This window comes from Canis lupus, chromosome 7 (genome assembly GCF_011100685.1).
Source record: "Canis lupus familiaris isolate Mischka breed German Shepherd chromosome 7, alternate assembly UU_Cfam_GSD_1.0, whole genome shotgun sequence".
Taxonomy (NCBI): domain Eukaryota; kingdom Metazoa; phylum Chordata; class Mammalia; order Carnivora; family Canidae; genus Canis; species Canis lupus.
The window spans coordinates 59,933,752-60,005,840 of record NC_049228.1 but is presented as its reverse complement, the minus strand read 5'-3'; positions in this window follow the sequence as shown (position 1 = coordinate 60,005,840).

Genomic DNA, 72,089 nt, shown 5'->3' with positions numbered 1-72,089 from the left:
TGGTAAAGGCAATCTCCTAATAGGCACCTCCTATCTGGTTTGTCTATCCTAGACATTAAGATACTCACCCCCAACTCTCAGGCAGGATCCACCCTGTTTGGGTATTAGCCTGTAACAATGTCTGAAAGATCAATCATCCGGGGCTATGGAAAGATACAGAAAGATTTTGGGGTGACCAACTGAACTGACACTGTGAAAATGAAGAGTGTGAACTAATTATGAGCAATCCATCTGATTACAATCATACTTGCAGACCCATGTTTTATCCTCACTAGAAATACAGTAAATGGTTACCATATGGAGTCAGGAAATGCTTTTTTCTTGTTCTTAAATCTACCCTTAAATTTATCTTGTTCTTGAATCTAGTTCTTTGCCCCACATTATTCTTGTCCCTGCCAGTATACTCTGAATAGCCAGTTATCTAATCTGGGGATTCTTAATACTAACTGTTCTTGTGTCTATTCTATAATTGCTCAGAGTTTTACTATAGAGAGTTTTCATAGTTCTTCATCATTGCAGTTTTGCTTTCTTTAATGTAATCACTGAATATGATGCACTAATTATTTAATTTTTAAAGTTTTATAATATTATTAAACTAACAGAGGCATGTGGCTAAACCAATAGTATTGTTCCAAATTCCTCAGCTCCAATCCTGTCCCCAGAAGTAAGATTGTTAGCTTCTTAATTTTTTTCCTTCTGATACCTCAATATCCCTAAGTATTGTTTCCATAATATTTCTGAGTGTATTGCCTTAGATATTACATTCTAATTTCTTGCCTTAATAGGCAAGGATTTAGCTACTTTCCACCAGCCTTCAACCTTCCTCTCTCATTTGATGATAGAAGGTTTGATATAAAACTACATAAAGCCCAATTCAATTGGAATTTCCTATAAGCAAAAAAATATCTTCAAAAAAGCGTGTCCCAAATATTACATGAGCTATAGACTGAAGGTGCTTTCCCAAATTTGTATATTGAAACTAATTCCCAATGTAAGACTATTTGGAGGTGGGGTCTGTGGGAGGTGATAGTGCCATAAAGGTGGACTGATCCCTCAAAAAAGGAATTAGAGCCTTTATAAAGGAGGTGTGAGATTGCTCTACCTCTTCTGCCATGTGAGAACATGGTGAGAAAGCAGGCTTTCTCCAGTCTGTCAGCACCTGGTCTTCGGAATTTCTAGCCTCCAGAAGTGTGAGAAACAAATTTCTGTTGCTTATAACCCACCCAGTCTGTTCCAACAGCCTGGACAGACTAAGGCAACGGGGGGCATGCTTATACTAATACAATTTTTTGCTTATCTAAAAACCCAATGTAATTGAGCATCTATATTTCATTTGGCAACCAGATCACAACAGTCATCTTGCTTTCATTTTTTCCTTCGCTGGTTATCTTGTATAAAAATCTATTTTTTAATTCTTGTTTCATCAAAAGTATTTTTTATCCCCCACTTTATGAGATGCATACATTTGTACTGCTTCCCCTTTTCCTTAATTATATTCCTGGACTTATTTTAATATAAGTTCTTCATAGGCAACATTCATAACAATAGTATTTGTATAATTTGAATTACATAAAAATATTAACTGCAGAGCTAAGTCATTAATGATGACTACATTGGTGTTCACAACATTTTTGTGGTTCCTCACTCTGAATATTTTCTAATGCCATTTTTTCCTCTTGTTCCACTCTCCTGTTTTCATATATTCTCAAACTTCACAAAAACTGACTTCTTGGGACCCCTCTGAACTGCAGTCTGACTGCGAATTGATTCCATTTAATGCTTTCCTGGATTCAATCCATTTTTTTTGGTCTGGATCTTCATTCTTAGTTTGTTTTGCTAGAGCGAAAGAGCTGCATTTCAAGTAACTATCTAGAGTTTGTTGAAGGTGGTTTTTTTTTTTTTTTTTTTTTTTGAGATCTTGCATGTTTGAAAGTAGCTGAATCCTTTCTTCATACATGATTGATAGTTTGGGTATGAACAGAATTCTAAGGTAAAAATAATTTCCCTGGGGATGTTGGAGGGGATTGCTCTCCTGGCTTCTGGCATTCAGTGTCGCCATTGAGAATCATGCTGTTCTGAGCCTCATTCCTGTCTCTGCATTTCCCCACCCATTTTTCCCTTCCCGTTGTTGTATGCAATCTCTCTGCACTTACAATTCTGAGACCGTACTATGTTTTCCCCACTCATTGTCTTGGATGAACTCTTTCATTCGAGGGACACATAACTTAATTTGGAGAAAAATCTTTATGTGTATCTTTGATTCTTTTATTTATTTTTTTTTTTTTTATTCATGAGAGACAGAGAGAGAGAGAGAGAGAGGCAGAAACACAGGCAGAGGGAGGGGCAGGCTCCATGCAGGGACCCCGACGTGGGACTCGATCCCGGGTCTCCGGGATCACGCCCTGGGCCAAAGGCAAGCGCCAAACCGCTGAGCCACCCAGGCTGCCCTGTATCTTTGATTCTTTGCTTGAGTTTCTCTGGATTTTCTGGAACAGCTTTTAGTTGCAAATTTGGGCTTCTGAATTGTTTTGTTATATTTTTTCCTTTTTTTTCACCTCATTTTAGTTTCTTTTCCTTTTTTTCAACTTTTGGGGAGATTATAAAAACTTTATTCTCTAATATTTCTATTGATTTTTCTCAATATTTTATTACAAATATTTCCCAACATCAAGCAGATGAAGGAATTCATAGTAAAATCTAAATATCTACTACCTAGATTCTATTTATTGAACTTTAAAATTTTTGTGTTTATTATATATATTTAAGTTTCAAAAAAGCCCAAGTCTTTGCTTTTTCTTTTTCAGTGTCTCTTATTTTAAGGATGCACCTTTTTTACACATATTTCTTTCTTCTGGAGTAATTTTATGTTCATCTCTGTCACTTTTACTTGGAAGAATTCTCCAAATATCTCATGTGTCTTATCTTATTAATTCATATTTATAATTAAGTAAATACATATTAGTTTAGCAACTGCTTACATAGTGGACCTTATGAACAGGCGGGCTTTGTTTTTGAAGTTTTGAGTAGGAGTGATCTTCACTTGGGAAGACCGAAATACCAGATTGAGTGGCCTGATAACATTCCAGATGGGAGGACTATTTTGTTTCTTTCCTGGTTTAACAGGAGAGACTTCTGCAGTGTTCTATGTAAGAGTGTATATAAGTGTGTGAATGTGTCTTTGGAAGAGTGAGTGTATATGGTTCTGGGTGGACTAATGATCTATCACAGTGTAATCTGACCCTTCCTTTTTCCTACCCACTGGATTTATAAAACTAGAGACTTTAGGGTTCTACCAAGGATAGCTGCATCCTTATCACTCTTGGCTAGGTCTTATTAGATTCTTTTTTTAAGACTTCATTTATTTGACAAAGAGACAGAGAGAGAGCACAAGTAGGGCAGTGGCAGGCAGAAGGAGAGGGAGAAGCAAGCTCTAAGCAAAGGGCCTAATGCTGGGCTCCATCCCAGGACTCTGGGCTCATGACCTGAGCTGAATGAAGGTGGATGCTTCACTGACTGAGCCACCCAGGCAACCCAGTTTTATTAGATTTTATATTTCTTCAGCAGACTTCTTCAGTTTTGCCTTCTTTTGTTCCCTCTGTTTCTCTCTCCCCTGGCCTATCAAGTTTAGTGGGATTTTACTAGGGAAAGCAGGTACGTGTAGGTGAATAATTATTATTTCCAGAATCAATTTTCCTCTCCCAATCTTCTTAGTAAGTCAGGTGTGGCCTATCTGTCTCTGAGCACTCAGGTCTGCTCTTGATCCTTGCAGTGAGCTGTATTTTAGTATCTGTTTAGGATTTCTGTAATAAATAAATGCATAAAAATAAGGTAAAAGTGAGCAAAAAAAAAAATTTACAAGTTAAATTTGTTTTGACAAAATATTTCTAGAGGGGCAAAGTACCTGTGTTGTAAAGCCAAGCTTTTTGCCTGGGACTAGTCACCTTGAACGTCAGACCTATTGTCATACCCTTGCAGAAGTCTTAAATATTCATTTCCAGAAGACATGTCAGGGACATGAAGGCCAGAATTTTCTGGGTTCATATCTTGACAGTGCTATCAGTTGCCTGAGTGACTTGAAGAATTTATTTAATTTCTATGAGGACCAGTTCCTACCCTTAATATTTGGAGAGTTACTTAAAATAGTAATTTGTACCTCACAGGTGATATAAATAACTGTGAGAACTTTCCCAAACACATGATCCTATACATGAAATTTTGTAGACTAACTACTCACTTTGAATCTAAACACTTCAGAATTGCTACATACCAAATCATACTAATTATAGTATAACTAAGCCCAGCCAATGTATTGTTGATATGACCAAGTGTAGAAACCGGTACTCCTACGTGAAGATAATAGTCTCTGTTTCATAGGGTTGTTGTTGGAATTAAATATGTTAATACATATAAAGTGCTTAGAAATGTGTCTAACATAGGGACTCCCTCAAATGTGCACTAAAATAGTTGTTTCATATTATTATTATTTGATTTCTGTATGCCACGAACTTTTCTAAGACTTTTGCATGTATCATCTCTTACCTCATCTTATCCCTGCATCTCTTTGAAAGCGTACTATTGTCATTCTCATCTTATAAATGAAGATAAGAGGCAAAGGAAGTTATGTAGTTTGCTCAAGGTGGTGCAGTTAAGAGGTGGAGTAGCAAGATTTGAGTCTAGGCCGTCTTTTCACATAACTAATCAATCATCAAACCAAACCATCCATTTGAACAATCAGAGTATGAAAATTAGATATCAAAAATTGTTGTAGGTTGAGTTAGTATGGAAAAAGCCTTTTTAATATTTTTCAGGCATCTTCCCTGTAGCCCCTACATAGGATTCAGATTGACATAGAAAGGACAGAAAGGAGGGCTTTCAGGCAGGGTGAGTGCACAAAACTGGCTGTGTTGTGTTATAGGAGTGATAAATGCACCTGCTTAGAGATACCAGCTTGAATTTTTTTTTTTTTTTTAGAGTTAGAGTTAAGTGTTAATTTTTGCCAAAAAGGACTTTAAATATTAGTAACATGAATACCTTGAAAGTGAATTAAAGCTAAATGATGAATGCTAAATGTTATTTTCCTTCTTTTAGAGTTTTTAGGAATTGTGAAAAAAGAACTACAAATACACTTAAAACCTAAATTTTGTGAAAATAGCAATCTCTCAAAGTGTTGCATATATATTTGTGTATATATATACATAGATATACTGCAATCATTCCATAATAGCCTTCATTTCCTGTCTTATGAGTGTTTTAGTTTTGTTTGCAAAGCACTCATTTTCCCTCTTTCCCCCTCCATATTGATTGGCTTATTTAGATATTTAATCTTAAAATCCATATGTTGTCCATTTTCTGGGTATATTTTAAATTCATCACAATCCTCTGGTTTGATTTAAGAGAGCAAATTTAATTCTGCACTGTAAACAAAGATACTTTGAATATGTAATAGGAATGCCACTTCACTTTCCCCAATCCTCATTCTAGACATTTAAGTTATTCACAGCCGCTATTCCCATAACACTTAAAGTGATTATATCTATTGCCAACTTCTATAAATTATTAACGTCAAAGCTAGCAATTCCTTGGAACACAATTTCAGCCTTTCACAGAAAGAGGAAAACTTAGGGAGATTTAAGTAGATTAAGGAAATTCAATTGGTAACATGGTCACTAGAAATTTAATCTTTGTTTACAAATGCTTTCCCTTCCTTTTCTTACTGATTCTTGTGAGTAAGACTGTTAGAGAAAGCAAAGAGTCTATGGAGATTCTGAAAGTTCAGAGAACTGGGTAGAGTTTATTCCACCCCATCTTCTTCCTACAGTTTTAGGTAATGAGCCCGCACAGCCAGTCATTTCTCACTTAACAATATCTTGCAGTTATTAGAGTTTATTCAGCAAGGGCTTACACACTGGATTCATAAAACAAGAATTTATTGAATTCAAGGAAAGGAATGATGAAGATAAATTGAGAAATGTCTAAATGAAATTTAAAAAAATTACTACTTTCTCAGAATTCAAAGAGTGGCTGGCTGTAAGATGAAATATCCAGTTAACAACGTTGAGAATTAAAGATATGTAACTGATAAAGATGGATGTCTCACTTTTGTGGATACAACTTGGGCAGTTTAAAATAAATACTGTAATAATTGATTTTTCTGAATGATGTGCAAGTGCTAAATAATGCTTGATATACGGTATCAACTTCCTGTCTTTGGCATTGATAGATGGTCCTTACATTTCTCCTAATAAAAAGATGGGCAAGCCTTCAATTATACATATTGCAATGCTGCGGATAAAGCTCAGTGGAAGTGGGTGGGAGACACTCTTACCACCATTTTAATATTATCCTAAACGGAAACCATTTCTTCCATGCAGACTGACAATAGGAAGATGTCACTGCAGATTAATGAGGCTCAAATTACACTGCCAGAGTAGAGGAAAGGGGAAAGGGAGATCTTGCTGCTGCTGCTGCTTCTTCTTCTTCTTCTTCTTCTTCTTCTTCTTCTTCTTCTTCTTCTTCTTCTTCTTTAACAGCAGCTGCCTCGTTACCTCACTAAGTAAGAAGCTGCTTTGGAAAGATTATTAACAGCTTTATTGACATTCTGATTGAAAGTAATTTTTCAGCAGGCTTGGGTATAATTCAGTAGAGATTTTATTGGCTCTCGACCAGCAATTTCAAAGAAATACTTCAATTAGTAATGTAATAGTATGTCTGCAGTCAAGGTATGTTTATGAAAATTATGCCTCAGCTCAGCTTTAAATTGTCTCCCAGATAGGAGTTTGCCTGTTTGCTTGGAACAAGGTCATTACAACTCTTTAGACTCCAAGGGTAAAAAACAACATTAGTTGCTTAAATAAATCAGAGTATATTGGCAGAAAATTCTCTTATTGGTGCTCAGAGCTGCTACAAACTTTTAATATTCTAGATCATCTTTAAAACACAGCATCATAGTGGGTTTTTATCTTCTGTTCGAAATTCGAAAAATACATTACTTTGACGTTCTGCCCTTTTAAAATTTTGCATTAATAAATATTTATTTGTTCCTATGATGAAAGAGTGAGTGATAGATTGATAAATCTCACAGATAGGTATTTCATTAGGAAAACAATCCAAAGTCTTGGATACAGAAAGTCAAACTGAGATCCTAGAGGAGATACAATCCTTCATTTCATTGTTTACTTCAAACCAAAGCTGCCATCTGATAATTAATTTAAACTGCTGCTTATTAATGTGACTTTTGTATCCTCTGCACTCCACCTTATAAATAACAGTTTCCCTAATGTGAGAAAGTGTTACATGAATTTTTAAGTTCAACACACTTTGGGATAAAGGGACATGGGTTGAATGGAGACGGGTAAGCAGGAAGGGAAGCTCTTTCTTTTCTGTAGCACATACATGTGCATGTTTTGCCATGTATGTGTGTCGATGTTTTTAACAACTTTACATTGAAATGTAATAGATACGTTTTAGATGCACACACACACACACACATACACACAAACACCATTATAAATATGGCATAGATATTTATAAAGGAAACACACCTAATGTAAACATTACCCAGATTAAGAAACTGAATGTTACCCAAGCCCCCAAACTCCCTGTGTTCCCTCTTAGTTACTACTCTTCTATTATTCTGATTTCATATGACAAACGTGAGTTTTGCCTTTTTTTGTTTTAACAAATATAAGTAGAATCATATAGTAAGTACTCTACTGTGGCTGCTTCTGTTTAACATTGTGAGAATCATTCATATTGTTGCACATGGTTGTACATCACTCAGCTCTTGCTATGGAGGAATAATTTTATTTATTTATTTATTTATTTATTTATTTATTTATTTATTTAGTGTTTGGTAGGGCATTTGGAAAATTTCAAGCTTGGGGTTGTTATTGATTGTGCTGCTTTGAACATTCTAGCATATGCTTTTATGGTAAACATATGCACATGTTTCTGATGGGCATATTATCAGATGTAGAGGTTGTGTGGTTCCTATGTACTCAGCTTTAGCAAATGCTATCAAAAAGTTCCCCAAAGTGGCTGTGCTAGTATAAGCACATACTAGCAATGTCCGAGAACTCTGGTCATTCTATACTTTCACCAACAACTGATATTTCTTATCTTTTTAGTTTTAGCCATCCTAGTAAATGTATAATCATATTTCTATTGTTTTAGTTTGTATTTCTCTGTGACTTATTACCTTTCATAGATTTATTGGCCATTGGATATATTTTTTGGTAGTGTCTTCTTTTTCCTATTGTGTTGTCTTTTTTTTATTGCTTCATACTTCTTCAAGATATTCTGAATATATAGTTTTAATGGATATATATTTTTTGCATATTTACTTTCTGTTGGTGGTTTGCCTAGTTTCTGTCTTATGTCTTTTGATGTACAAAAGTCCTCAAATTTAATATAGAGCAAATGGATAGGAAATAATTAATAGCAGATCTATAACTCATTCCCTTCTACTGCAGCAGACTAGAAGAACAATGGTTGCAATCAGATTTCCTTGAGAACAACTTAATGGCCATATACCAGAACCTCTATGCTAGTGACAATCACTAGCATAAAGATAAGGGATAGAGAGCCCTATCCACAAAATGACATTTTGATAGAACACACCTGGTTTCTTTGCATATTGAAAATAAAACTAGAAATTATGAACTTACGGAGAACTGCTGGATGGATATTGGGGACAGCTGTACACTGTGTAGCTAACACTAGATAACATGAAGATAATCTAAAACCAACATGAATCTCATTGTGTTAGTAAAGTTTTCATGTATGTTGCAGAAGGATAAGGATGTTTTGGGAACTGTCTTAGACATCTCTAAGAAAGTAAGTTAATTTAAAAATATTGATTTTTCTTTCAAAATTTTATACCAATGATTGCTTTCTATATATTTTAGAATGTCCTTACTTTTTATGAATCTCATGTTACTGTAGGGACCCTGGGTCAATGTTTAATTGAGATACTATGACATGGAATTCTTGCTCCCTGTAACAGACTTACTGAATAAACAGCAAAGGTTTTAAAAACATAATTTGAGAATATCAGTTTAATCTAATGTATTAAGGACTTTAAATGCAATAAGCATCTAGGAAACACAGTGAGCAATGGGATTAAAAAACTGGAAAAAGTTGAAAGAAAAGAATGGATTTTATTCATTGTTTATTTTGGGACCTGAAGCTGATTAGGTGGTGGTATGGGTAGAATATGAAGGATTTAAAAATGAGGCAGGGAATTGACCTTTGTGAAACATAATCCACTTCGGTTATGAATTACCCAAAATCATAACAGAAAGACATTAACTGTGTTTTCTTTCTTCTTTCTGTGTTTCTTTTTTTTTTTTTAAAGAAGATAAAAGATTTGGAAATCCTATTTACTATTAATAAAACAACATATACTAACTCTTACATTGTCTGAAACATGACTTAAATTTTTTTTAAAATATATATTTGTTTATTCATGAGAGACAGAGAGAGAGAGAGACAGAGACAGAGACACAAGAAGAGGGGGGATGCAGGTTCCATGCAGGAAGCCTGATGTGGAGCTAGATCCCGGATCCCGGGATCACGCTCTGGGCTAAAGGCAGACGCTCAACCACTGAACCCCCCAGAGGCCCCATTAAAATTTTAAACCTTTAATATTAGCTTTCTTCCTAATGTTTGTCTTAATTTAGGACAATTACCCTTGAAAATAGTACACTATGTAGGTACTATTTGAGCCTCAATTCTTCGCTTACCAGTACCATCAACCACAAAGCATGATTCTATGATTCTAGGAAGTTCTTTTTATCACAAGACACATGCAAAAATACTACCCATGCATTTTGTCAGAAATCTGGTATAATAAGAACTTATTGTAGAGAAAATTCAGAAATAAATGTTTACTTTGTCATATTTTATACTACCTTCTACCTTCAATATTATTAAACACACTAGAATTTTTGGATGAGAAATAGACTACTGCTAGATGTCTAAGCTAGAGAACTTCTGTGTAATTTTTAAAAAAGGAAAGCATGCTTTACATAAAAACCATGCAGTTATCAAATTTATCATTTCATTATATAATTAAAAAAACAAAAACAAAAACAAAAACAAAAAACTACTTTCAAGTCCAGATAGACCACCCCATTTCATACGGAGGTTAAAGGGAAGAATACCTACAGGCATAGTCAGTAGCTTTGCAAAATGTACTCTGTGATACATATTTATTTTTCAGAAAAGTACTTTGATGAAGGCCTAGAATTCTGTATCACAAACATAGAAGACATTACTTTAACCTGGGAGATATTTTAGGTGGAAGTAGCTAACTGCCTGCCTCTATCATAAAGAAACCTTAATATGGTTCCTGAAGAACACTTTGGTGTAAAACTGCAACTCAATGAGTCCACCAGGATGAGTTAGCCACAAAAGGCACCCTTGGATAATTAAATCTTTGAGTAGAATTGCTTACTATCGTCATCTGGATGCAAGAAAATGTATACCAAAGGTGCTGATTTTTCATTTCAGTTTACTGATTATGAGTTATGCTTTCTGGTATTAAATAAAAAGTTTAGCTGAGTCTTTAAAACTATTTGCCAAATTATAAAATATTATTAGTTATATATAAATCATATTAATACTGGATAAGGAAAAATATTGAAGCAAATGCAGATATAATTCTCTCTTTTTTCTCCAAATTTGGACTTAATTCACAAGATAGTGACCTCTAAATATTTTACTGTTTTGGGATTTCTTTATTTAGTGGACCCCATTGCAATGGCAAAAATAACATATCCTTATATTTATCTGCTGAGGAATTCACTCGACATATATTATCTTCCTGCTTCCTTTGCTACCACTACCTGATTTTGAGAGTACATAATTTTAACCCCATTCTTTGTTACTTTTATAACTTTAGATGCTATGCTTGAATCTGTATTTCTCAACTCATTGCTATGAGTCTGTATTATGCATCATGAGTAAATCAGCAGGCACACACTCACCTTGACCTCTTATATCTCCGTTTTTGTCAGTCCTGCAATTGCATTTATAAGATTGCCATATTAAACATTAGCAGTCTAATCCTTAAATCAGGCATTCTATGTTTTGTCAATGGGATGAATCCAAGAAGTAAAAACCAATAAGAAACACTTTGAAATTTATGGTTATACTATCACCATTCACCACAGATTTATTTTATCATTAGAATATACTATTGCTTTCAGTATCTTTTAATTTACATTCACAATGTCAATCCCTTACCTTACTCTATGGGGACTTCTTATAACAGTAGGAATAAAATAAACCCCTTAATGTTCAAGGGCTAAAATCCAGTTAAGACATAGTTTTGTTCATACTGAACTTAAATGAAATTTACTGTGGAGATTGAATTCTAAATTTATATAATGAAGGAAAGCTGGAACAGTGTCTTTCAAAAGATGTGTTAGCTGTTAGCAAGGAACAACGTGTTGGGTTAAGGTTTGTATTTACCCTTCCTGGAAATGATAGAACAGATGGTTTCACAATGCTGTCATCTGCAGAGATGGTAACCTGAATAGGGTACAGAAAGGGCTGGTGTCTGTGTGTGTCTCTGTCTGTGTGTGGAGGGGAGTGGTGTTTGTGTGCATATTTAAAGACGAGGTGGCCAGGGATTAACCTCTTTGTCAATGAGTAGAAGGTAGGGACATAAGAGTTATTGAGCGATGAGAAGTGTATCTATTGTTATCTAAGAGATACTCTGTCTGTGAAAATAAGATTGGGTTCCACACACTGCATGTGGGGAATTAGGTACACTGGAGAGTGGGAATGAAGATGGTGATGGAAACAAGTTTACAGCAACTGTATTTTCATTGTGAGGCAGAAATATAGACTCACATTATTGAAAGTTTCAGCATTATGCAGCTTGAATGTGTACTCAGTTATTGCTTACTTGCCATGTAAACTTGGACAGTTTACCTATATCTCTGGGCCTCCACAGCTTCTGTCTAGAAAATGGGGAGGGTACTGACCACATCTGTGAAAAAATTAGATTAGAACATTAAGTGGCACGTTGTAAATGTACAATAATTGTAAATTAGTTGCGTTTTTATTTTTATCTGAAAAAAATGTTCACTGGTAAGAATGACTCTGACTTCATACTGTCAGAGATTAACTAAACTCTTATAATCATGACTTTGTGGCAATTTAACATTCCCTCAAGAATTCTGATCTAGGGGCGTCTGGGTGGCTCAGCAGTTGAGCCTCTGCCTTTGGCTCAGGGTGTGATCCTCGAGTCCCGGGATCGAATCCCAGGATGGAGTCCCACATTCGGCTCCCTGCTTGGAGCCTGCTTCTCCCTCTGCCTATGTTTCTGCCTCTCTCTGTGTGTCTCTCATGAATAAATAAATAAAATCTTTTTTTTTAAAGAATTCTGATCTAGAAATCTCGATCAATTTATTGGAATTAAACTTTGGATACTGTGTTGTATTTTCTTATTATTAAAGAGAATTACAATTTTTTTCCCCTAACAAGCTCTATTTTTTTCTCCCTCTTTTCAATGTTCATGTTCTTCTCCTGACAGGGTATTTGTGTCAAAACCATTCAGGAATAGTAAAGCTGGTAATCAATAGTTTAGGCTTTGGGGCACCTGGGTGGCTCAGTGGTTGAGGTCTGCCTTTGGCTCAGGTCATGATCCCGGGGTCCTGGGATGGAGTCCTGCATCAGGCTCCCCACAGGGAGCCTGCTTCTTCCTTTGCCTATGTCTCTACCTTTCTCTGTGGGTCTTTCGTGAATAATAATAAAAAAATCTTTAAAAATAGTTTAGGCTTTAAGGGAGTACTGATTTTGATTAGAATGTTGTACTCTGCTTACTAGCCAGGCAACCTAAGTTATTAACTTTTCTGTAACTCAAATTCTTCATATATAGGTTAGAATAGTATGTAACTACATTATAGATTAGTTATGAGGAATAAATGAAATAATGTATATAAATAAACATGAAACTTAACATTTTTACCTTATACATATTAAACAATAATAAATTATGGTTTTAAAACTGTTCACAAGAACCAGATCCACTATAACATCTAAATTACTATAAAATAACTTGAGCAGATTAGAAGTTTTTTTGGGGGGGTGTTCCAATCAGATGGGGAGGACACCAAATGTCAAGTGTTCTGCTAGGGTGGAGGCTGGCAGTACAGGTGGTGAAAGAATTCACCCTAAGCAGAACAAGAGATAGAAGTTTGCTGAATATACTGCTATGGAGCAGGGGGCAGGAAGCAGCAAGAGGAAGACTACCTGGGATAAGGCAGTGGTGAGGAGCCACAGTTATAGAGCAGAGTGAGGGAGTATGGGGAATGTATGGAATTTCCTTCCTCCCCTTTTTTTAAATTTAGGAACTGTACCTGGTTGTAATTGGCCAATGATGGCTTATGGTTATTTCAAGGTGGGTTGTTTAATGAGCCTGTTTGCATTCAGCTCGGTGGTCCCTATGGACCCTTTTGACTTGATGGAGTTTCCATTGCTGAAGCCTGTTGCCTAAAAGCAGCTTCTACAAAATGTAAATACGCATGAACTGCTTTAGGGTGCTATGAGAGTTTTAGTCGAACAGGAGGATATGACTCTTGCCTGGATGATAAAGGTATTAAAAGTTTATGGGTTTATAGTATGTAACTCTCTCCACTGAAATGACTCGTATTCTCCAGGCCAACATATGCCATCTCTAATAACTCATATAAAGATTCCATTGAATAAATCAAAGGGAAGACTGTATGGAGTAGATTTCAGACTTTGATCCACTTGTGATGTTTGCAGTAGTGATATTCTAACATGTCACATAAATTGAAGGAGATGTGAAAGCGTAGGCACTGAACAAATACGTTATCAGAGCTTTATCAATTCACATCTAAACTAAGTAAACTAAACAAGTAAAATAAAGCATTCCTATGTGGTTTGCCTGTCAGTACTTTGACATTATAGTACTTATTTGGTTTTATGTGTGCTTAGGATGTGTGTGTGTGAGAGAGAATGTGTGTGTGTACTTTTAAAAAAGAATGATATTATTCTTTTTTTTATTTTATTCTATTAAACATAAAAGACAGGATTGCTAAATATAGGAACAAATGGTATTAAAATATTTATATATTTAGAAGATATACCGTAGATACAGTATAGATACAAACATGCAAGGTGAATATTTGCTTTGTATTCACCTACAATTAGATATCTTATAATGAATTATATGCCTCAATGAGAGTTTGTATTATATTAAAGAAAACCAATCTAATAATAAGTTGAGTTTATCTAAAATGTGCAAATAGATAATAGAAATCACATTTGTTTATTTACTTAGTTATTTTCTTTTTTATGTCCAAATCCCTCTGGAAGGAATTAAGCTGTTTAAAGGTATATTTAATTGAAATATATATTAGAAATAAATTTCACACATTCATCAGGGAATATTTGCAATAATATCAATTGAAAATTTTCTTATGCTTCATATTGTAAAATTCAAAGTAAGGATTTTATAACCCACTGTTGGACATGAAGTTTTTAGAGGTAAAACCCAGGCAATCACAGTCAAAACGACTGTTAAGTAGAATCATATTGGAATGTAGTAGAATCTAGTTGTAAATATCCTGGATTCAATGCATATTGCTTACTCCCAGAAGAATGAGTTCCATGACCCCAGAGGATGTTCAGAATATGGGACATCAGACAGCGACCTAACACTAAGAGTTGACAAGTCTGCAGTCCAGTTGTATCTCTGACTCCACTTCCTGACTTTACTTTTGCACCTCAATCCAGTTTGTTCTGGATTTCATCACCAAGACTACAATAAAATATCTGTTAGGGATCTCTATTTTGCCAAAGTCAGTGATGAGTCATCTATTGACCTCAGCCGCCACCTTGAACCCCTACTTCTCTAGGCTAGCGTGACATCACCGTCATCGGCTTTTCAACACCAATGAGTCACTAACACTGGTTCCTGGTCGACTGGTCCTCTAACTGCTGCACTGTCCCCAGCCACCTTCCCATCTTCTGCTCTCTTTCTACTTTCTCTTTAGATTATCTCATTTAAATACTGTGGTTTTAGATAACATTCTCTATGCTAACGAATCATGCAAATCTTTGCCCATTGTCTGTCATCTACGTAGAAACTATGATCATCTCTAAACTGAAACTTGTCAAAGTGTCTCCGAACTGGTCTCCTGTCTCTTCTTTTTTCCCTCTATACTCTATTCTCCACAAGCCAACCAGATTTATATTTGTAAAGTTTAAAATAAATTATTGCTTCCCTTATTAAAACTCTTGTTATTCCTATGAGAGTAACAATGAGAAGAGAATTTGTCTCTTTCATATCAAACATCTCCTTCAGAAAGACATACACCATTCCCCCACCTGTATATACACATACCCACATAGAGGGATAAATTAGTAGGTGCAAACACTTTCTAAACTGTTAATAAACTTTATGAGATTGGCAATGGTGATGATACTAATGATAATAAAAATAATGATGAACCAATGTTTTGATTGACCTTTTGACCTGGGGACACTACCTAGTCAACCAAACTAAAAAATGTCATGCAAGAATTGCTGCTTCTTCTTCTTTTAATTTTTAAAAATATTTTATTTATTTATGCATAAGAGACACAAGGAGAGAGGCAGAGACATAGCAGAGAAAGAAACATGTTCCCACAGGAAGCCTGATGCAGGACTCGATCCCTGGACCCTAGGATTATGACCTGAGCTGAAGGCAGACACTCAACCACTGAGCCACCAGGCATCTCATGCAAAAGCTTCTTTACCAGAAGTAAATGACATCCTATTCTTCCCACACTGGGCGTATGCCTATCACAGATGATGCACTTAAAAATTTGAGCTTATTAAACACTGCATAGCAGATTTATAAATGTCAAACGTAAATGGATTTCTCACCAATATATCAGGTGATTTTGGAAACATGTCTTAAATTTGCAAAAAAAAGAAAAGATATTCATTTCTTCTTTTTTTTATTTTTATTTATTTTATTTATTATTTATTTATTTATTTATTTATTTATTTATTTATTTATTTTTTTGATATTCATTTCTTCTTTGCCTTCTACCAGTCACCTTTGTCTGGCATCAGATTCAGGCTCATTGCCAGAGGGAAACTCCCCCTGTCCAGGGGAGTTCCCATCTTCCTTGCCATTCAGAGTCCTTTCCCTTAGATATTTTTTTTCTTCAGATGATAGCAAAATAATCTAAAAAGTTAATTGCTGTAGATTTAATAGAAGTTAAGACTAAAATCAAATTAAAATTTAAGCTCCATCCACCTACATGTTATGCACCTCATCTAACTCACTGTAATGTTTCAAGTAATAAGACATGGCTTTGGTCTCTTCCTACTGTATCTGGTAACATAGCTCCTAGGATAGCCCACATTGACTGCAATAACCCCATTTAACATAGAAACATAATATAGACAGATACAACTGGCAACATAACATATAGAATCAGATATAACATAACATAGAATCAAGTACAACTGGTTTTGAGTTCTGGCTCTGACATTTCACTGTTGGAAAAAAAAGCTTAATGTGATATACTTAATTTGATATCACAGTTTCCTTCCATTCAACTGTATTCCATTCTGTTTTTCTATCACTAGAATAGTTAATTTTGCTGTTTTCCTAAATTTTACTTGTCATCATAATTCTGCATCCTCATACATTCTTAGAAATGCATCATGAATATACATATATACATGTGGAATACCTATACACACATACAGACATACATATACATGTAGCTATAGATGCAGATATAGATACTAATAATTTTCCCTTTGGAACTTATGTGAAAAAAATAATCAAGAAAAACAGAAGAAGAAAAAACAAAAAATCTATAGCATATTGTATCAAAGCTTGAATTTGGATAACACAGATTTTTTTTAAAATGCTGAAGTAAATGAAATTGATGTTGAGCTTTCCTTATCTCTACCTTGTTTCACTTATCCACCCAAAGATCTCAATAGCTTTAGTCACAATAGATCTTAAATTTTGGCAAAGGCCAACCTCTATTGCAATTCTGGATTGCACACTCAGGCTCCAGGAGAAAGAAGCCCTCAAAAGGATACTTGCCATATTCATAGACATTTAACATCAATATTTTCCTGATTAGAAGATTACCATCTTTTCTCATTTTTACTGAATAGACTTCTGTGTACATAGTTTGGCAGAATTTGATGATCATATAAGTTTATTTCTGTGAAAAAAATTTAGACCCATAAAGTTTGAATGAATAATCCCTGTACACTTGCCTATCACCTATTTAAGAAAAAAAAAATTCAATTCCATTACTACATACTCACCAGGCTTGATTTCGTGTGCTGATATTTTGGCAAGTATTACATTTTATATTCTATATATTTTATCTATATATGTATTATATTTTTATGTTATTAATGTCTCTTCAAATGATACATTGTCTATATTGTTTTTGCAAACTGCTTATTTTTGTTCAATGTATTTTTTAGAATAATTCACCTTGGAACATATAACTAATGTACATCCATCTCAAAGCTAAAAGTAAATACAATGTATGTATCTGAATTTCACTTTATGGAAATTTAGGGTGTTGCTAACCTTTCTTTGTAAACATTTCTCTGTACATATCTCCTTGGGTACTTGTATGTGATTGCATCCCTAGAGAAAAACTGCTGAGTCTTAAGAGTATGTACATCTTCAATTTTTCTATATCTTGTCAAATTACCCTTCAAATTGGTTGTACCCATTTAAATTCCCACTAGTGGGTTATAAAAAAATATATTTGCTCCACATCCTTGTCAAAACATGTTATTTTCAGACTAAATGTTGCAAATCCTGAGTGTGAAACTGCTTTTTATTGTAGTTTTAACTTGCATTTCTCTTATTATTACTGAGGTTAAACATCTTTAAATACCAATAGCATGTACCCTCCTTTGATTTGGGGAGGGGATCCATTTTATTGGATCCATTTTATAGTATTTCTTTGTTTTATGCCTTGTCAGCATTTCTCTCAGTGTCTGGACAGCCTTTTTCTGTGAGGGTGTGCATGTGTAACTGGATACAAATAGGTACTCTTACAATACATATTTTATAGTTTGTACTTTTGTACCTTTTTAAAGAACTCCGCTGTAATCATGAGGTCATAAATATGCTCTATATTTATATCAAAATGTAAAACTTTTGATTTTAATGTTAAAGCCTTTGTCGTAAGACTTGATTTTTTTCCTGTATGAGTGACAATTTTTTCAGTACCTTTAATTAAATATGCCATTGTTCATCCCTCATCAGCAATGCCACATATTTAAAATAATAAGTTTCCATACATTGGTGGATGCTTTACTAAATCCTATCTTATCCTACCCTATCCTATCCCTTCTTATCCTCATCTAGCCTAACATGTTTCTGGATTCTATCTACATCCTAGTCTGCTATAGACTATCCCATGCATCCTACCTAGTTCATCTCTTTGTGACTGGGCCAATATAGTAGTACTATCTGAATTATTTCTCAATTATTATATCTTTATAATTATTAAAATCTTGCCTGTTATTTTCATCTATCAAAATCATCTTTGCTATTCTTTTTTTTAATTATTTAATTTTATTTTATTTTATTTTATTTTATTTTATTTATGATAAGCACACAGTGAGAGAGAGAGAGGCAGAGACATAGGTAGAGGGAGAAGCAGGCTCCATGCACCGGGAGCCCGACGTGGGATTCGATCCCGGGTCTCCAGGATCGCGCCCTGGGCCAAAGGCAGGCGCCAAACCGCTGCGCCACCCAGGGATCCCCCATCTTTGCTATTCTTGATGTCTTTTTTCCATATGTCCATTTTTAACCATCTTACTTACAACATTGTGTTCCTTAAAACACTATTATTTTGCAATTAATTTAAGCATTAATTTGGAGAAAAATGAGATATTTTGAGCCTTAACTGTCCATAAACTCTTCATTCATATCTTTTCAGTTAATCAAATCTTGATTAAAGTCTTTCAATACAAACTTTATATATTTTTTATAGTTTTACCTACATTTGTTAGGTATAATTCTATATAATTCTATGTATCTTTTATATTGGGCTACAATTAAAATTATCTTTAAAAATTACATTTCTAACAAAAATGACTTATAAAAACATTCAGAAACCTTATTGTAAATCTCAATCTTATTAATTCCCATAATTTGTTTTTAGAGTCTTAGAGATGTTCTATATAATTTTACTATTGAACATTCTTTATTTTCAATTTTTTATTTTGTTTTGTTTTGTTTTTTTAGTTAGTTGGATTTTCCTTCCAGTGTACACATTGGATGTAAGCCACGATAATTATCATTTTTGCTTACTTTTAGATTTTAAAGTATGGATTATAATTTTTATCATGAAGTGGTAAATACCATATTTGGTTCCTCTGTGTTTTTTGCTGTTTTGTTTTATTTAGGAATCCTATATAGATTACCTATATGTTAAGGAAAGTCCCTGGTTTTCTTATTTCTTTTTCCTCATTGTTTCTTATGCAGTGGTGTTGAGTTTTGTAAAATTCCTGGTTATAAACCTGAGTTTGGCTTTTTTGTTTTAGTTCCCTATTACGTTTAGTTTGAAAATATTTTGGTTTGGACACTCACCTCAACATTTAAAACTGTGGTCTAATGTTTTTCTTTCTATCCTTGTCCTGTTTTGGTTTTTAGATTAGTGCTACTCGAAGTATGAGGTTTGAGCTGGTGCTAGTTTTATGGTGCTAGTTTTTTTCTTTTTTTAAAAGACTTTATTTATTCATGAGAGATGTAGAGAGAGAGGCAGAGATAGAGGGAGAGCAGGCTCCCTGCAGGGAGTCCAGTATGGGACTCTATCCCAGAACCATAGGATCACAACCTGGGCCAAAAGCAGACACTCAACCACTGAGCCACCCAGGTGCCCCTGTGGTGCTAGTTTTGAATGGTTTACTATTGGCTCACAATGAAATATGGACTTTGAGCTAGAATATAAATCAACTACATCACTAAGCATGACCATTTTAGTTTAGCTGACGAGTTTTGAACCAAGATCTTCTCAGTGAAGGAAGGAGCACACCGATTTACATTTAGTTTAAATTCCTTCCTCACTACTAGTCAGTAACAAAGAGCTGACTGGCTACTTTTGTAGCACAAGTCTAGTGTGTACTAGCTATGAAGTGTGGTGGGTAACAACTTGCTTCTAGTTCTTGTAAGAGATTTTTTTAGGAGTCCCTGACTGGCTCAGTTGGTGGAGTGTCCAGTATTTGATCTTGAGCTTGTGTATTCAAGCCCCATGTTGGGTGTAGAGATTACTTTTAAAAAAATGAAAAATGATTATTTTTTTAGAGTAATTATCAGTTTCTTGAATGTTTTAACACCTAACCCTTAAAATCTTTTTTTTTTTTTTTTTTTTTCTGGTTGTTTTATAAGTGTGTGCATTTGTTGGGGATAGACTTTAAACTTCTGATAAAATATCTTAATAGTCATTACTAAATTAAAAACTTCTTCTTATGAGTTAATGTTGTTAAATTACCCTTTCTTGGAAATTTTCCAAGTCATTTAAATTTTATATCCATTTGCATAAAGATATGCAAACTTTCTACTTTCAAATAATTTTAATTTCTTCTGAAACTATAGAAGTGCCTCCTCTTTCTGACCAAATTATGTTCAATATCAACATTTTTTTTCTTTTATTCATCAATCTAGATAGAGGTATACCTGTATTATTAGGTTTTATCCAGAATCTATTTTGAGTTTATTTTTTTTTCTATTTAATTATCTTCTATGCTTATCTTCATTTTCTGATTTATTTCAGCTTATCCTGTTTTTTCATTTCTTACATAGGTTGCTCAAGTATTTAATTTTAAAAGATTTTCTTTCAATGTCTATTAAAATATAACTTTTGGATCTCTTTTATGTTTACTTCTAAAGTAACTATTATTGTTATTTTTAAGTCAATATGTTTATTTAGAAGTTTATTAATTTCCTTGATGATTATTCTTCCTTGTATCTCTTTTTTTATCCTGAATTCAATTTCCTTTCCATTGAAGGATATCATTGAGATTTATCTGAGATTTGAATTTTATCTCTTTGAAAAGGCCTCTATTCTCCTTTTTTTCTATAATAACATCTTAGCTATGTATAAAATTATAGGTTGTCATTTGTTACAATTATAGGTTGTCATTTATTATTTTCTTCTAGTTTGAAAGGTACTATTTCACTCTCTTCTGAAAAATGCCTGTTCAGAAGCCTGTTATTAGTCCTGGTAATCTTTCTTTCCTCTCTGATTATGTTTAAGATGTCCTTGTTATCTTTTGTGTTTTAGAGCTTTAGTACCATGTATTGAGCAGTAGGCAGGTTTTTCTCTTTATTTGTCATCCTTTGGCATCTTTGTGGTTCCTCCCCAAATAGAACTACTTAAAGTACTTACAATCTCAGTTTTATGTTTAAAATATGTTTATTCTATGCTTTTAACTTATTTTGGCTTTTATTGAGAACGTTTTCAGGATACCTAATCTGTCTTATTGCCAGAAACTAAAGTTCCAACCGAAATTTCTTAAATGTAAGGATTTTTTAAAAAATGTATTAAAGTCTTCTTTAAAGAAAAAAAGGACATTAAAGTCTTCTTAAATCCTAAATCTAAATTTAATGGGAAAATTTTTTCTGTTTAAAAAACATATACAAAACTATAATGTCACAATAGCAAGTACAGTCATGCTCTAAAAGCTAAAGGGAAAATTTTTTCTGTTTAAAAAACATATACAAAACTATAATGTCACAATAGCAAGTACAGTCATGCTCTAAAAGCTAAAACTGAAAGGAAACAATGAATATGACCAGAACCATCTACCTTCTTTAAGAAGGTAGTACCTGCAGTTAGATATTAAACACTTCAGAATGAGAATTTAGTAATGCCATTACATCTTCATTTTGTGAGGAATAAAGAGAAACATATTTGTCTCTATCTTTTACAGCAAAAGGAAAATGAGTGAATGAAATAAGGATATATAGCATAATACTTGTTACTTAAAGGTCTGCCCTTAAACCAAAAGAGAAAACAGAATACCTCTGTACAAATAAGGTTCTGTGAAGCTTCTCCAAGGCAGCAAACAAGGAAATTGGACTAGGAAACAAAACCCCTCCCTGTGGCATGCCTGCACTATCTCCAAAGATATTTTGAAGCCTTTTATCTATTATTAATTACTTTAAAAGTCGGAGGATAAATATTTAAGCACATTTCAAACATTTCTCTTCCTAACAAAAACATTTTTTTTTCTTCCTTAACTCAACAATTACCTCTCTGACACTTAGTGAATATTATGTAACTATGGATTCTGTATTAGGGAGTCCTTGCTATTTGTGGAGCTGGAGAAAAGGTATCATACCAGGATATGTCTGGGATTTGAGGAGATGATATTCCTAACAAAGTATACCAAGGAATTTTTTTCAGTATAATATCACTTTTATTGTTTTTTTTTTTTTTTTTCCCTGTATGACTCTTCTGAAAAATATATGTGAAACACCTTTACTGAAGAGCTGAAGCCTGTGGCTGAAAGGGAACAGTTTGGATTGAATAGATACATTTCATCAGTACATTTTGAAAAATCGTTTAGAATAATTTTAAGGATATATGAAAACTCTGAAGTTTAAACTGTCATAGCCACAAAAATAATTTACTAGCATGTTGAATTGTCAAAAGGGAGTTTGGAAAAGAGTTTTATCAGTTGAGGATTTCTATCTTGGAGCTCCACTCAATGCATAAGACTAAGCTTTTGTAAAGGTGGGGCTTTCGATAAAGAATTAGGCAGGAATTTGTTTGTCAAGCTATCCTTTTCCTTTTTTTCAATTTTAACCTGAATAAAGATTTGTGGTTCTCCTCCACCCTGTTGGGTAAGAAAGGAAAGCAATTATTTCTGTGTATATGATATATAAACAGCTATGAGTCATTTTCAGAAGGGTTCCTATAGGGACATACCTTACCCAGTTTTATCTATTCTGGATATCAGAAACTTTACCGAAATAAATTGGTAAGTTTCATTCAATCTAGCTAACTATATAGAAAAAAAAAACTTTTAAACTTAGAACCTCTCCATATAAATATACATTATATATATTTACATAGATGTAATTTATTGTAAAATTATACTTACATATATTATGTATTTAAGTATATGTAGGTATAAACTTATACAAATATATGTATATCTATTTATTTTTTTTTTAGATTTTATTTATTTATTCATGAGAGACAGAGAGAAACAGAGAGAAAGAGAGGCAGAGACACAAGCAGAGAGAGAAGCAGACTCCATGCAGGGAGCCCGATGTGGGACTCAATCCTGGGATTCCAGGATCATACCCGGGGCTGAAGGCAAGCACTCAACGACTGAGCTATTCAAGCATCCCTTGTATATCTATTTATTTTTATATTTTACTTCATAGTGAGTTAAGCAGAAATGTAGAATTTCTATAAGTCAACACAATATGCTTCCAAATTGAAAATCCATTTTATTTCTTTTTCTTTATGATTTTTCTCTGGGTGTTCCAGTGATATTCTTGTCCCATATAGTTTGGGGCCTAAATTATCACTTTTAGATAATGTTGCAAACTATTTTTTATATCTTGAGACTATATGCATTTTTTTGGACTTTAAACTAAGTTTAAAGGTTAAAACTAGGTGAGTATGATGATTTTCCAGTTAATAATTGTTGTATATCACACTACCCCCAAATTAATTGACTTAAAACAACAATAGTTTTACTATATAGTTCATCATCAAGAATTAGAGTAGAGATCAGTTGGGTAATTGTTCTGTTTCTCTTGGTAGCAGGTCCAACATGTCTAGTCACTGGTGGAGATAGCTAGAAGGGTGAACTCTGCTCACACTGTAGACCTACATGTGGCCTTTCTATCATGGTGGTATCAGAGTAATTAGACTTTTTCATGGTTATTGGTTTCACCCACAGCATGCATTATAGGAGGTCTAGTTGGAAGCTAAAAGGCTTCTTGCCTTTGGAAGTTATACAACATCACTTTTGCCACGTTCCATTTGCCAAGCAAGTTAATAAGTCCAGTCTTAATTCAAAGGGAGGTAATTTCCCTCTGCCTCTCAGAGAAGTAGCAAAGAATTTGCAGACATCTTTAAGCTCCTAAAATAATACTGTAAAATTGTTTTTCATGTAACTATTTTACAGAGGGATCCTATTCAGTGTGCATCTAAAAAGTCATAAAAGCCATGGGAATAACCAGTGCTTCCAACCTTTTGAATCTTAAAATATAAAAATCAAACAGACCAGCTACTCTTTCCTACCTCCCCATCTCTTTAAAGCTTTTCAATTTGTATCCCTGTTAAACTCATGTGCTTATTAAACTTGAAAATGTAAGGCTGTGAATGTGTATCTCACACTCTATTTTTATTCTGACATTCTAAACATTTTCTTACAGAAAGTTTAAGAATTGATCTTAAAAAAACATTTTAAAAATAAGAAATCTGAAAGAAGCATCTATGAAAGATGTTAAATAACTAAAATGTTTCCACTGATCCTCGTAAGACTTTTGTCCCAAGCTGATCCACTACTCCATCTGGTAAGCCCAGAATGACCAAGAAACAGCTCTACTGGAGACCCAGGCTTGCCTCCCTGCATGCCACCCTATGGCAAACATCTTCTTTCTCATGCTTTCTGAGCATTTTCATGGTGAATAGATAGATACTTTTCCATACATAATATAATATAATCTTTACAATTCTTATTTTCTCTTCTGACATCAAAACAAGATGTGAATTTAGTAATAGAATAATGTGAAAAAGACAAAATTTAGATCTGGAAACAATAGTAGAGAAATTCTTTTTAGTGTTCTCATTAGTTCTCATTAGTGCCCTAGAAATGAAGGAATATGGAATAAGGAACATAGGATCATAATAGCACTTAACCATTTTATATAATGGTTTTATATTATTATTATTGCCCTAAAGCAAAAATTATTTATAGTAATCATTAGGCTAGTTATCTATTGCTACACAAGGAATCATTCACAATTCACTTATTTTTATTTTTTAAAGATTTAATTTATTTATTCATGAGAGACACAGAGAGAGAGGCAGAGACATAGGAAGAGGGAAAAGCAGGCTCCCTGCAGGGAGCCCAATGCAAGACTCAATCCCAGGATCCTGGGAACACCACCTGAGCCAAAGGCAGATGCTCAATCACTGAGCCACCAGATGTCCCTAAATCATCCACAATTTAGCAGCTTACAGCATCACACATGCAGTATTTTCATAGGTTCTGTGGGTAATAAATCTGGGTGAGTTTCTATGGGTTCTTGGGTTCAGGGTCTCCTACAAAGCTGCAAATCAGGATTTCAGCCTGCCAGGGTCATTCAAGCTTCAACATGGGTAGGATTCACTTTCAGGCTCTCCAAGTGCTTGTTGATAGGATTTGTATCTCACAGGTTATGGGGCTTTAGTTTGTTGCTGGCTGTTGCTCAGTTCCTTAGGAAGGGAGGTGGTCTCCCTTCCTTATCATTGGGCTTTTCCCTAGGACAGCCCAGAATGCTGCAGCGGCTTCGTTGGAATGGGCAAGAGAGTCCTCCCAAAGACAGAAGTCATTCTTTCATAATCTAGTATCAAAAGTGGCATCACACCACTGTTGTAGTACTTCATTCATTGAAGCAAATCTCTAGGTTCAGCCCACACACAAGGAGAAATGACCCAAGGTATGAACATCCTGGGGTGGGGATCATGGGAGTAATTTTAAAAGTTGTCTACCATATTTTGTATATATTAACATTTTTAAATTTATTTATATTTCTCTATGGAAAATATATTGTCAATTTTTGCAGGCTTTGGCTCATTTCTTGTTAGCCGTTTGACATATTTGAATTATAATCTACCTTAAATATTTTAATGGGTAAATATAAGAGGGTGTGTGTGTATGTGTATTTGGTGTTATTGTCATTCTTTAAGGGCACCAAAGCTAACTGAAAAGAATAAAGCTTCTGCATTATGATCAGCTTATAAAAATTGCAAAACCACCTCGAAAATATTTTTAAATTCATTTGAAATCAGATACAAGGGAAGTCTTACGTTGCATTCTAAATTTGCTTGCATACATGTCTCAGAATACACAGCAGCTCTTTAGATTTATCAAGTGTTATTTAGAGCGTGAACGAAAAATGTACAAATACGTTTCCAGAGCAGGATACAAATATAAAGACTTAACTAAGTTGAAGCATATGAAAGCAAATCCTATAATATGATTGTTCCATTTAATAAAATTAGCATTAGCAAGTGTTAAAATATAATTTGAAATTTTTAGCTATTATACAAAACAAAGAAATTTCTGCTTCTGTTAATATCATTTTATTAATTCGATAAGATACACTGACAATAATAGGATATTGCACAAATTGAAAATTCTTTGGTTCAAATAAGTATAGGTAATGGTTTTTGCAAAACAGAATTGACATGGTTGGCTGTCTTAGTGGTATTTTAAATGATGTTTCATTTATTATGTTTCTATCACTCTCCTTTTACTTTTCAAGAAGAAATTCTATCGTCTTCTTTAATGACCATGTTGAAGATATTAGAGTGTATTAAACCTGATAGAAAGTTTTAAAATTTAAATATTATGCAATATATTTGTGTATATTTAATACTTTAAATATTTATGTAAATTTACATATATAGATTTCATGTAGTCTATAAAAAAGCTGAGGATTTTATAAAGAGTATGACATTCTTTTTCACTGTCTTGGTTATTTCATTCTTGGCTTTCAAAGGATTTGCCACCTTTTCTGAAAGGTAATCCTCCTACATTTCCATATATTCCAACAAAAGAGAACTGCTCTTCAGAGGATACAATTGCTGATGAAATTGTTTGTGGTGATTGGGAATGGAAAGATTATGTGAAGGAAAAGAAAAATGACAAGTCTGCATATAAATTCATTAGCAAATAAGAACATTAGCATAAATCTTCTAAACATTACATTCTTTATTGGATCAATCTATTTTATTTCATACCGCATTGAAAAGATAAACACTGGGGAAAAGTTGTCTGTGTTAAATAATAAGCAGGGTCTTTCCTTGTTTTGAAGCCTTTTTTTTTTTTATTATACTTTTGTTAAGATGAATGCTGATATGTTTTATTCATTGACTGCCCCATACCTAGTTAGAACCTGTTTCTAGCTTTGATTTAAAAAGAACTCAATGCCAGTCAAAATATTTGATTATTGCTCAAAGGATTTTATGTGTATCTACGTATGCCAAATGAACTTATTTGTATCAATATTAGTCTAATTTCACTCTTATAAATTTTTAGTATTTTAGTTTTTGTTTTCTTTTCACCAATATGTTGATACTGTGACCTGTACCACGAGTCTGCCATACAAATATGGTATTGCAACTTTGATTTCTCCAATTAATTGATGTTGGCACTACCTCTCTGAATGACCAGGAAATCCTCTTTGATACATTAACTTTGCCCCCATTGTGTACTGAATGGTTATGTGTACCCCCCCCTTCTTCAGTTGAAGCCCCAACATACAGTATATTTGGAAATAGGACATTTACAGAGGTAATTAAGGTTAAATGAAGCCATAAAGGTAGGGCTTTGATCCAAAAGAATTACTGTTTATGTAAGATGGGGGTCTAGGGAATTTGCTGTGTCTCTCTGCCATGTGAGGACACAGCAAGAAGATGACCATCCACAAGCCAGAAAGAGAGACTTTTCTGTTGATTAAGGCACCTGGTCTATGGTATGTTGTTATGGCAGCTCAAGCGAACTAAAATAGCAACTATCATCTCACTTAGTCCACAGGGATGCCCTCAAATTCCATCACAGGGAGCAGGAAGTAGACAGATCAGTTATGTCTGCCTTTATTTCTTTGTTGCCATCTGAATTCCCTAGTGGAGCTTGTCCTTCAGAGTAGGATAATTGCTTGTTCACACTTGTTAGGATGACTTGTTTGGCACTGTCCCAAATATTGCAGTAGTGCTGACCCATATTTGAATCCTAAGAAATAGCTCTTAAATTTTAGAGCCACGTATCTTATGTTTCTTAATCTATAAGTGCCATCCTAGGTATCAGAGACTAGAGAGAGAAAGAGAGAGAGAAGTTAGAATATATACAAATTTTTAGAACACCTACTCATCATAGAATGGCTGGATAGTTTTGCAGGCATGAGAAAATATTATGACACTGATTTAAATGTATCTATTTCATAAGCAGACTTTTTATTGCAGTGGAGGGATTTTAAAGATGCAGGTCTACCAAATTACTTAGGGGGATGTACTTCAGAGAAGCATCAGTGAAACTCTCAGGATGCTGAAATATACTAAAAGAAATGCCACAATAATTATTTCTTGAATAAAGTTTAATTTGACTTGTACTATTCTGGGAATATCATCACTACCAACTGGAATAATACTTAGTGTGTTTGAAGAACTAGGATTTCTTAATTTCTAATTCTGGTCTCTCTGGCCTAGACTAAAACATAAATGTCAATCACAAAATGAAGTGAGGAAATGATGTGGAAATACATATGTCAAATGACATCAGTGAGCACAGAACTACCACTGTGAGGAATTTGAATAACTGAGCCAGACATCTGAAGATTGAGTGACCCTAGAAATTATATTCATACAAAAAGGAAATATTTCATTGCATTAACGTTTGATTTTAGAGGTTGAGTGAATTTTTACATAGACTGTCTGCAACACAGCTCTGCTTGCAGACTTTGGAGTCTTACAGACCTTTATAAAGATCCAGCTTCTACCATTGTTAATTGTATAATTTGGGCCAAAATTTAGACTTTTCTGATTATATCTCAGAATTATGTTGAGAGTGGTATGAGATAACATATGTAAAATATACACACCTTAGCAGATTCCCAAAAAATAACAGAAACCCACTCCTCGATTGTCCAAAGCACTAATTCATTGCTTGTGGTATTTGTTTCTGAAAGGAATGGCATACTAATATCACATATCAGCATGTGTCTATACTCTCAACCCTGAAGCATCCCTTAGGTCTGAACTTTCATGTTACAAGTTTTACAGAGCCAGGCTGCCACTTGAGCTATGTTGCCTGGTTGAGTTGCTAAGTGTAATTTGGGGGTTTACTATTAGAGAGTTTATTTTTGCATTACATTAAGCATTCTCCTTCAGTTAAGAGTGCCAAAAATTAAGCCGATGCTTTAATTTTCATCTGCTTATTGTCTTCGTTTATCTTTTAATCACTTCCATACTGAATTTCTTAGAAATACGTTATTATTAGGCCTTTCAAACACCAATGTTAATATTACTACTCAATGGTATTCTCTCCTCTTGTGTAGATTAAAAAGCAGAGGCTTATAATGAATACCTATACACACACATATATATGTTTCTGTATATGCGTATGTGTGGGGTGTGTGTGCATATTTATATTAGTATTATATACTAATATAAGAGTACAGTGAGAATCAACTATATTTTTACATACTTGATATATATAGTGTGTTAATATGTATATGTACATACGTACAAGTTTGGTGAGTTGCTCTGAGAACCTTTTTCTACAATCATCAGGCCTGGGTTTTCCTTTCATTCACAAATGAAGTTCAGTAAAGGTATGAAAATTGTCATAACTCTTGACAGTGAGAAAATGTGCCTGACAATGGTTTTAGCAGAATGACTCTAAAATGGATTTTATACAGCCATGTGTTTAGAGTTCATGATCACTTATCAACTTGGACAGAAATAAATTCTTTATTTGGTAGAATAAGAATTCTTTATTTGAGATGTTTTATAATTTATAAAGGAGAGCCCTTTATTGGTCAAATCTGATAATTTGTAAAACATCCCAGGGGTCTCTGGGTGGCTCAGTCAGTTAAGCATCTGCCTTCGACTTAGATCATGATGTCAGAGTCCTGGGATCCAGCCCCATGTCCGGCTCCCAGCTCAGCGGGGAGTCTGCTTCTCCCTCTCCCTCTGCCTGCCACTCCACCTTCTTGTGCTCTCTCTCTTTCTCTCTCTCAAATAAAGAAATAAAATATTTTTAAAATTTTAAAAAGAAATAAAACATACCAGATGGGGAAAAAAAGATCTTTAGAAATTAATAGAGATTTTTCTATTGGTTGTACAAAATTGCTAAGTGAACAAACTAGAATGGCTAGTTGGACAAGGAAGATGCTAAGAGTTTACTTAACATGCCAAAAGACAGAAGAAAACATCTTAGGAAGAACGTTGAGCCTTTGTCTTCCATTGAAGAGCTAGCTTCCTCTGTCTGGTGAACTAAAACTGGCTTCCATGACTAAATGAAACTTTCATGAAATACATTTACATAAAAAGAAAATGATATATTTTTTCTTAACTAATGCACAAATACATTTTATTTGAGCCATGAAAACCCTGATTTTGTTTTGTTATTATTTAAAAACAAACACATGGAATTTCAGTTTAAATAGTGAAATTAAGCACCCATGCATTGCTAATGGGAATGAAATAATCTAAAACAATATTATACTTGCACTTGTCTTTTGGTCTAGTGTTCCTATTTCTGGAAGCTTATCCTATAGGTATATCTGGCCAAATAAGTCCTTTTATCATCACTCAAATATATGTTGTAATATTGTTTGTTACAGAGAACAATTTAAAAACAAAAACCTCTTAGTGCCCACTATAAAGAATTGGTTAAATAAACATCTTGAAATATTATGCAGCTGTAAAAAGGAATACTAAAGCATTATTTTTATAGGATTTATTTGTATTAAAAAATTCAAGGGTAAATATAGCATATTTGCATTTGAAATCAGTCTATGCTGCCTTTTGTTTTAGAAAATAGGAGGAATATGCATTCATCTTTGTTTTATATAAAGAATTACATGAAAATATATCTAAGAAATTAATAAATGGCTTATTTACACACATATATATTTTTTAAGATTTTATTTATTTATTCATGAGAGACACAGAGAGAGAGAGAGAGATGCAGAAACACAGGCAGAGGAAGAAGCAGACTCCATGCAGGGAGCCCAACATGAGACTCAATCCTGGAACTCCAGAATCATGCCCTGGGCCAAAGGCACAGGCTCAACCGCTGAGCCACCCAGGTGTCCCTACAAAGATATATTTTAAGGAACTTCCCAATGTCTTATAGCTGTGTTTTTGTTGTCAAACATGTAAACTCAAAAATGAAATTTAAAAAAGCTCCCCAGAGGGAGCTTATAAATTAACTAGACCTAGTTTGGTCACTTATAAATAAAGAAAAACAGAACCAAAATAGATAACCTACCAAGTGTGCATATCCTATGCCCCAATTTGAATGCTGGGCCCTTCAGAGCAAGAATTATATCACTGCATCATTATAGTGGTTCTTAGTGCTTTTACTCAATAAACAGTCATTGATTGGTTGTCATTCAAACATATGCTGACAACTTATTTCAGTTGTTCATATCTTAAAATACTCTAACACATTAAACATCCCTTGTGATGATTGGCAAGCTTTCTTAATCAATACAGTTTATAATGGACTTATTAAGATCGGGCATGGTTGGGTTCCATTTTGACACATTTGAGTAATACCTTTTTTATCCACTCTACTGATTTTTAAGCCTTGGCATCCTTAATGGCTTGTCTGATTCACCTTTTCTGTAGCTTAATGCAATATCAAATAGAAGACATAATGAGTGAAATGTATTTGAGGGTAAAAATTAGTCCCTAAATTATTATTCCATTCTATGCATTGGTTAGTTAAAATCCATTTCAATTAAGCTCTTTTCAGATAGTAATTTGTGTTGAAAAGGTGATGAATATTCAAAAATAGTTATATGTTCAGAGGCTGTATTCTAATAAAAATGTGTGTGTTTTAAAATCTAAAACAGATTTTAGAATATATCTGCTGGAAGCATAAGATGTATTGTAAGATTTGTTAGTAACATTAAATATAAAATAAAGTATTTGCACTTTAAAAACTGTTGCTAAATTATACACTAAACAAGATCCTCAACTTTTGACAGACAGGTAATACTTTCATAGACATAAACATGGGTATGATTAAGAGATTTAGGAGAACTTCAAATATTTTCAAAGCTTAAAATTTTTTAAGATTTATTTATTTATGGGGGAGGGTAGAGGAAGAGGGAAAGAGAAACTCAAACAGACTCCATGCTAAGCATGGAGCCCCATAAAGGACTTGATCTCAAGACCCTGAGATCATGACCTAAGCTGAAACCAAGAGTCAGACACTTAAGCAAACTGTTCCACCCAGGTGCCCCTCAAAATTGAAAATTTTTAAATATACATTTAATTTCTTGCTTTAAAATTTGTTGCATATGTATTAGGTGTAGCTATTTAGTCAGAATGGGGAGTTTTACTTAGTGGAAATATTACTAAATAAGATAAAATTAAGATTGTTTTGTTTTAGAAAACTGCTTAGAGCTACAGTTCCCAAAGCAAGTTCCATGAAGTATTGAGTTCATGAAATTTCTAATATATTCAATCAATATATATTCTCAATGTCTATAATGTGCCTGACAGGCAACAAAACAAAGCACTTGCCCTTGTGGAGCTGATGTTCTATCAAGGGACTCAGGATCTCACAGAAGGAACACTCATATATGCTATATGTCAAATTCTGATCAGTTCTAAGATCTAGGCAGCCTAAGAGGGTGGAGTACACGGTGTGAGAGCCTGCCATTTTTATGGGATATTCAGGGAAGGCCTCTCAGATAAAAGGCTATTTGAGAAGAGACATAATGTAGAGTGAGAAAGGCATAAGATATGAAGGATGCAGTGTTGGGGAGGGAAAACAAAAAAGAACACTCAAAACCCAGGACGTATTTAATGTCCTTGGAAAAATGTAGGACAGTCAAGGGGGCTGATGTGGCTAGAGAGGAAAATAAGGGAATGGAAGATGAAGCCAAAGGCATTTGGAGTGTGAAGGCTTGGAGATATGGTAGGGACTTGAGATTTTATTCCGAATGAGGAAGGTTGACACTGAGGATTGTAAACTCAGCAAGAAAAGACCATTCAATAATCACCAATCAAAATTATGTCTGTATTAAAAATGTTACTTTTACATTAAATATGTTTTAAAATATATTATTGGATGTATTTAATATTTATTGTAGTTAAATATATACCAAATTTTAAATATTTCTCTTACTGATTAATTCCTTTGCTCTAATTTTGTTAATTTAAATACCCCTTATGTTCCTTACTAACATTTTGTAAATACTTTGTACATTTTAAGGTATTTCAAGGTAAATATTTATGAAACTCAAGTCTAAAGAAATACATTGTTTCTATGCTTTCATTAAGCTAGCTAGCTTACAATGTGCTAAGTAGAAGCTTGCTCCTAAAAGAGTAAAAGCACACAGTCTTTATGTTCAATTTGCTTAGTTTAATTGATACAGATAGGTTTTTTGAATTGTGAAAATTTGTGACACAATTTTGAAGAAAAAGAAATTAAGCACACGCAAGTTATAAAGACAGCTATGAATGGATTCACAAAGTATTGGGATAGAGAATATTTCATGGCTACATTCCTAGAAATTCAATACCTGGATTAAGTTTTGAAAAGTAAATGAGAACTTTAGGGGTAGATAAATTGGGTGAGTGCCCTAAAGTAGTAGGTCTAGCCTCTACAGTGACATTGGCTTATAAGTCTGGAAACTTCTAAGTAGTTATATTCGAACACTCGATTGTCTTTTTCACCTATTAAGTATAGATTGGCTGGTAAGAAGACAATAGGGAGGGCAGCCCAGGTGGCTCAGCAGTTTATCGTTGACTTCAGCCCAGGGCCTGATCCTGGAGACCCAGGATTGAGTCCCATATCGGGCTCCCTGCATGGTGCCTGCTTCTCCCTCTGCCTGTGTGTCTCTGCCTCTCTCATTCTCTCTCTCTCTGTGTCTCTCTCTCTCTCTCTTTCTCTCTCTCTTTCTCTCCCTGTGTCGCTCATGAATAAATAAAATCTTAAAAAAGAAAAAAGAAGAAGACAATAGGGAGTGGTGGGGTCTATGGTGAACTAGAAAATTCATATCCATTGTAAGTATAAATATATATGTTTGAATCTGTATACAAACACGTTTACATATATACTTTGCAATAATAAAAAAATACATTTTTAGGTCAGATTTATTAGATTTGCTTATTTGTATCATCAGCTCTGGTGTAAAGTTTGAGGAAAGTGTGGCTAATGATAGATCGGTAAGCAATGATTATGTAAGATTTAGAACTTAGGAAATCATCAACAAGAAGCTAATTTAGAGGACAACATTTTAATGATTAAGTAAAGGATAAACTAGAAGGAAGAATAAAGAGAGCTGTTAGGTTGCTCTATTGGGATTACCCAGTGAAAGATGACAAATTTGCAAATGTGGTAATCAAAGAATATTAAATAACTTGTGTCACACTGTGGAGGTCTAATTGGCAGGATTTAATGACTGATTACATGTAGGAGATGATGAATACAAACAAATACATGATTGGTGAATTTTCTGATCTGGGAGCTTAGGTAGGTGGTAACAATGGGAACAAAAGAGTCATAAAAGGAAAATCAAGAGTTAGGGAGAATGAATGTGACTCTGGCTGTCTTCTGCCTGCTTTTACAATGCACAACTCTTTTTCTGGATCTTCAAATATTAAATTTGGTTTTATGAAATAAAACTGTATTTATATAATATCACATATAAAGTGATATTATAAATCTCACTATTCAATATTTAGAGTATCATGGTGGTATTGATTATAAAAAGGATTACAACTAGATTATAGATCACGACTTTCCAAATTCTATAATTGAATAAGTTTCAACTTATGATTTTATACAATGTTACTTAAGAAAGTTTTATGATAGTTGAGATAATCAAAAGCTTTTAGTATAAGAAATCTAGACATGTCCTTGGAAATCATCTCAGCCCATAAACTTGTTTTACAGCTGAGAAAGCAAAAGCACAAAGAAATTCAGTTGACTTGACCAATATCGGACAATTAATTAGTAGCAGAATTATGTCATTTAACCTCTGAGGAAAAATTCTAAGCTAACAAAAGAAATTTATTAATATTTTATTAATATGGATTTAATAAGAAAGTAGAGGCTTATGAGACAAAAAAAATGGGCAGAAATTTTCCTTGGGGCATAGTTTTTGATAAAATTGTCACTTTGCTTGTTCATTCACATCTTTGGTGTTATCTGATTAATTAATTAATTAGAGAACACAGCACTGCATGCCCAAGACTAAATTATAGAGGACTTGATGTTGACAACAATGAAAACTTCCTTTCTGGTGGATATTACAGAGATAAGATATAAATTGGCTAGACAATTTTTTTAAGTTGTGAAACAAAATGTTTATTACAAACATCCTGTGTTAGTATTTATTGTTAGTGCATTCTGCTTGACATTTGCTGAAATGAAATGACTTTGCATCTGATCATAGTAGAATACACTCTTCTATTTCTGTTGTCCGTATGATGAATCTACTTCTACAATAGTCTTTTTTTTTTTTATGATGGACAGTTAATTCACATTCTGTAAGTTTATGAAGACTATTCCACAGGCAGTCATCTGGATTAACTTCTGTTAATTACCACTGAAATGTTGGGTTTTCTGCATAAACTGTGAAATGATTCTTTAGAGAATAGACTGAAAATGACTTTGGAGCCTTTGCTGCTGCCAAACCCTTTGGTTCTGTGGTGCAACATTTAGCCTCTTTGTAATTTAATTTCCTACTTTGAAATGTCACTTGCCAAATACCAATTCAGCTCCCCTTACTCTACATCCAAAAATCCTATCATAAATGTCACATCTGATAAGAAATGGATTACTTGGATTTGCAAGTGGGACTGGTGAAATTCTCAGAGACACAATATTATTTTCACTTCATGAAAATGTTCACATGATTTGCACTATGATTCTATTTCCATAATGTGCATCTAAACTCAGGGATCTCCATATTATTTCAATGTAGTTATACGTGATTAGCTAGCACATAAGCTGAGAATCCTATACTAAAGTCCGTTTCAGTTGAAATTTGATTTAAATCATGTACCATTTTTTACTATGGGCACAAACTATTGGACAAATTAATGTGGGTTTTTTTTTTCTATAAAATTTGATTGACTTTCTAAATCCTTCCAGTGCTCTGATTTCTTTTGGAAATAAAGAACACTGTAAAATAAGACCTATTCGGGGTCAATTGCTATTCCTCAAAGAGTGACTTTAAGTTATCTAAACCTCCAGGGATTCTGAAATAGATTGTGGTATAAAATATTTCAGGGGTGCGATTTTCCATCAATAAAAGGATATACTCATACTAAGTCAAACAAGCCAAAAGAAAAAAAAAAAGAAAGAAAGAAAAAGAAAGAAAAAATGGAGGGGAGAAGCTTAGCAGATTGCTGAGTTTGTAAAGTATTTCAGTCATATTGCTGAATACACGTCATTCCAAAAAAAGACTCCCTGATCTAGTTTTCTACAGTTTTCATATGGTTTGATTTGATCTCCTCTTTTAAAGATTAGGTAGCAGTATAAAGAATGATTTGTATGTATGAAACATTTTGGGAATCTCAACTTGCTACTACTGCACTTGAATTATAATTCTAAGTCTTGCTTTTAAAAAGTAAATATTTAGTTAGATAAAATATCTTTAATTTATAGCAATCTCTTTACTTTTTTCCTGATTAGTCCTTAAAGTCTGTATATTGGTAAGTTTTTATACCTACAATATCTTACATTGTTCTTTTGGTTATGTGTGTGTGTGTGTGTGTGTGTGTGTGTGTGTGTGTGTGTGTGTGATCATCTTTTGAGCTCAAATGTTACTCAAAAAAAGTTACCTTTTTTTGGTTGGTTCTACATCTCCAATAAATACCAAGTATGCACATGTCAGGATATAAATCTATCCAGTGGATTTTCTGTTTCAAAGAGACCTCAAGGGTAAAGATATTTATCTCACTCATTGAGCCTTACCTGGGACTTCAGGACTAGCATATCCCTGGAAAAAGTTTTTATATCTGCTTTTCAAAGTCAATGAACAATGAATCCAGTTGATACAATATGACATCAGAAAGAGTGAATAGAATGGATTTGCCAAAAATCTCATTTCCTCTCACCTTTTGTTATCTTGACTACTACCTCTGTCTTAAGAGTCATCACTTAAAATACAAATTCCAAGGAAAGTTTCTAGATTAGGAATCTGATTTTGAATAAGGAATAATTGCTCCTGCGAGCCGTTGTAAGTGAAGAGAAATATTTTGTTCATTTTCCTTACTTGTGAAATGGTAATAACACATGCTTTGATTCCTTCACTTTGTTCTATTTTGGATCAAATAAATGAGTATATTTGAGAGTATTTTCAAAACTGTCAAATACTATATAAATACAAGCCCTTGTTATCATTATTTTTTTAAAAAAGCTTTCACCACTAAAATACTGAGCAAATCATGAAAAAACATTACGATATTTGCTTCTTTTTAGGATATTATGAGGCTTTACTGGATGTTGACTTATTTGGCTTAGGATGAATATTCTTTTCTAACTTCCCCTAATGGAAAATCTGTAGCTTAGTACCTCTTGTGTATGCATCAAAGGCTTTGGATCAGGATGCAAAGCTTAACAGGTGAATTTAAGTAATAGGACTCAAGGAAATCACTGCCAGAGGAGGAAAAATGATGGTGTGGGGATGGTCATGGACTGTTGCATGAGTGGAAGGAGAGGGGTCTGACATTGTGTGCATAAGGTCCTAGAGGACATAAATAAAAAGGGCTTCCAAGACTCTAAGGGTTTTTGGTCCTTTTCAGCATTTTTGATTTGGGCTGGTGCTTGCTTTCAGTGAAGAGATATGATGAGTCCCATCTAATTTCTGTTGTTTACTTTTAAGTAGAAGGATGGAGTGGGTGTTAATACTGGAGTTTGGGTGTTAACACTGGAATTGATGGGGATGAGGAAGCTGAACTCCAGAAAGAAACATATGGTTTTATTTTTTTTTATTTTTTATTTTTTTAACATATGGTTTTATTACCATATATGTTGAGGGGAATATGTGAGTATGTCTTATGTAATTCATATATTATCTCATTTATCCTTTTTGCAGTCTAGTAGCCTAGAGAAAGATACATTTTCTGGGGTGCCTCAGTTGGTTAAGGGTCTGCCTTCAGCTCAAGTCATGATCCAAGGGTCCTGGGATCAAGTCCCACCTGGGGCTCACTGCTCTGTGGGGAGCCTACATCTCCCTCTCCCTCTCCCTCTACATGCCACTCCCCTTCCTCATGCTCTCTGTCTCTCTGTCTCTCTCTCTGTCAAATAAACAAAATCTTTTAAAAAATATATCTTTCTGTATTATTACTTCATAATTTATTCTTGTAATTTTATCAGTTTAAATTTTACATATATATTTGAATATATATTGAATTTTACATATATATTTGAATATATATATATATATATATATATATATATATATATATTCCCTCCTCTTTCCCATGTGCCTTCTTCTTTTTTCTCCCCTCCTTTCCTCTATACTGATACTGCCTGTGGAGAAAATAAAATGTCAATGTGCAAGCATATGGGGCAAGAATGCAATTTCAACCATTAGGATTTTATCCAACCTTCTAACTGACCCTAAACCATGAATAAGAATAATGTTTTTTTTTGTTTGTTTGTTTTGTTTTTAATATTTCCTGGGTCAATCTAGTCTTTATTCCAGTGTCTCCTCAGTTTTTAGATGCCTAAAATTTACCTGCAATGTTTTAAAATCAATGCTTTCCTAGATTCAACTATTTAAGATTCTTACTCAGTAGGTCTGAGACTGGACCTAAAAACCTGCATTTCTAATAAACACCCAGAATGATTTGATGCAAAAATCCCATGGACTACATTTTTTTAAAAATATGAACTTCAACTCCAAAGACTTTTATAATTTTTATTCATTCAGTAAAAAACAAATATTGAAAAGAGGGAAAAGAGTCTACAAGATAGCTTACTGATGTGCACAGAACTCTTTATGACCCCTTCTAATATATGCACTTCCTTTAATTTGCCCATACATTCTTTTTAATTATAAAAATAACTTTTTTCAGGCATTTTGTCCCATCAGATATTATTAGTTTTGTTTTGTTTTGTTTTGTTTTGTTTTCTCTCAGTACTGAAAGTACTAAGATTTGCTTACAATGTCCCTTTGCATCTCTGGCCACTTGCAACTATGGGTGGCTATGAGATCCCTACCTGGAACTCCCATCGCAGGTTCCCAGGCCTCCTATCTAGAACAGAATCACTGCATGCCATTTGAATAATTTTTACAAAATACAGTTAAAATGGTTTGTATTGCTGTATTTCTATCATTTCACTCTCTTAGGATTGCAGGGTTTCACACAGTTTTTAAATACCAAATTTTTTAGGTTCAAATGTGGAAAGGAGTTTGTTCTTTACAGGATTGTGGCTTATATTTTACTGAAGTATAAGAGCCTGCACAATAGTAAATATTAAATCCAAGGGTGAGAATGACCTAATTAAGAGAACTAAAAAATCAAAGGTAGCATGGTTTTTGGATGAAAATGGAGGTAATCTGCTCTACTACACATACAGTCAGGTAGGAAATATTTTTTAATTCATTTATTTTTTTGGAGGGAGAGATAGGGTAGGGGGAGGGCCGAGAGAGACAGTGAGAGAATCTTAGGCAGGCTCCACAGCCAGTGTGGAGACCAACATGGGGCTCAATCTCAGGATCCTGAGATCATGTCTGAGCTGAAGTTGGACACTTAACTGACTGAGCCACTCAGGTGACCCAAGAAATGTTGTTTTTAATATACTATGTATGTAGCATTTTAATCTCCAAAGTGTGAGTTTTATCAAACACTGTAAGTTAACATATAGAATTTGAAAACATTCAAGAATTAATCAGTTAATGTTTGTTTTTACAGCATGTTTTTGTTAGGAATTTTTACTAGCCATTTAAAATATTGTTTTCCACGTAGATGTCAGATGTTAATATTCCACATTCTCAAATTATACATCATGCTTTTCAATATTGTGAATCAAAAGTCATGAACAATGAAACTAAAACCTGAAATATCTCTTAGTAACTAAGTTATTCTCTGCTGTAATTGCATGTTTGTTGTTTATATGACTTGTTGTTACATTCAGTAGCTAAATAACCTTAGACAAGTTATTTGAACTCTCTGCCTCAGTTTCCTAACCTTTAAAATATGATATTAGATATTAGATATGATATTAGAACTTAATTCATAGGGCATTTTAAGGATGATAATGCATTTGTTTTTACATCAATTAGAAAAGAGCCTTGGCATGTGATTAACACTATATAAGTGTAGATATTAATATTAAGATCAGTTGAAATGGGGGATTTCAAGTAGTATTTGTGGAGAAGGTGGTGAAAAATATCCTATCTCAGAGAATGATAAATATTACTAAGGGTTACTGCTTAACATTCCAGAAACAAAATATGCTCTGATTTTTTTGTTTTAGTTTCCCAAAAGAAAGATTATATCATATCACATGTTTTTTTTTTTTTTTTTCTCACTAGTAGCTTAGAGAAATTACTCTAATAACAAGACAGATCAATTACTTAGCCACATGCTTTAGTTCAGGTTAAGTACCATAGGCAGGCTTATGAACAACATAAATAAATAAATAAACAGACATTTATTTCTCACAGTTCCAGAGTCTGCAAATCCAAAATCAGAGTGCCAGCCTGGTCAGGTTCAGGTGAGAGCCTTTTGGGTTTTAGACTGCCATGTTCTCCCATATCTTTACATGCCAGAATGGACAAAAGAGAACTCTCTGGGGACTCTTTTATAAGGCTACTAACTCTACCCATGAGGGCCCTGTCCTCATGACCCAGTTACCTCCCAAAGCCATCCTAATACACTTCCTAATACCATAATGTTGTAGGGTTAGGGTTTCAGCATATAAGATTTCAAGTGGGAGGCCAGAAACAGTTGGTCCATAACATTAACTCATTATTTTTTTTTCTTGTCTATTATTTATTTTCATCTGCCAATTGAAGCTGTAGATGAAATGCATATTAATAACCTCATTATTAGCTAAATTCTGGAATAAAATAATTTTTAGTGAGACATATCTAAATTAAGTTGTAAATTTACAGTGATATTTAAAAGAATATTACAAATTTTCTTTGAAATAACTATTTATTAACTAAATTTCAAGGACTGGCATACTTTTGGCAAAAACAATATCTATTGATATTTCTCTCATTGCTTGAAAGGAGCTATAAAAAGGCTCGATAATTTCACATATTGCTGAGTTGATTTTGTTTTGTTGGAAGAGAGTTTGCAAGAAATGTCAGCAACAAGTATACATACAAACATAAATCCACTTGGGTGTGAGTGAACTTCCCATGTAGTTTGCACTTTGCCCACTGGAAAGACTGCAGTGGGAAAAAAAAAAAAAAAAAAAAAAAAAAAAACTTGTGAGATTGCCAGAGTCCAAGACAAAAGCCATAGAAGTGACTGAGCAGCAAAAACGTAATAATAACTAAATGTGCTGTACGTGATTCGTGATAATCCTGGTACCAGTTTTTGCTTGTCCTATACTATACTTATCTTTTCTTAAGAATAAGAAATATGACTACTTCCCTTAAACAGCAAATATATCAAGCATTTTTCATAATGCTTACATTTGTTGACTAACAAAAAAATCTCCAAGTGAAAAATGTATAAACCAGTAGTACATAGACATACAATTGTGTTGATCATTTTAAATACTTATCTAATAAAATAGACCTACTCATATTTTCACATAGACTGGACAATGCTAGCTACCTAAATCATGCTGCTCCACAGTTCCTCCAAAAACAATGTTCTTCTAGAAAAACTAAAAGACCAAAAAAAATTACACAAAAATAACGTGGCCAAAAGAGAGAAAACACCAAAATTACAAATTACCTTCTAAAAAAAAAAAAAAAAAAAAGCTAAACAAAAATAACCAGTCCCAGCAGGTGATCACATTCCAGCCATAGCCTGAGCCATAAGCATGAGCGTTCTTAGGAAAATGGATCCAGTGGCAGGTTTAGACTTGCTCTAAAACCATTCTCAGGAAGAAAAAGTCTACATTGAGTGAAAATATTGGAAAGTAGTTTGAGGTGGCTGACTTCAAAAGGCATAGCTTCTGGGGAAAAAGAGGGAAAAGAGAAGTGAGAAGTGTCCTTTGGCAGTTGCCTGAAAAAGTAACAAAGGGAAAGAGGCAAATTTAGAGTCATCTAAGAGAACAGAGAACCACAAAAATGAGGTTCACAATCCTCTTCATCATACATACATACATCCATTTAAGAAATCGAACTTTTTCTCTACTTGTCACTGAGCTAAGAATCCCATAAAGCACTCCAAATATGCAAAATGAGTAAAATAAAAGGAAATAAGTCTATAGAAAGTTACTAGCAAACAGTATTTTTATTTATTTTTTTTAAAGATTTTATTTATTTATTCATGAGAGACGCAGAGAGAGCGAGAGGCAGAGAGACACAGGCAGAGGGAGAAGCAAGCTCCATGCAGAGAGCCCGACATGGGACTCGATCTCGGGACTCCAGAATCACACCATGGGCTGAAGGCAGGCGCCAAACCGCTGAACCACCCAGGGATCCCCCAAACAATATAAAATGAAAATTAAAATATTTCAGTTGAAAAATCACCTCAGAAAGGAGCAAAAGAAAGGCAGAAGAAAATTGTAAGCAGAACTCCAAAAGGATTAAATATATGGAAACAAGCAAAAGACACATTAAAAATTGATTAGGAAATTTAAAAATCTAAGGACACTTGGGTGGCTCAGTCAGATAAGCTTCCAACTCTTGATTTTGCCTCAGATCACCATCGCAGGGTCATGAGAGCTAGTCCCATGTGGGCTCCACTCTCAGCACAGAATCTGAGATTCTCTCTTTCCTTCTGCTCCTCTTCCTACTCTCTCTCTAAAATAAATAAATAAAATCCTTAAAAAAAAGAAATTTAAAAATCTAAAGCACTCTTACCTATAGAGAACAAACTAAGGGTTGCTGGAAGGGAGGTGGGCAGGGGGATGGGTTAAATGAGTGATAGGTATTGAGGAGGGCACTTGTAATGAGCACTGAGTGTTATATGTAAGCAATGAATCACTAAATTCTATTACAGAAACTAATATTACACTATATGTTAACTAACTAGAAGTTAAACAAAAACTTGAAACAAACAAGAAAAAGTAGAAAAAAAAAATAACACATTGATTGAACTAAGGAATGAAATGCCAAAAAGAGAAAGACTCTGCTAGTAGGCCTGTTTGTACATGGCACGGATGAACAATTCTGAGATGACTTGAGGAAATATATAATGTGTGCAGAAGAAGAGCCAGATTTCCAAATGCTGGAGAAACAAATGACAAATACAGATTGGGTGAAGACTAAGATGAATATTATGCAGCTAGATTGCAAGTTGAGTATCAGTATAAATCTATGGATTTTAATATGTGGACAGATAGATACAGAAATATACAATATGTTCATATGCATATTTCCTAGCTCTGAAAGATCTTGAAAGCAATGACTACTGGCCCCCCACTCTGTGCCAATGAGCAAATCTTACACCCAGATTTTTGTTTCTAAAGACCATTCTCTAGTAAGGGTTACATAGGACTCCTTGTATATATAGCCACTTCCAAGACTAAAATATGAAACTTAAAACATCTTATAGTGCTAGGAGGTGAAGATGTACTCAAAAACTGATGGGGATATGTCAAATGGATACAGGATCATTTTCCCAAGAAAAATACTGATAACAACAAATTATAATGTGTAAAATAAAAATAGGAATTCAAACATTACATACTTATATGATGACAATAAGGCTCATATGGAAAGAATGGAGAACTCTTAAGTAAAATTCCAAATAATACATGTGGAAAGAATCATGAAATGAGAAACATTACCATTTGTTTGAAACTACAGCAATAATAGCCTCAGGCAAGAAGCTAAAATCAGTGGGTAAAAGTATGATGAGAACAGGATATTTACAGAGTCTTCTGTGTATCTCTTCACAAATGCTTATTATTTACAAAAGGAAAAATAGTATTTTTATAATGAAGAAACATGGCCGACTCAACCTTAACCCTATTTGGAAATGTACATCATCGGGGCACCTGGTGGCTCAGTTGGTTAAGTGTCTCTCTGTAGCTCAGGTCATGATCCCAGACTCCTGGGATTAAGCCCCACATTGGACTCTGCTTAGTAAGGGGTCTGCTCCTCTCTCTCCCTCTCCCCCTCCCTCTGCTCATGCTCTCTCCCTCTTCCTCAAATAAATAAAATCTTAAAAAATATAAAAGGAAATGTACATTATCAGTGATGGGACTAAATCAATACCAGGTGCCTCCTTATATGATGTACTGAGAAGGACACAATATCATATCTGCTGTGTTCTTGAAAAAATTATATAACCTGCATCTAATCATAGGTAGCCACTAGTTCAATTCAAAAGGAGAGACATTCTAGAAGATAATTGGCCTGAACTCTTTAATAATATAATCTAAGAGACATGAAAACTAAAGGTAATGTGTCATCCTAGATTAGATTCTGAAATGGGAAAGGATATTAGTGGTACAGTTGACAAAATCTGAATGAGATATGTGGATTAGATAATCACTGTATTTCGATATTATTTTCATCCCTTTGACAATTGTATTTGCCTCTGTAGAGGAATGTCCTGGTTTTACACTGAATTCATAAAAACACTTACGTATTTAGGGGTAAAAGGGCATGAGATGTAAAATTTGAAATTTGTAAAAATGTAAAAATATAAACAGAGAAATTAGATAATAAATCGAGGGATAATAACAAAGAGTCAGGGTCTGAAAGAGAATGAGGAAGCAAGGGTGAAAAAAATGTTAACATTTAACGGAATGTAGGCGAAAGTTGTATGAGAATTCTTTGTCCTGTTTTTGTGCTCCTTTGTACTTTATACCATACTGATCTGAAGTTATTTCAAAACAAAAGTTAAAAATAGATAACCCTATACTCTTGTCTGTTCAGCCTTAACCGGAAGCACACTGACTGATCAGGGTTGCAATACGAGAGCTCTACAGCACATTTCCTATTCGATTGCTTCTCATACCATCACTTTGTGATTTGAAGTTTCATGGTCTCATTGCATGATAACTAGATAATCGTTATTTTTTAAAAATTGACCAAGCTAGAAGTACAAACCAGAACTAATCTGAAACTTGTCATAACTAACAAACACTACATAGCTTAGAATAAAGGAAAGTGTGATCTCCAGCAATATTGAATCATCAGAGGAAAAATATGCTTCAATGGATTCCACAATTTTGGAGAAAAGCTTGAGGACTAGGACGGCAGGACAAGAGAGAAGAGAAGGGCAGCGAGGAGGTGGCTTCAAGTCCAGTGAGGGGAGGCACCATCTTTACCGATTACAGACATTGCTGGAAAACAATGGCTGCATTTACTGGGCTGCTGTGTGCACGCTTACAGTGCTTGTAATTGAGGATGATTATGGTTAATGACTCCAGTAATGTGCACTTTCAAACCAGCAGGACAATGTAATTTGTATCAAACCTATTCAGTATCTCTTCAGGCATTCTGAATGGTTTAATCTTAGCCCAGCACTGGCTGCAGAGGGAGTCTCTGGAGGCTTCACAGCTGGCTCAAATTAAAATTTTCATGGTCTCCCCCACTCCCAAATCCCCCCAGTACATTCAGAAGTAAATAAAGCTGTTTGAGTCTTCAGATCATCTGGATAGCTCAGGGACTGTCATAGTTTAATGTGACAGGACCAAGAACTTTAGTCCTAAAAACACTAGGTTCCAGTGTGCAGAAAGGAAGCAAAACATCTGTGAAATTCACTGATGAGGTGTTAACCAACAACAGCTACACTTCTTGGTGAAGAAAAGCTGTTTTACATTTCAATATACTGTGAAACACAACATTCTGTGGTTTTTCAGAAGATAAAAATAATCACTTAATACAAAATACGCCCAGTTTCCATTGCTCCAACTATCAAGAAGAAATCCCTTATCAGCAAAACGGTTTGTGAAATCAATTCAGGAATAGATCCTATTTAGAAGCTAGACTATTAATCCAGTGCCAGATAAATCTTTAGAAAATTAATTAATTAATTAATTTTGAACTATGAGAAGAAGCATAAACATGGTTTCATGCCTTTTTTTTTTTCTCTTTGGTTTACTTTCATTTTACGGAGGGGCAAAGGATAGTTTCATACAGTTACTCTGTAATTTTTAGAGACTCTGGTTACAAATCCTGAAGCATGACAGAGTGTGCATACAAATGAGATGGAAAAATATGTACTGTAGAGGGGCCTAAGGCTCAAGATAATTACAATTTTGAAAAAAAAAACTTGCTATTATGTTCCACTCCTCAGGTTTGTAAGTAAAGTTTTTCTTTCTATGCAATTGAATGCAAATCACTGCATTTCAACAGTTCCAGAAGCAAAAAATTTAAATCTGAACAATGACATCTGTCAATGGTAACAATAGAATGAAGTTGGAAAACAAGGTGAAAGTGCACGTGTATCCTGGTCTTCATGCAAGGTAAATGGCCCAGAGAATGATTGATATGTGAAAAGAACAGCAACATTCCAGTGGCAAAATGGTTATAAGCAGCAGGAAAATGTGCATAACTCAACTGATTATGCTACCATGAGATTTTTCATACACAAGTATTTCACATTTTATTTTATTTCTAGAATGCTTATAAATCAAACTGTTTTGCTCTCAAATGTTTACCCATATGTCATGAAGTTTAAAGTTTATGACATATACCTTGCCTCATATTGTAGATTATGTTATTCAGTTTGTAACAAATAGCTTTGAATGTGAAAGTGCAGTTGTTTGATCGTAAATGGCGTGAGCTAAATTGACTATAAATGACCTCATGTTGTCTAGCATGGAAATACTGTCATTTCTTGTGTGAAAAGTAATAAAAAAAAAAAAAGCATTTGCTATAAAGACTCATTGGTAGGTTTCAGGATTTAGCAACTCTACCAACTGACTAAAAGAAATCTGCAACACAAGGAAATAAAAATTAGGATAGGTGTTTTTCAGTTTTCTATCTGTATCACATTCTTAAGAAAACTCTTTAAAAGAGTAAAAGGACATTACAATGATATGATAACGCAGGGTAAAATACATATTTGCTGAACTAAGAGTAATACAGTTTATGTGTTCTGTAAGAAAGAATTCTAACAAATTCTTGGAAACATTCTGGAAAGTTTGGCTACAATTCTCCTAGTGCCTCTTCTAGCAACTCCCTAATCTCCTTCCAGCATTTGATGGCTCTGTTCCATTTTGACTCATCTTTAGGGTGTTGGTGGCCAATACTCTGGATATGCTTATTCACAAAATGGAATGATAAAGATTACATATCTGAGGCTTCCTTGAGGCTAGGGCCCTGTATGTTTTTAGGAATTTTCAGGTCGATGCGTCCATTATAGGATTTGGAAGGGAAATATTTTTCTGAGAAACATGGCCATAAAGGCATTTCCTTTTTCTTTACATTATCGGCTATGGTATAGATTCTGGATTTGTAGGCTTGACTATAAGCAGTAGCAGTAGGACTTCTGCTGAAGCAGCCTGAGTTATAAGGTTGGCATTTCTCTGGCTTTCTCACTTCTAAACCAAAATGTCCTTTAATACACCAATTTCTGCTTCAACTAGGTAGATTGGACCCTGTAGTCTGAACATAAGAAATCCGGTTAATAAAAGATGAAACTGAAAAAAAGTTTACTTCCATATGCTTGAATTCTGTTATTCATCTGGTTACATTTCATAGTTAAGTAATATTAATGCCACCACTTCTCTCAGTGGTGAAAGGGGGTGAACCTCCTGTGTCCTTCTAGGTGTTTTCTTAAGTTATTTATTTTTTCTCTTCAGGAATTTTACCTATGACTGCCCTGGTTAATGATTCATTTGTTATTTCAAGTATCCCTGGTCACGAGAGTTTTTTGTGCCAGAAATATCTACTATGATATAATCATTTGGAGTGAGACAATTTTACATACATATGGCTGAATGACAGTAGCAACTATGTCTCATCAAATTATCTGCTCTTCTGAGCAGTGGTCAGCTGGAGAAATATTCAAATCAAAAGCATATGCATTTTTATCATCATTAATTGGGAGCTGGGTTTCTGTAGAATTATCCTGCATTTCAAAAACTCTGCTTTGGCAACGTTAATGCACACTCCCTTAAGTCACCATATTGTATTCTAGAAGAAGGAGAGAGGATATTCTATGTTCCTGTTCTACTTTTTGCAGGATCATACTTTGTTCATCAACTCACTTGTTCCAGTATTTCCCAATATTTCTCAAACTTCTCTTTTCTCTGATATTCCCTAACAGCTATCTTTTTCATTAAAGATTCATTGTACAATACACATGTATAATTTTTTCCTCTGACCTCTTTAAATTTTACAAAATTTTCTAGACTTGCAAATAGCCCAACTACTGACTGCTGCTAGATAAACATTATAATACATCATTTAAAAATATTCTGTGTAAACCATACAATGTTCAATATCAATTGGCATGCATGTATGTCCTGTTGCTATTTAATGTTCTGCTGAAGCAGGGGGCAAAAACACATAGTTCTGGCCTTTTATTATTGATTTTATGGGAAGTCGTCATGAGATTCCAGATATGGAGCCTCTTACAGATTAGGCTGGCTCTTCTCAAATACTCTTACCATTAGGAATAACAGATGCTTAAACTCTTCAACAATTTTCAGGATCAAAAATAATTGTAATAGGTCAGAGAAGAGGCAGCCACCCCTTGATCTTTTCATGATGTATGGCATTCTTGGCCCTTGAAATAAGTGAATTGAAATGTTAAACTATATTAATAACATCATAAGAGTGGACTTTGGTGATGTATGGGATTGAAGAGGCCAACCTACATCTGTCGGGCTTCCAAGTGATACTAATATGAGATGAATGACTAGGCTGGCTAGCTGAAACTTCTGTTTCCCAAATATTTGGTACTGGCACTGTTTTCTCCACCTTTTACAGCATGTCATTTTATACGATGTTGTGGTGACACACAGTGATAGTAAGACACCAGATACTTGCAGTAAGACTTACTTGAAAATTTCTAATCTGCTATCAGGAAGACAAGAAAAATATTATTTTGCTTTTTTTTTTTTTCTTTCTCAGTTGTTTCTACTCTAAAGAGGACAAAAAATGATTTTAGTCACCAATAATTCCTTGGCTATTTGCTTGCTATTACTTCTTCACATAGCACTCCATTAAAATAATCTCGTCAAAGATAGAATAAGAGTAAATTGCAACAACATTTTTCTCTTAGAAAATTATTATATTTCCCTAATGGTAGCTAGGTAATGTTTCACTGCTTGACACTTTGTACAGGGCATTCTGAAAAAGACACTTCTTAATGAACACTTTGAGGGCTACATTCAGCTTATTGTTTGAATGGTCAGGGAAGAGGAGAAAACTATTCTTTTAAAAATAAGTTCTTTTGTGGGAAAGAGTTGACTTGATTTCAGATTTAATTATCCATATATTATTGATACTTTGAAATATATACCCTTTTTCAGTTGTGTGTTCATATCAAATGCATAGAGTGAAAGTTTCTATAGAGAGATAACATAGCTACATATCTACATATATAGATACATCTTTTTAGGTAATAGAGTTTGTTTTTGTTTTTTTTTTCTCTTAACCTAAATCAGACTCAGTAACATATAGTGCAAAGACAGTGTTGTGGTAGTTAGTTTTTTCAACATTAAGGGATTTTGTCAACTTTGTAATCGGAGTATACATTGGAGTATCTGAATTAAGAAACAGATTTTAAGCTCTACTTATAAGTGTGGTAGAAAACATTACCTTTTTAAAAAATATTTTCAAGAAAAAATAATTAGAATTTTTAAATCATCTTGGGTAGCCATAAGTATGTCAGAAACATACAGATTTTCTTTTCATTTATAGAAGAAAGTCTGGTAGCTTAGTGTCTGAAATGGTTGATAAAACTTTTTTTTCAGTGTCAAGGCTGACGTAAGTAAATTGACAAAAACTCTGGAATACGAAAATAATTACTGATGGAGTATATCAATCAGAGAAACAGAGCCAAAAGTAAGTAGGCTGTGTGTGTATATGTATACTAATAGGGTGGAGGGAGACTAAAGAATTGGCCCTTATAATTATGATTGTGGGACCTGGCAAGTCCAAATCTGCAAGGCAACCTGGTAGGTTGAAGAGCCAGGGGAAAAGTTAGTGTTGCAGCTCCAGTCCAAAAGCAGTCTGGCTACAAAATTGCCTCTGTCTTGGGAGACCTTACTTTTTTTTCTTCTAAAGGCTTTCAACTGATTGGATCATGCCCATCTACTTTATGAAGAGTACCGTGCTTTACTCAGTCTACTGGTTTAAATCTTAATCTAATTTAAAAATGACCTTGACACTAACAACTAAACTGCTTTTTCTTCCCCTCTCCTCCCCTTCCAACTAGACTGTTTCTTAACCAAATATTTGGGCATTGTGGTCTAGCCAAGAAATTAACCATACGAAATTAACCACATGAAATTAACCATACGAAATTAACCATAATATGTGGCATTAGTATTCTGGGTTCACCAAGAATTAGAATTATTTCACCAATATCTTTAAAGTGAGCATCACTATCTATCAGCTCTGGAGTAATATGAATACACTTGAACTCTTTTTCCTCCGTTGTCTTAAAAACTATGTCACTTTAATTTCCATTGAGTTTCGCTTTATCCTTCCTCATGTCTTTTTCATTCTTCTCAGCTCTTGCACTCACACCATACCAATTCATGCTAATTTTCTTGATTTAATTGCTTTTCACGAGAGGGGAAGAAAGGAAAAAAAAAAAAAATCCCATGACCTATTCAAAGATTTTGAATCTCTTCTTCCATTTGATTTCTACTCCACAGCAAGAGCCCTAATCCCTGCTCCTAGCCTCTTTGAAGTAAATTTTATGTTAATTTGTATGTGTGCATGTGCGCGCACGCGTGCGTGTTCTCTCTAAATAAAACATACATCTTTTTCCAGGGTAAAGTAAAAGACAAATTTTTAGAGCTCAAGGAATGTAAAGTAATAATTGCATATGTGAGTCTCAAAGCTTTGCTGAGCTAATTATTAGCCTTCCAAGCAGAGACAAAGGTGGGCTGAGGTAAAAACTTAGGGAACCAGGATACAGGGCTCAAAATAAGTACATGTTATAGTCATACAAAGGATAGATTCTCTGTAGGGTAGGATAGATGCCACAGTCCTTGCTCTTTATATCACTAATGTGCATCACCGTCTGAAACAAGACACTGTGTTGGAAAGGACCTGTAGAGCTTATCCAGTCAATCCTAATACCTCCATTCTGTACTATATCTACTGATGATGTGTCCCTTAAAGCAGATATTTAGGAACACATTAACTTTTATGTTTTAAGACAGTACATTCTATTGCTTATTGAATCTCAGAAAATGTTTTATAATGTCTGAGTAGAATTATCCAGATGTAGAAAATAATAATCCTCTGCCTAAAGTATTCCATATGGAAACCAATAGTGGCTGATCTTTTATTAATCATGTTACATTTTTTAGACTACTGTTTCAAGTGTTTTTACAAGGCCACTAAAGCCTCAGAGCAAAATGAAAATGTGGTTGTCAAGGTACATTCCTGGGCAAGTGGCCAGAGGGGCAACTAGGTAACCCCAGCTAGACATTTTGTGATGATATGTGACATCATCTAAACCATTCATCTTCCCTTTCTTTGCGCTTTGCTCATTTTCTAGTCATTGCCTGACATTTATTACATTTTTCTCCCTCACTTATCTATATTTAGCCCAAAGCCCTTTTGAACAAGTCTTCCAGGCTCTAGTAAAAATAATTTTTCCTATCCTTATGAGATGAACTCCACTCCTGGCTATGAGCTCATATTTTTGACATGTAATTCCATTATCCAGGAATCAAGATCCTGTTTATTGATACCATCTGCACAGTCCATTGTTCACATCTTAGATCTTTCCTTCTCAGGTGCTAACTCTTGGGAAGACAGTATGATGACAGCACCATCTGTGCTCCCAAGTCTTTCATCTTCTGACCCAAGAAGGTATAGTTCTTAAAGTGTTTTTCATCTAGACATGGGTCAGCAGGTGTGCTAGGTGGATAACAACTTGAACGTGTCCTTTAACAAGATGACACAAAACTTCATGGGCCATAGTCCACATTTGGTCATTTCAGTGACTCTTAAGTGTGATATCACTAAATATTTCTAGTGTCCTCCTTCAAGGCTCAAATTGTTTTGAGATGTTTGGTTCCTTGAAGTTCTTTGAGTAAGTTTTTTGCAGAGAATTATGACCTGGTTCTTCTAGGATCTGGAGTCCAGTCTTTTAAAGCATAGGTGTACGTAAGCCAATATCTTTCAGATTGCATCCTGCTTCCTCATTTATCCCTGTACATGGACATATGTCTGACAAACCATGTACTGTTAAAAATAGTAGATTGAACTAGATGCAGGTGCTTTGACTTCTAGTTTTAACACTGGAGATAACTTTGTAATATTGGATACACATTAAAACTATCATTAGGACTCTATTCCCTCACCTGAAAAATTAGTGTAATGGAGTGATAACTGTAGAGCCTCAGAGTGTCAGTTGACTTTTAGGTAGGGATTTATCTTTTCTCTTCATTGTAAGATATAAAGTGGCCTTTTGAAAAATGTTCCCTGAGTTTTTGAGTTTTAAAAAGAAACCACAGTTTCCGGTGTGCTTTGTCTTTAAAAAAAGACAGCACTTCAACGATGATGTTAAACTAAATTGTATGTTCTCTATAAACACTCTAGAAGTTATAATAATGTTATCCATTTAAAACCCTTCAAAAGCTACCATGTGGGTGATATTTAAAGATTATTGTTCTGAAGCAATAACATAGAATGAGCTACTGAGCTATCAACAGCCTGCATTGGTGACAAACATAATTGTATAAATGTTATATATGATGCACAGCCATGAGTATTTGATGAGTACATGCCATTAAATCCAAATTTATTTATCACTGCTTTTCCATGCAAGGATTTCATGTAAATTAAGTATTTCCTTTAAATGAGCTTTCCATTGTGAATATATTTCACTTATAAAAAAGTCTTATTAATTTAAAAAGTCCATAGTTTTACTATTTTCCTTATTAAGGAAATTTACCATTTCCTCATTATTATAACATGTTAACTCAGAAACTTTTATTAGGAGAATTTGGAATGATGACATGTTTCCCTGGGATATTTTGCTTTACATGGTCTAGCTTTGCTCTCTGGAACAATTATGCAGTAGAAATGCAACACCTAAAATTTCAAATACTACACTTTGCCTAGGATAGAATCTACCTTATTTTCCTTTACCACATACTTTTCAAACACATAATACGTTCCAGGCATTGTGATAGACAAGAGAAATACAAAGTAAAAGGAGCCAACCACTGCACTTCAGGGACTTACTGTTGAGTCTGGGAGATAGTTTTGTCAGGGCAAGATGGTGGACAGACCATTTGCACCTATCTCTTCCTTTTCGGGTCACAGCATGCAATTAAAATGAAAGTAAAGAAACAAAACTCACAGCTAAGAGCTTGGGGCGGGGGGACATCAGTGATGGATAGATTTCAACACATTTCTGGTAGATAAAAAGAGATGGATAGGTGAGTGATTAATCAAAGAACAGAAAGACTCACTCTAGACCACTTACAGAGGTAACTACGACTGATGAAAAACAGACTTCTCCTATAGAAACTCCAAAGAGGCTGCAGACTAAGAGATGGCAGGTGCTTTAATGGGTGGGAGGAAGAAATAGATCTAAGAACAAGATGATTAATGGAGAACAGATATAGCAGAAGTAAACCACCCACACCTCTTCCTGGGACTCTTTATGCTGGATGCTTTACTCCAGGCACAGACACAAATGTAACAAAGCTGTCTGAAGAAAACAAGGGTAATTAGTTTAATGGACACTCATAGTGAAATCTTTCTTATTTGATGCAGGAGTCACCCCCATGATTTCTCACTCTAAGGCATTTCCTACCAGACACAAAATCTCCCAGTCAGTATTCTTAGTTTGGTATTATTAAGCATGAATTGGCTACCATGACTCACCAGAACTTTATCAAAATACTGCAACATGAGAAAGAATGATGCAGATAGGCCAAGTAAAAACTAACAGAGATGAAATAGGAGTAATTTAAAGAACCAAAATAAATTTTAAAGATCTCATGAGTATCTCTGGGTGTATTTGAGAATGTTCTGCATAAACTCACAGATTTCTGAAAAGGAGGAAAAACAAAGAAAAAATAATGAGAAGGAAGAAAAGAATTAGAAATGAGAAGTCATGACTGGAATAATATGTTCAAAGGGAAGGTAGGAAATTAATGTGAAGTAATTGCTCATTCGGTATAACTATAATAAAAACAAAAGAATATGTAAGAAAAGATGAGATCAGCTTAGGATGTCCAACTCTGAGTAATAGGAGGTCTTGGTAAAGAGGATAAAGAGAACAGTGGTGAAATGATCAAAAATGAAGTGCCACAAAGTCCTACTAAGCTAAAGAAAGAAACAAATTTAATTAAAAAGTCTTTCCAAGCACTGTACCCTAAAATATCTAGATACATTATTGTAAAAATATAAGAAAAACAAAGATCAAAGATCCTAAAATCATCTCTAAGTGACAGGAAATCAGACCATCATTAACTTAGAATCACAGATGAAAATGGAGAAATGCTTTCAAAGTTCTTAGGGGAAATGGTATTCAATGTAGATTTACATACTTCGGCAAACTTTCACTAAAATGTGAGGAAGGAATAAAATATTTTAAAACCTGTAAGAGGGCAGCCCGGGTGGCTCAGCAGTTTAGCGCTGCCTTCAGCCCAGGGCCTGGTCCTGGGGACCCAGGATTGAGTCCCATGTTGGGCTCCCTGCATGGAGCCTGCTTCTCCCTCTGCCTGTGTTTCTGCCTTTCTCTCTTTCTCTCTCTCTCTCACTCTCTGTGTGTATCTCTCATGAATAAATAAATAAATAAAATCTTAAAAAAATAAAACCTGTAAGAATTCAGAAAGTAAACACAGTAAAAAAAAAAAAAAGAAATCTTTTCTAGGAAATCAATTAAGGATATATGATATATTTCAGCAAATTAAAAAAATAAGCCAAGAGAGAGGAAGATGTGAGATTCAGGAAATAATAAATAACAGAGAACACGATAGGGAATTTCCAATATTATAACTTTGTAAGCCTAAAGTCTAGTTTAGAGCAGAAGGAAATATATATAAGAAATATTCATATATGTGTATATGTATTACATATTATATGTATATTATGTGTATTCACTTCATATAACCCAGTGACCATTTTGGCAGATCATAAAGGAGAACATATAATTAATCAGTATTCGGTCCTGTTCTGAGCTCTAATTTACATTTGTATTATACTTTTCTAATTAACCTATGGACAAATTATGAAAGACTTAATTTTGCCATAAGAGAAAAATATAAAAGCAAAGACACAATGAGTAAATAAAGATGAGCTGGAGAGAAGAGGGCACCTATGTCCTCATCTTACAAAGTAGGTGTCTTGACACAATAATTAAGGTTGATACACATAATTATTTGTTTGCATATGGGACAGGTGGAGGAAGAAATTGAGAATTATAAGATAACTATTTGCGGAGGTAAAATTTTTGGTCTTTTAGATTGAGATAACAATAAATGATGCATAAATATGAAAAATCAGACCAAAATTTTAACTCTTCTTTTTTTTTTAACTGTTTAAGTTCTGGGGCTATTCATTTGATCAATTGAATCGAGTAATATGCGCAGCCTGGGTGGCTCAGTGGTTTAGCGCCGCCTTCAGCCCAGGGCATGATTCTGGAGTCCCGGGACGGAGTCCCACATCAGGCTCCCTGCATGGACCCTGCTTCTCCCTCTGCCTGTGTCTCTGCCTCTCTCTCTGTGTGTCTCTCAGGAATAAATAAATAAAATCTTTAAAAATAAATACATAAATAAATAAATAATAAATAAATAAACATTACTCGATTGATTTGTATTTATTTATTTATTTATTTATTTATTTATTTATTTATTTTTAGGAGATTTATTTTTTGGAGAGAGAGAGAACACATGCACACAACAGTAGGAAGAGAGGAGAAGAATAGAAAGAGAGGGAGAGCATCTCAAGCAGACTCACTGCCAAGCACAGAGCCCCTACAGGGGACTCAATCTTACAACCCTAAGATCATAACCTGAGCTGAAACCAAGGTTGGGCCAACTGACTGAGCAACCCAGGCACCCCTCTAGGAATGTCTTAATTGCTTCTAAGTAGGGGTCCTGGGTATGAGGGATATTGAGGCAACGTTAATGTTTATTGCATACTTTTTTGTTAAAATCTGGCTTTTCAAAGCACATTATTATGATAAAATAAGTTAAAAGAAATAATTGCAATATGAAAAGTGCTAGAATATTGATATCTATATAAGGGTCTATATGAGCACATGAAGAGAGTGATGGTTAATTCCAATTATTCTCTATTTCCATTTTAACAAACCATTTAAAATGCAAGGTCATGGATTTGGGTTTTTAAGTTGGGAAGGGCTAATGTTCTTGCTCAAATGCATTACATCTAGGTATACATTTACACCTTGATCAATGAAAGTTAACAAGGCTCAATGTTCATTTACTTCTCTGTGGGGATATCTCTATTTATTCTACTATTGATTAGCTATTAATTACCATTGATTAACACTTGTGTAATTTTAATTTCTGGCTGGCTTTCATTTCCCTCCTAGTAATAATTTTCTTCCATTTGATTACTCTCAACAATTTTAACAGAAAGATAACATTATTTTCCTAGTTAAAATTAAGGAAAGATTCAGATTTTAATACAAAGTTCTCAACCTGTATGCCATTTTAAATGTGCTGGTCGATGCTCTGCTCCTAGGATAATGTTCTATTATTTTATTGCTACATGTACTAATGCACTGATGTTTAGTAATTAAAGAATTACTGCAGGAGAACTGTATACACACATCTGGAGTTTATAGACAAGATTTCCAAGTATTGTTTCCTTAATCACTAAATGTAGCAATGCTTAGCCATACCTCAGCAACTCACCTTTTAAGCACTTTGTCTACAAGTATAATATTTACCTTCTACTGATGTTCTAAGCACTAACAAAAATGTTTAGGAATCATGTATTTTATAACCGGTGAAGTTGAGAATCATACATGCAAGCACTAGCTCCGGGTCTTGGTAAGACACTTGAGATTAATGATAAAGGAGAGGTCCTCATAGAATAATTGCATACAGTCAATTCTTCTAGTGCTTGGCCTGAGTCCGGTATCTAAAAAAATTTACTTTGCTATGTCCTACCTTAAATGATCATCCATTATATTATCTAATTCAATGTATTTTAAATTTAGGGAACTTGTTTTTCAAGATTCATTATAAGCTGGTAAAACCCTGCAAAAGAGATCTAATTTGAAATAGAACTTATTTTTAGATTCGAGTGCATGAGAATAAAGATGTTTTAAGATAGTTGGCAGATTTGGCAACCTCACTGGTAAAATGTGTTTTTATTTCTATATAATTACAAAAATATGTAATTTATCCTTTCAAGCAGAGACTATAGCTGGAGATTGGAGTGTAGCCAAAGTGTTGAACATCTTGCAGAAGGGAGTTAAGGGTAATCCAAAAATTATACACTGGCAACTCTCACCTCTGCACCTGGAAAGCTAGTTTAAAAGATCTTGGAAGGTGGAACACAAATCATCTGGGTGAGCAAAATTTGTTAGGAATAAATCAGCCCCGGCTTTGCAAATGTAAATCATTCCCTCTCTGCCTTGAAAGGATACTTTATGATGCTTAACAAAGAGTAAATAAAGGAGGGTTGCCAGATGTACTCAATTTAGATTTTCAATGCCTCTTAAAAGAGATATTTTTATCCTTAGTATCACCTGACAGTGAAAATCTGTGCCTGCATTTAAAGAACACACAAGGAGCTTTCTTGCCATCTGGCTGTCTAAGGTCCAGCTTTCCCAGAGTCCACAGGGCTAGGGGCCACCCCTGGACAAATCCATAACCTTGTTGCAGGTCTATTCCCCAGCACCTATAAATCCTTGGCAACAGAGGGAAAAAAGGAAAATTCTGTCAGTGATTAAAAACTTGGGTAGATGACAAGAAGCCAGGATTCTGAATAATGTCTTGCTGCTATAAGGAAAGATATGTCTGCTTATTGAAAAAGGGTCATTATTTGGAGAAAGAAGAGGCAAATAGATTATGTTGCATTGCTGAGAACAAACACTTAGAGGAAATGAAGATTCCTGAGAAAAGTAATGGGGAAAAAAAGTAGACACATGAACACATACACACACATTCTTGTCTGTCAGAAATATTTAAAAAAATGAGAATTTTGTTCTTTCTTTAACCAATTTATGATCTAATTAAGAAGATGGCTATACATAAATTGGTAATTAGCCTTAAATTCAAAGACTGAAGGCAAATGATTGACAGAGAGAGGAAGCGTGAACAGATTTCAAAGCAAAGAGCAAACACTCTTGATTAAAGTGGCTGGCGAAGGTGTCACGGAGCAGATGTGATTTGGTCCTAAAAAGAGGTACAAGTTAATGATAAGGAAAGACATTTGGCCGAGGTGGAAAATGAGCAAAAAGACATAAAATTTTGAAGTGTTTTTGTGCAGCATGTTATACCACATTTCGCTGGTTTAGGAGTAGTGTGATAAGCCAAATGTCTCACTGTTGGCTGCTTAACAGGGGAACATCCATGATCAAAGAACTCTTTTGAACATATTTGCTATACATGATATAATGTATGAAGAATGGGTCACATCTGTGGGTCAAAGAGGCAATGGATTTGGAGTTGGCTGAATTTCAACAGTGACTCGATTGCGTAGTCAATTTTTTCTTAATTTATGTGGATATTAAATATGAATCAAATGTAAATACAATGAGGTCTTTTTTTTCTGAGAAGGAGAGGGTACGGGGCCAATTAATCTATGCTCCTATGGAAAAAAATAAACAAGAAATAGTAGCCAATAAAATTTTTAAAAAGCACTGAAGAAAAATTAGTGATTTAATGTTAATATCTTGCAATAATTTAAACAGTGTGCTACTGGAACATAAGGAAAAAAGGGAGTCCAATGGGACAGAAAGGAAAATCTAGGAATAGACCCAATTTATAAATGAATGGGGGTGGGTTAGGCAATAAATGATGGAGGAACAAGAAAATAATTAACAGAAAGAAAAGTAAAATTCATATATCATGTCACATGCCAAAATACATTGCAATTAGCTACAGCATTCAAATCTATAAAATAAAAGCATAAATGTTTCTGAAGGAAGTATAGAATTATTTTATCATCAATAGCAAGAAATGTCTTCTCTATTTCAAATGTTAGTAGGGATAATATTTTTTAAAAATGTTAAATTTAGGGCATCTGGGTTGCACAGTTAGTTGAGCATCTAACTATTGGTTTCATGTCAGGTCCTGATAGGGTCTCTCAGGGTCTTGAGATGGAGCCCTACACTGGGCTCTTGCAGAGTCTGCTTAAGTCTCTCACTCTCCCTTTAAAATAAATAAATAAATAAATCTTTAAAAACTATAATAAAAGATGAAAATATGAAATTCAATTCCACAAAAATAACACAACAACAAAATAACTTTCTATATAGCAAAGTCACAATCATAGTACTCCAGGGAAATAGCCACTACTCATATGATAGACACATGGTTGATATTTCTAATACATAAAGAACTCCTAAAAATAGAAAAGATAAGCCTTATACCTTAATAGAGAAATGGGCAAAATAAAAGGAAGAAGAGGGAAAGGGGGAGGAGGAGAGAGAGGGAGAAGGAGAAGAACACACAAATAGAAAAGAAATGGTCCTTAAACATTAACAAAATATTTAATTTCACTCATAATTAGAAAAACAGAAATTAAGACTTGACTGATGTACATTCTTTTACCATCCTGTTTGACAAAAATTTAACTTGCCTATCTTGAATTGCAGAAGTGTGGGTGGGGATATAATAAGATCCCATCCCTATGCATGGAATTTAGCAACACATTACAATTATAAATGCTTATAGTCTTCAATCCAGTGATTCTACTTATGGGGTTTTATTCAATAGACATACTCTCCCTATTGAAATGCTGTAGGTATAAGAGTATTCAAGCAGCATTTATAATAGCAAAATAAAAGTAACTCTCATGTTACTCTCATCCATAAATGACACACTTCAAACTACATTCTAATTTTTAAAAAAACTTTCAAATACAGGGATGACAGACTAAATTCTTCCATGAGCCACTGAAGAACTTTATCAAATATTTTAACCAATTCATTCACCAAATAAAATTCAATGTTTTTATTTTCCCATGAGCTAAAAATAAGAAACAGAGAAAAAACATAAGTGGATATGCAGAATTGTTCAGGAAATAGAGATCCCTTCAAGGTTAATATGCGTTGTTAAAATTTTATGATTTTAGTAAATGCTACAGTAACAATAAGAACAACAATAACTAACACCCTGTTATAGTCTAAAATGTATCGTTCTTTCGATGAACACTTATTTCAGTGTTATTAGGCCCAAGATGTGTAGTTGTCAGGCAAATAATAACAGTAACAAAAGAAACCTCTTCATTGTGAATCAAAAAGAATGCTTTATACAGAAAGCATTTTCCCACTCTTGAGAATGGTTTTCAATTTTAAGTAAGTGTGTGACTTTTCTTTTAAAAATCAAATTTGACTCTACATTTCAATTAATTGAAATGATAATTGATATCTGTGCAGCAACTATTCTCAGTGACTTGATCTTCATTAACAAGCAGCAGCTCTTGAAAAAAATATGGCTAAAAATGAGAATTGTTATAGGATAAGGGCAGGAAACCTCAATGCTACAAATATTCAGCTCCCACACAGAGATCCTCACCTCAGCCTCCATTCAGAAACACTATACCCAATGGTGGATAGAAGAGAATATAAAAAGCAATGACCTTCAAAGCTGGAGTCCTTGGTGACTAAAGAAACTTACCATCTCTGCTTTCCATCTTGGGAGTCACAGTCGCAGCAGATATTATTGGAGGTTTGGTAGATGCCCAATTGCCAATATATCTTTCCCGTCAGATACCCTTTCTTATTTATGAATAGTCATCCACTCTTCTATCATTATACACTCATCTTTCAACATCCAGGATTTTGTTTTTGTATTCTTCCTTAACCATGTGCCCCAAGAACCACAGAATGGTCTCCCATAAACTTCCGAAAATAAGTTGTTTACTGTTAGTTTCAGAACTGTGTATCAGTCATCCAGGTGATATCTTAATCTTTCCCCCTCCGTGCTCTGAAGTAATTGAGAAATGAGCACAGGAGTCAGATGGAGAATCCAAAAAAATCATTTTTTCTAAAACTGTTAACAACTGGATCAGGAAAATGAGGTGTAACCCCAAACTGACACGTTTCCACTCCTTTCTCATCCCTCATTTCCAATATCCTCATGCATACAGGATTTCAGGGCTGACTCTTGCAGTGTAGAGTATGCCTATAGGGTGACTTTACAATGGGATGATAAATGGATTAGGGCCCAGAAAGAGAAGAGGCACCAGGGCACACAATTTAACTTGCCAGAAAAGTTCATCTTTCCTCTGGGAAAGAATGATCAGAGAAGCCAGGGTGGGAGAGAAGGATCCTAGATCTCATGTTTTCTCTCTGAATGCCTCAAGCCAGCAACAGAAGACTATCAAAATGCAAATATGTGCTTTCTGAAGAGTAAGAAGGCAATCATTTTTTTATTCATCAGCACTTTCTCTTAGGTAACAGCAGATAACTTAGCTGATACAAAGAACTGTCAAAATTATAATACTCAAGTTGAAATTTTCAGATGGAAGAGTTGAATTATACAGAGTATGGTGAGACAACGGGGGAAACATTCAAGTGAGGGACATGGTTCAGGCTTCTGCATGCCCAGGCTGCTACCTGATGACTGGATTTGAGCACAAATTTCAGTCACAACTTTGCTTTTAGCTGGCCAATTTTCTAAGATAAAGGTAGCAACATCTAACATCTACATTATGCTATTATCTAGAATTAGCAAGGACAGATGGTTTCTCTTCCAATTTTATTTTCTTTGGCACTCACTTAACTGAGTTGCTACTAAGTAGCAAACTGAACAGAATATCTTGAAATTTACCCTTAGTGGCATTATGAGCAACTTCACCTGCAGTAGCAATTAACAGTCATGAAAATGAACATTTACTAAATACTTCTAATTATACTAGAAATCTTGCCTTAGCCATTTGTATGCATTATTCCATTTAACATTCATAACTTTAACAGATATTATTAAACAATTTTACAATTGGATTGTATTTCTATCTCAGAGCAAAGTATTTTCTCTAGGGTGTAATCCTTTAAACAGCTATGGACCACCCAGGAAACTAGATAAATAAACTTATGCAAAGATTCTTATTATTGAATATCATATTTATCAAAAATGAACCCTATGGGGTACCTGGGTGGCTCAGTAGTTGAGCATCTCCCTTTGGCTCAAGCCATGATCCCAGAGTTCTGGGATTAAGTCCCACATCAGGCTTCCTGCAGGGGGCCTGCTTCTCCCTCTCTCTCTGCCTATGTCTCTGCCTCTCTGTCTCTCATGAACAAATAAATGAAAAACCTTTTAAAAATAAAGTGACCGCTACCTTTTTTTTTCCCAATCAACTGGTATCCTTTTATTAATTCAGCAGTCACTTACGTATGCAACACTGGTACTCATTTCAGAAGAATGACAATGAACAAGGCAGCCACTCAACTTCCTGTTGAACCATCATCTAGGTGGTAATCGGTTAATTAGACACAGCTGATGTTCTATTTTTTTTTTTTTTTTTTTTTCCTCAGAAGGCTAATGGGCCTATCAAGAAATCATGGAGTTTTGGGAATCTAAGAAGTTGTGTTAATAGAGCAAGTGGTCTTCTCTAGGAAAGGATTATTTACTCCCATTGATATTACCCTAAAATGACAGAAAAGAACCCTAGGGAAGATTGCTATGGATTAGTACATAATCTGCTAAACATTCTCTTCGAATGAATTTCATTCCTGAGAGAATCACCATGGGCCCTTATTAAATAGTTTGAATTCCAAGGCTACATTTTATATATTCCAAAAACAGTGGAATACTGGCAGATTAATAAATCATTAGTTAGAATATGAGAAACTATCATGAACTAAAAGAAAGGGCTGTAAATTTTGTGTAAGGCCCCAACATTGTGGAATTAGCCTTTTTGATAATATATATTATATATATTATATTATAATATAATTATATATATTATATTATAGCCTTTGTTATATATATATTAGCCTTTGTTTTTGATAATATATATTATATATATATTATAATATAATTTTATATATTATAATATATATAATATATATTATGATAGGTGGAATTGCTGTGGTCCTTTCAAGGTCCTTATCTTGACCTCCTCTAGTTAGTTTAGTGGATCATTTGGTCAACAATGTACAATAAGACAATTCTAAACTAAAAGCATAAAAGTACCAAACCCGATAATGGATGATGATTGGGAAGATATTTTACACTAACTTGGAAATTATTTTACTGGAATAACACGTATTGGTTAAGGCAAAAGTGTGAACCTGGCTTGGTTCAGCTCCTTGTTTCATTTAAGATGGTGAAAGTGGAAAAACTTGCTTTGTTTCTCTTCTATCATTTGAACTCTCATTAATGGGTTTGCCTTCTCAGTTCTCTGACAGGGCATGGAAAAGTTAAGGATGCAAGAAGAGCAGTATCAGCTCCCTTTATCCTTGAAATTCAGGCCATCTGTGCTCTTAAAAATCAGTGCTTTTAAAGAAAATTGTTTACCTCTTACATTGAGCCTGTTAGAAGTCACTGCTGTGTCCTCCCTGCCTCCTTACTGTCAATGAACCACAGTATGGACTAAATACATAATATTGGAAAATTAGGTCAAAATTGAAGGACACACTTGGATCAAGCATTGTAGAAATAAATATAAAAGCCATATACTCAATATGATCATTTAAGATATTTCTAGGCTACCGTAAATCCTAGTAGATATTTTGATTTACTACGTTGTATTCAGACAGATGCCAAATTATAAATTTTTCAAGGGACGGGCCTTTCACAACGTGGGGATGAGATAGTGAAAGGACAGGATGTTTCAGTCAGCAGAGGTCCCTACTAGGTACCAAAGGCAGAAAGATGAAGTAGAGAAAGCAAGCAGTTGGTAGAGGATGCCATGATGTTACAAATTTAACATGTTTACTTTTTAAAAAAATAAAGATTTATTTATTCATTCCAGAAAGAGGGGGAGTGAACGCGAGTGTGGTGGGGAGGGGCAGGGGAAGAAAATCCCCAAGCAGACTCCTTGCTGAGCCCAAAATCCACTCAGGGCTCCATCCCCACCCCCCACCCATGAGATCAAGACCTGAGCCTAAACCAAGAGTCCATGCTTAATCCACTGAGCCACTCAGGCAACTCTAACTTGTTTTCTTTAGTGAATACTACAGTTCTTGTGTGAAATGCTGGAATCCTGATAATGTAATTTATCTATCATAATTTAGTAAGATTTTTTTGGTTATAATTTTCATAGTGATGAGGTTCAAATCCTATATTTAACCATTTATCACTGTATAATGAACTTAAACATTAGTCTTATTAAGCTTAGAACAAATGATAATGCAGGTCATTACTTTTTGTTAAAGTCTGGTCTAGTATAACATATTCACATGTAAGTGGTTTTAAATACTTCAATCGCACAAGGAAATAGTGCAATACCATCTGCAAAATATGTTTAAATAAATTTCCATTTCATCAACATTCTGGGACACACCAAAACTGAAACAAATTTTCTGTCTCAAAGAAAGTATTACATAAGGTCTCTACTATTATGGACCCAAATCATTTGTCAGAAAGCTTTCAATATGCTTTATGATACTGCCATATTTTCTTTAAGTTACCGAAGAAAATGTCTTTTTGTATTAGTAGGAGAAGTAATGTTTCTTGACTGATGTGACGTAAAAATTCTAATATATCAGACTTTGCTAAATTAGAATAGCTAAACAAAGTGTTTTCAGCTATAAGCAAGAGTGTTGCAGGCAAAAATTTGTATTTAGAATGCAACTGGATTTATGTTTCTATGTTAGATACCATAAGTGACTCATTTTCACATGAAAGGTTATTATCTGCAAACAGAATATAGTTATCCTCAGATTTCCATTGTTTTTCCATTTATGATTAAATATTTGTATTCCATCTTTATCTCGCAGTTTTCATTTTTACTGCTCCATCTGGTGATCAATCATATCTTGTGTTTTTAAATAGTAGTTTATAGAGGGTTTAAAACACGTCCATTTTTTACAGTGTCAGTAATAAAAAAAGTATTGCTTATAATGTCTCCTGGGGTGCATATTCATGTCATGCACAGAGGAGTCATTGAAAGATTTCTGAAAAGGGAAAGGTTAAAGGGCAGACATTTTTAATGCCAGAAGTCTGATCAATATAATAAGGAATTGCATTGCTAGGCCTATTTATTTTTCCTGCTTCACAGAAAAAGAAAAAAGAGGAATGCAATTTCACAGGATGGAAATAACCTGTGGTGAATTGCTGCCATCCAGATCAACCTTAAGTCCAAATGGTTCATTCATCTTAGACTAGATCCTGGTGCAGCCCAGTGAACTGATGTTCTGGAAATCAGGCTCAGAGATTCTGAAGTAATGTATCACATTTGCATCTATGATTTGCTTAAAATATTCCATTTAGCCTTTCCTCCCAGGAAACAAAGCCAGTAGTACTTGATTATTGAATAGTCCTTTTTTGGATACTTAGTTTGAGGAGATTTTATTAAGATTATGGGAAACTTGAATTTTACAGAATGAATCATGGGTTTTGCTTCAGTTTTGATTTGTCTCCAAGGGATGAAAGAGATAGGAGATGAGGATACATTATATATTAGCTCTATTTTAGCATGCTCTTATTGCAATCTCAGGCAGTCAAAATGCTTTGGAGAAAAAGATTAAATTGTTAGAGTGAGAGTTACAAGAAAGGACAAATCCACATGGGCAAAAATAGGCTGCAATATTTTCTATGTAGGTATGTATATTTTAATTGTATATTTCCATGGTAACATTCACAATAATCAATTTAAACAATGGTTTGAGGGAAATATCTAATCATTCTCTTCAGGAAGAGGACCCTAGCTAACTCCTTTATGTATAAAATAAAGTTTGGGGCATGCACACACACACACACATACACACACAGACACCTCTAGTAAACTAACATTTAGGGATTGCCTATTTATGCAGAAAAGCATGGCTACAAAGCACACAAAGAGATAAGAATAGATTCTTTTCTTCCCCCCAAAAGAGTAGGAAGCAATGAAATAAACTCTTTTATTAGATTCTGAGAGGTATGAATTGCCTGGGTATAATCTTCAGAATCACTCCAGCATTTCAACATTTCTACAAGCCATTCTGTCCATTTCTACATGCCATCTGTTTTTAGGATGTTGAGGACACATCCCCTCCCACTCAGCCCTACACAAGGCCTGACCCCAATCTGAGCCTCATGTCCTCTGTTCTGTGAGACTTCTGTCTTCTCTGAGTCAACCAGAGTACCCAGGGCAAGTTAATTTCTTGCAAAGGCTTAAGCAGACCTGATTTTCAATGTTCAAATGTAAGAACAAATATTATTTTGGCAGAGGACAGCTTTTGTTCATATTCATTTCTCAGAGAGGCTTTACCTGACTACTTTATCTAAAGCAGTATTTACTTTCTCTATCCCCTCTTTAAACTACTTTGGTTCATTTTTTTGTCATAGTATTTTTATCGTGATTTTAACACAAGTCGTATCATAAACCTATTCCTTCATTTATTTTCTCACTCTTCTCAATAAAATATAAGAAGATAAAATAAAATATAGAGAAGGCTTTTGTTTCTCTATGCCTAATGAACAAGGACAGGGCTGGCAGTTAGGAGGTTTCAATAAGTATTTGTTGAATTAATGAAAAAAATTGTTGGGTTTCTTAAGTTGGCTTCTCCCAGAAGCAGATCCTAAGCCCAGAATTGAAATGCAGTGATTTATTAAGGACATGCTCCTAGGAGATATCAGTAAAGGATAGGAAGTGTTGAATAAGACAGGAAGGGAAAGGAGCCAAGGGAGGGTGTGATGTCAGGTATAGTCCAGACACAGATAATTCCCTCACAGAGCTCTGGAATGTACATTTCAACTCGAAGTTTCTTGGCCTGGAAGCAAAGGAGCTGGGTTTTCTGTGGTGATCCATTGGCTACTGATAGCCACCCCAGGTAGGGGTAGGAACACTCCACCCCTAGCTTGTTGTCATAGATCCTAATTATCTGTCTTGAATAGTCTTCTCTTTTAGATGGTAACAACGAAATTGAACAACTAGTTGTGCAGCAAAAGAAAGCTAGAGGGCCTTCTACTTTCCCATAAGACAAAATATATTTTTTAAAGTGGTCTAATTTGTATGCAATGTCATTAGGTTTGTAAAGCCTATCAATATGTAGTATTGCTATCATTTGATCCACAAAGCAACCCTTTAAGCTAGAAGTAAAGATACTGTCTCTCTCTCTCTCCTCTCCCTCTCAATTTCTTTCTCTCTTTTCACATTTTGAAAAAAAAAAAATGAGGTACAGATAGATTAAGTTTTAGGAGTTGAGCCAAGATCCAAAAAGGGGCTTGATTGCAGAAATTATTTATGTTCTTACTGCTCTATCAAGCTGTCACATAAAGAGATTAATCTGCCTTTATTTTCTTAATCACTAAGAATCTAAAAATAAAAATTTCAGAATAAGTAAGTAGGGGAGAAAGAGTCAAAACAGATTAAGGAGGGAAATGTTAACAACAAAAAGAACTTAGAAGGTGTTGAATCACTTTGAACAGGGCTGCCTCTTCCATCTGTACTGGAGGATAGTGTGACTCTCTATTGCCCTATACCCCTTCCCTTCTGTTGAGCCCCTTCTATTTGCCATTATAGTTGTCTTTATTCAACTGAAGCCCTGTCTAAACTCTGCACTGTAAGATGTTCAAGATTTCACTGATGGAAAACAATTTAAGAAATAACATTTGAAGAATGATAGTGGGCTTTAATGGTTAGTGATGAGTGAAAAAAGGTATTTGGGAGGGGGGATCCAAACCCAGGAAACTGATGACCTATATCATCAGGAATGACTTTGCCTTCAGGTTATAAAAACACTTTGTGTCTGTGTATCCATTTCACTACTGTGGAAATAAAACACTTCTATGCAATCAAAATCTGAACTGGAAAAAAAAAAGTTTTTTTAACACCTAATTGAATTGGCACTTCACAATTGTAATACTGGTATCTTTCTGAACTTTTCTTCCATATTCAAATATTAGAGGCCACTGTAAAATTTTAATCCATTCCTTACAAATAAACCAAGCATGCAGACTGTGATATTTAACTCACTTGTACATTTAAATGGTTTGTACAAATCTCACAAAATAAAAGAAATATTGATTTGATTAGATAGTTAGAAAAGGAATATGGTTTTAAACTATTTCTTCAACAAAGGATATTATAAATTATACAACTATATTGTTTGTAATTTATAATCTCTAATCTGTTTTGTACCCCTGATCTCATTTTACCCTATTGAATATTCTTTTTTTTTTCAATTTGTATTAAAAAAATTGTAATTTATTAGAATTGTAGAATTTAGAGTTGGAGGGAAAGAATTTAATCTCATTTTAAACAGAGTAAAATGTGGTGCAGAGTGGCTTCTAATGTCACAGGACTTTCAAGTAACCAGATAGATGTAAGAGCCATTTAACAGAGATGGTGGTGTAAGCTGAAGCCCTTCCAGGCTTTTCCTCATTCATATTATAACATCTGAAGCAACTTTTAATCCTTGATTAAAAGGTCCATGATAATTTTCTTTGGCCCCTGCCTGGAGCTCTTGGGGAACATAGATATGGATTTCCTGGCTCCACACCGGATGTGGCAAGTCTCCTCCTCCTCCTCTGTTTTCTTTCCTTATTGACTGCATTGTGGTCTAGCTGAAGCTCTGGATCTTGTTTCTGTCAAGTTCCATTTGTTAAGACTCCAGTGCTACACTCACAGGAGCCCAGGCCCTGGGAACAGAGGTACTGCATAATGAATTTATCCAGGTAGAAATGTTACTTTTTAGAGTTAAGCAGATATTCATGCATCAATGTTATATTCGAGGTAATAAAGTCGGATAAAAAATGCTTATATAAAAATAATACAAGAGCTGCATAATGTTATTATGTGTCATTTATACATTATACATTGTTGTACATTTTTCACTATAGTCCATTAATCTACTTGGAAATGAGTTAAAATAGTTAAATTTTCAAGGTAGAATCCAAAGTGATCTTGCTTTCCTCTGATTTCATAGGCATTGATTATGTACTTCTTCGTGATACTTGATATATAGTATTTTCTTTTCCCCTTTTGCTATTTAACCTGCTTCTATTATATTTCTGCACTGGATTCTTAGCCACACAGGTGAGGGGGCATTGATATAAGTCTCTGTTAATTCCTTTAGCTTCAATTGTAGCAGGTAGTACATCTGGGTTGCAGAATCCTCAACACACCTTAGCTGACTGATTTGGTGAAGGGGCAGATGTAATCTCTGAATGCTGGAAAATGCAATCCTCTTCATCATCTGGAGGTTGTGAGAACAGAGCTGGGGTCACAAAGATTTAAATATCGTATAGTGTCAGAGGTCACAAAGATTTTCCCTGGAAACAGAGCAGAACATACAGTCTAAGGAGCAAATGTGCATAAAGCTGCTCATAGGAGACCATCTTGACTGATATTATCCTGTTTCTTTCTGGAAGACTGCACCTCCATCTCTCTAATCCTGATCTTTCTCTGACCCAAACCCATCAAGCCTACCCAATTTCACTTTTTAGAACCACTCTTCTTTCCTTCATCTAGACTCTGTTAGCTTTTTAACCCTGGTTAGTGCTCTACACCCTTTTTCAGAGTTAAAATGTATATCTGCTTCCATATGAATGTTGGCTAGCACTGACCCATTTTCACCCATTCATTTTTACCATGAAACTGCATCCTTGAAAGCATTTTCTCTGAAAATGCTGAAACTACCTAAGAATGGAGTAGATCCTTACTTGGATCTAGCTTTCTCAGCATGGCTCAACCCTTGCTAGCAATGTTCCTAAAATAGGCAGCTGTAGTTTAGCATACAGCTTCCCCAGCAAGTCCTAAACATAACCCCTACTCTGCCTTCAGCTGGCACTAGGTATATTTTATATGATATTATGACAACACAAATAATTTGACATCACCTCTTAAGATAAAGAAGAATAATGTAGAATCAGAAGCTGCATGTTTATGTGTATTTGTTACAATGTGTCTACCCATGAATGTTCCATTTCTCTCAACCTCTCTTCTGCTTCCAGCATGTTATTTAGACAGCATAAAAAAGGAACTGGCCTCAGAAAGTACACCTCTATAAAGAGAGCCCCCAAATGAATAAAGTGAGGGCTGGGTTGATGTATAAAATTATAATTCCAGTTCTCCATTAGGCTAAATTGCTTCTAAGTCAAAGTGATTACACTTTTTTTTCCAAAAAACTTTCTGGAATAGGCAAGCATTGAAATAATAAAGTATTTTCAAGCTTTCGAAGTTTTCTTGTATATATTTGATTTTTGTGTGTGTGCCTATGTGTATGGCACACATAGGCCTTAAGCTTCTTAAGCCAACATAATGATCTTTCATGATTTGCCCTTTTTTTTAATTTTTAAGATTTATTTTTTTATTTATTCAGAGAGAGAGAGAGAGAGAGGCAGAGACACAAGCAGAGGGAGAAGCAGGCTCCATGCAGGGAGCCCGACATGGGACTCGATCCCGGGTCTCCAGGATCACACCCCGGCTGCAGGTGGTGTAAACCGCTGCACCACAGGGGCTGCCCATGATTTGCCATTTTTTTAAAAAAAATTATTTATTTGTTCACAAGAGACAGCGTGAGAGAGAGGCAGAGGGAAAAGCAGGCTCCATGCAGGGAGGCTGATGCGGAACTGGATCCCGAGACTCCAGGATCATGCCCTGGGTGGAAGGCAGGCGCTAAACCCCTGAGCCACTCAGGGATCCCCACTCTTCTTACTTCCTGTTTTATCTTCCATACTTTGCCCTTCATTTTTTCCAGTAAACATAAAATTCCTTATTGTTCTTTGAATACATTCTGTTGTCTTTCTGCTTAATATTTTATTTTATTTTATTTTTTATTTTATTTTTTTTAAATTTTATTTATTTATTCATAGAGACACACAGAGAGAGGCAGAGGGAGAAGCAGGCTCCATGCAGGGAGCCCAATGTGGGACTCGATCCCAGGTCTCCAGGATCACGCCCTGGGCTGCAGGCGGCGCTAAACCGCTGCGCCACGGGGGCTGCCCATCTGCTTAATATTTTAAATACATATTTTACTTTCTTCTCCATAGTTCCTACAAATCTAGCAAAGCTCAGAATAATCATTTCTTCTTTATTAGTGTTTGTTGAGCCTTTAAACTGAGTTCTCTTCTATGCACCCACTGCCCTATGAGTATCAGTACCATGCTTATTTTGCTATAAATTAATTATCTCTATTTTATGTGAATGTTTATCCTACAAACAATGTTCCATGAAAGGAGTTATATTTTATTTATCTTTGAATTTGCAGTGTTCTGAGTAGTGCATGGCATGCAATACATGTCTGATACACGGAATTTGAGATTTTGAAAGAGATGCCATTATTATTCAGTTTTTAGTCATTGGAAGTTGCTGAGATTTACTCAGGCAGTGAGTGATGGAGAATTTGAATCCAGAACTTTCCCTAAACCTATTAGAATTTCAGTAGACCATAATGCCCTTAGGACACAGTTTTGAAGTCTCCTAGGTCTTATAAACTTATGCATAGACACAAATAAATATTTTCCTATATATACCACTTACTTAGCTGATTACCAGAAGGAGTCTACTCTATTCACATTTTATTCCAAGCCTAAAGATAAGGAAAACTTACTTAGTTGATCAGATTCAAGGCTACTCTTTGGATTTT